The 64,890-nt window shown below is 42.9% G+C and overlaps 2 protein-coding genes and 4 non-coding genes across 10 annotated transcripts; 1 reads left to right on the top strand and 5 right to left on the bottom strand.

Moving 5' to 3' along the window:
• Positions 1 to 39,023: 39,023 nt before the first annotated feature.
• LOC129825495 (40S ribosomal protein S7) lies at positions 39,024 to 43,324 on the bottom strand. 2 transcript variants are annotated; one of them, XM_055885644.1, is made up of 7 exons: positions 43,255 to 43,324; positions 42,330 to 42,415; positions 42,154 to 42,225; positions 41,556 to 41,699; positions 41,019 to 41,083; positions 39,980 to 40,130; positions 39,024 to 39,136 (listed from the first exon to the last, which is right to left on the bottom strand). In XM_055885644.1, the coding sequence occupies exons 2-7, from the start codon at positions 42,402 to 42,404 to the stop codon at positions 39,059 to 39,061; spliced, it is 585 nt and encodes a 194-aa protein (XP_055741619.1). In that variant the 5' UTR covers positions 42,405 to 42,415; positions 43,255 to 43,324; the 3' UTR covers positions 39,024 to 39,058. The 2 variants fall into 2 exon arrangements, with proteins under 2 accessions (XP_055741619.1, XP_055741620.1); XM_055885645.1 differs by lacking the exon at positions 43,255 to 43,324 and having other exon boundaries at positions 42,154 to 42,237; positions 42,330 to 42,420.
• LOC129825727 (small nucleolar RNA SNORA73 family) lies at positions 39,719 to 39,943 on the bottom strand. Its single transcript, XR_008754928.1, has one exon. It is a non-coding gene; the product is annotated as a small nucleolar RNA SNORA73 family (small nucleolar RNA).
• On the bottom strand, positions 40,638 to 40,862 carry LOC129825728 (small nucleolar RNA SNORA73 family). Its single transcript, XR_008754929.1, has one exon. It is a non-coding gene; the product is annotated as a small nucleolar RNA SNORA73 family (small nucleolar RNA).
• Positions 41,160 to 41,384, bottom strand: LOC129825729 (small nucleolar RNA SNORA73 family). Its single transcript, XR_008754930.1, has one exon. It is a non-coding gene; the product is annotated as a small nucleolar RNA SNORA73 family (small nucleolar RNA).
• Positions 41,795 to 42,019, bottom strand: LOC129825730 (small nucleolar RNA SNORA73 family). Its single transcript, XR_008754931.1, has one exon. It is a non-coding gene; the product is annotated as a small nucleolar RNA SNORA73 family (small nucleolar RNA).
• LOC129825494 (ribonuclease H1-like) lies at positions 43,319 to 52,349 on the top strand. Of its 4 annotated transcripts, none has more exons than XM_055885641.1 (9): positions 43,319 to 43,341; positions 43,732 to 43,833; positions 43,940 to 44,064; positions 44,243 to 44,449; positions 44,783 to 44,882; positions 44,966 to 45,024; positions 45,168 to 45,248; positions 45,414 to 45,538; positions 51,553 to 52,349. In XM_055885641.1, the coding sequence occupies exons 1-9, from the start codon at positions 43,328 to 43,330 to the stop codon at positions 51,637 to 51,639; spliced, it is 900 nt and encodes a 299-aa protein (XP_055741616.1). In that variant the 5' UTR covers positions 43,319 to 43,327; the 3' UTR covers positions 51,640 to 52,349. The 4 variants fall into 4 exon arrangements, with proteins under 4 accessions (XP_055741616.1, XP_055741617.1, XP_055741618.1 ...); XM_055885642.1 differs by having other exon boundaries at positions 43,319 to 43,403; XM_055885643.1 differs by having other exon boundaries at positions 43,320 to 43,394.
• The last annotated feature ends 12,541 nt before the right edge of the window (positions 52,350 to 64,890 follow it).

Genomic DNA, 64,890 nt, shown 5'->3' with positions numbered 1-64,890 from the left:
CTGAAAAAGCGTGTGCGAGCAAGGAGGCCTACAAACCTGACTCAGTTACACCAGCTCTGTCAGTATGAATGGGCCAAAATTCACCCAACTTATTGTGGGAAGCTTGTGGAAGGCCACCCGAAATGTTTGACCCAAGTTAAACAATTTAAAGGCATTGCTACCAAATACTAATTGAGTGTATGTAAACTTCTGACCCACTGGGAATGTGATGAAAGAAATAAAAGCTGAAATACATCATTCTCTCTACTGTTATTCTAACATTTCACATTCTTAAAATAAAGTGGTGATCCTACCTGACCTAAAACAGGGAATTCTTACTAGGATTAAATGTCCGGAATTGTGAAAAACTGAGTTTAAATGTAATTGGCTAAGGTGTATGTAAACTTCCGACTTCAACTGTATATGTCACAGCAGGTCTAAATATATGTGTCATGACAATGTTAAGACCATATTGTAACAGGTTATGACAAGTTATGTCAGCTGTTATGACATATTATGACATGGTTATGACAGTGTCATAAACTGTTATGACGCTGGGTGTCAAGTGAAGTATTACCATAAATACTACAAACACTGTAGTAAATACTACAGTAATGTCTGCAAAAAGCCTACAATCCGGAAAAAAACATGACAGTGTTTTAACTATAGTAAATACCACAGTATTTAATTTGCGTATACCCTGCCCATTCCCAATTTGTGCCATCCATAAGTGAGAAACCTACAGTACATGTGAAGCAAACAGGAAAACGCTCATCCAAAGGTGGTAACTTGTGGCTGGGGACTTTAATGCAGGGAAACTTAAATCCGTATTTTCTATCAGCATGTTAAATGTGCAACCAGAGGGTAAAAAACTCTAGACCACATTTACTCCACAAACAGAGACGCATACAAAGCTCTCCCTTGCCCTCCATTTGGCAAATCTGACCATAATGTGAGAATGCTTTTCATTGACTTCAGTTAAGCGTTCAACACCATAGTGCCCTCAAAGCTCATCACTAAGTTAAGGACCCTGGAACTAAACACCTCCCTCTGCAACTGGATCCTGGACTTCCTGACGGGCCGCCCCCAGGTGGTAAGGGTAGGTAACAACACATCCGCCACGCTGATCCTCAACATGGGGGCCCCTCAGGGGTGCGTACTCAGTCCCCTACTGTACTCCCTGTTCACTCATGAATGCATGGCCAGGCACGACTCCAACACCATCATTAAGTTTGCTGATGACGCAACAGTGGTAGGCCTGATCACCGACAATGATGAGACAGCCTATAGGGAGGAGGTCAGAGACCTGGCCGTGTGGTGCCAGGACAAAAACCTCTCCCTCAACGTGATCAAGACAATGGAGATGATTGCGGACTACAGGAAAAGGAGGACCGGACGTGACCCCATTCTCATCGACGGGGCTGTAGTGAAGCAGGTTGAGAGCTTAAAGTTCCTTGGTGTCTACATCACCAAGAAACTATTATGGTCCATGAATGCCAAGACAGTTGTGAAGAGGGCACGACAAAACCTATTCTCCCCAGGAGACTGAAAAGATTTGGCATGGGTCCTCAGATCCTCAAAAAGTTTTACAGCTGCCTGGTATGACAACTGCTCGGCCTCTGACCACAAGGCACTACAGAGGGTACTGTGTTCGGCCCAGTACATCACTGGGGCCAAGCTCCCTGCAATTCAGGACCTCTATACCAGGCGGTGTCAAAGGAAGGCTCTAAAAATTGTCAAAGACTCCAGCCACTTCTCAACGGCTTCAAACCCCATGCCATAAGACTCCTGAACAGCTAATCAAATGGCTACCCAGACTATTTATATTTATCCCCCCCCCTTTTTTACGCTGCTGCTACTCTGTTTATTATCTACGCATAGTCACTTTAACTCTACCTACATGTACATATTACCTCAATTACCTCGACTAACCGGTGTCCCCGCACATTGACTCTGTACCTGTACCCTCTGTATATAGCCTTGCTATTGTTATTTTACTGCTGCTCTTTAATTATTTGCTACTTTTGTTTCATATTTTTTACTTATGTATTTTTTACTTCACATATTTTTCTTAAAACTGTCTTGTTAGTTAAGGGCTTGTAAGTAAGAATTTCACTGTAAGGTCTACACCTGTTGTATTCGGCACATATGACAAATATAATTTTATTTTAACTATAGACCATATAATAGCAGACATTGAAAATAGCAGACATTGAACTATCTGATCAGACCTCAGTTTACAGGTTATGGAACATGTGCTCTTATAGTATTTCTTCCATAGGTTTCCTCAATGAGAAAGCCTCCACTTCCATGTCAAAGATAATCATTCAAAAACGCCATAGTAAATACTACAGTAATGTCCGCAAAAACACAACAGTAACTACTACAGTATACCGCAGTTAAAAAACACTACAGTATTCTACAATCCGTAAAACACTACATTATTTACTATAGTATATACAACAGTTTTCTTATACTACAGTATTTAAACTATAGTTAACTGTAAATACTACAGTATACAACGGTAAATACTACAGCAAAGTCCAGAAAAACACTACAGTGAATACTACAGTATTTATACCACAGTATTTATACCACAGTATACTATAGTATTTTTTCCTGTGGGAAAAGAGAGAGAGAGAGAGAGAGAGAGAGAGAGAGAGAGAGAGAGAGAGAGAGAGAGAGAGAGAGAGAGAGGGAGTTTGCATCACTGATCTCTACATCCTGGTTCTTCTCAGACAAAAGGAGGCTGGTGGGTGGAGCTATAGGAGGACGAGCTCATTGTAATGGCTGGAATAGAATAAATGAAATGGAGTCAAACATGTGGTTTCCATATGTTTGATGTGTTTGATACCGTTCTATTGATTCCATTCCAGCCATTACAATGAGCATGTCCTCATATAGCTCCTCCCACCAGCCTCCTCTGTCTCAGACAGTGGAACAGACACAGACACATCCACCAACGCACATGCACACGTGCACAGACACACACACACCAACCAACCTGACACGTAGATAGATAGCACACGTCAACATTTAAATCCAGTGCACACTAGGCAGGTTGCTGTGAGGGAGCCGAGAAAGTTTTCCTCGCACTACTATTTCACACCCATGAAAATGGCAGAGTGATTTATGCGTTTCCACTTGAAATATGAATTGTGTAGCATGCTGGAAATTTGGCAGGAAAAATGATTAAACAAGAGACTCAAAGCAGGTGAGAGCCAATGGAGAGAAAGAGCTTGATGTGATTCATATTAATAGTGTCTGTGTTCTATTGTCATCCTTGAGGTTCTGACAGTGTTTTTATTTTTTTTATTTTTTTTGGGGGGGGGGGGGGCTGAGGTTTGTTTCATCAACAGACTCTTCCTCTTTTACCTATGATCCAACTGTGAAAGGGAGCTATTGAAATAATGCCCTGAGTGGGGGAGGTGGAGAGGTAGAGAGCAGGACAGGAGGACAGAGGGAGAAAGGTTATCGGGGTACATAAGCTATTTCTTTGAATGTAGAGGTCACCCACAGCGGTGAACACACACCACAGAGAGCAGATGCTCTACATGAACTCAGGGTGGTGAGAGGATACGAACAAAGGGAGAAGCACAGGCTACATTGTGCTCCAACCAGGACTTCCGGGAAAACAGAAAATGTATTAAAAGTTCTCTGAATTTTGCAAAACTGACTAAAACTTTCAATCACACTTTTGCGCCAAATTTACTAAAACTTTCTGATGGGAGAAGCAATAGAAGGGAAAGGGGAAAGGGGCTACCGGGTCAGTTGCACAACCGAAATGTGTCTTCCGCATTTAACCTAACCCCTCTGAATCAGAGAGTTGCAGGTGGCTGCCTTAATCAACGGGAGATTTTTCCACATTGCCGGCTCGGGGATTCAAAGAAGCATACCTTTTGGTTAACCTTTACTTAACACCCATCCCGGATCCGGGAGCATCCTCATCAGTAAAAGCTGACTAGCATAGCCTAGCATAGCGCCACAAGTAAATAATAGCATATAAATATCATGAAATCACAAGTCCAATACAGCAAATGAAAGATAAACATCTTGTGAATCCAGCCATCATTTCCGATTTTTTAAATGTTTTACAGCGAAAACACAATATGTATTTCTATTAGCTAACCACAATAGCCAAAGACTCAACCGCATATTTTCACCATGTTCCTACCGCATAGGTAGCTATCACAAAACCGACCAAATATAGATATAATTAGTCACTAACCAAGAAACAACTTCATCAGATGACAGTCTTATAACATGTTATACAATAAATTGATGTTTTGTTCGAAAATGTGCATATTTGAGGTATAAATCATAGTTTTACATTGCAGCTACCATCAAAAATATCACCTAAGCAGCCAGAATAATTACAGAGAGCAACGTGAAATACCTAAATACTCATCATAAAACATTTATGAAAAATACATGGTGTACATCAAATGAAAGATAAACATCTTGTGAATCCAGCCAATATTTCCGATTTTATAAGTGTTTTACAGCGAAAACACAATATAGCATTATATTAGCTTACCACAATAGCCAAACACACAACCGCATTTATTCACCGCATAGATAGCATTCGCAAAAACCAGCAAAAGATATAAAATGAATCACTAACCTTGACCAACTTCATCAGATGACAGTCTTATAACATCAGGTTATACAATACACTTATGTTTTGTTCGAAAATGTGCATATTTAGAGCTGCAAACCGTGGTTATACATTGTGAATATGTAGCATCGATTCACCAGAATGTCCGGAGCTATTTTGGACACTCACCTAATCTGACCAAAGAACTCATCATAAACTTCACATAAAAATACTTGTTGTATGGCAAATGAAAGATACACTGGTTCTTAATGCAACCACCGTGTTAGATTTTTAAAAATAACTTTACCATAACAAACAGCTTGCGTTATTGCTAGACAGCGCCCGCCAAAACTGCAGAGAATAGGAATCAACATTTTCCACAGATATACGAAATAACATCATAAATTGTTCTTACTTTTGTTGAGCTTCCATCAGAATCTTGTACAAGGAGTCCTAGGTCCAGAATAAATCATTGTTTGGTTTTAGAATGTCCTTTTCTCCTGTCGAATTAGCAACCTTAGCTAGCCATGTGGCGCGAACATGCCCATCTTCTCTTGATGCAAAAAACGGAAAATTCCAAAAGTCCCAATAAACGTTGAATAAACTGATACAACTCGGTTGAAAAAAACTACTTTATGATGTTATTATCACATGTATCAAATAAAATCAGAGCCGGAGATATCCGCCGCGGATACCGAACGCTTTTCAGAAGCCAATGTCGATGTACTTCGCGCGCCAGAGAAGACAAAGAAATTTCCAGACCTGTCACTCCAAAAGCTCTTGTTCGGCCTCTGATCAAGCTAGACACACCATTCCACCTTCCACTGCCTGTTGACATCTAGTGGAAGGCGTATGAAGTGCATGCATATCGATAAATATTAGGCAATTGAATAGGCAGGCCATGGAACAGAGCATCGTTTTCAGATTGTTCACTTCCTGTATGAAAGTTTGCTGCAAAATGAGTTCTGTTTTACTCACAGATATAATTCAAACAGTTTTAGAAACTTGAGAGTGTTTTCCATCCAATAGTAATAATAATATGCATATTGTACGATCTAGAATAGAGTACGAGGCAGTTTAATTTGGGCACAATTTTTCCAAAGTGAAAACAGCGCCCCCCTATTGACAATAAGTTTTTAAGGAAAGGGAAAGGGGGATACCTAGTCAGTTTTACAACTGAATGCATTCAACTGAAATGTGTCTTCCACATTTAACCCAACCCCTCTGAATCAAAGAGGTGCGGGGCGCTGCATTAATCGACATTCACGGCGCCAGGGGAACAGTGGGTTAACTGCCAGCTCGGGGATTCGATCCAGAAACCTTTCGTTTACTGTTCCAACACTAACCACTAGGCTACCTGCCGCAAAAAGCTTTTTCCAGAAACATTGTTAAGTTGATCTTGATCATTGTTTGTTTCTTGCTGAATTACTTAACCAAGCTTGTCCAATTGAGTATAGAGCGATGATGTATAATGCTACGTCTTCTTAGACAGTAATGATTTGATACTTTACAAATCAAAGTGGTTTTCAGTAACAATGTTTCAGTCAAGAGTATTCAACCTTATGTACAGTGCATTCAGAAAGTATTCAGACACCTTTTGTTACCCTACAGCCTTACTCTAAAATTGTTTTGGCTTTTTTAAATGTCCTGATCAATCTACACACAATAGCCCACAATGACAAAGCGAAAACAGGTTTTTAGACATTTTTACAAATGTATAAAAATAAAAATAAACATAAATACCTTATTTACATAAGTATTCAGACCCTTTAATATGAGACTCGAAATTGAGCTTAGGTGCATCCTGTTTCCATTGACACAGATGTTTCTTCAACTTGATTGGAGTCCACCTCCACAGCCCGCTTAGAGTTTGCCAAAAAGCACCAAAAGGACTCTCAGAGCATGAGAAACAAGATTCTCTGGTCTGATGAAACCAAGATTGAACTCTTTGACCTGAATGCCAAGCGTCACGTCTGGAGGAAACTAAGCACCGCTCATCACCTGGCCAATACCATCCCTACAGTGAAGCATGGTGGTGGCAGCATCATGCTGTGGGGATGTTTTTTAGCGGCAGGGACTGGGAGATTAGTCAGGACTGAGGGAAAGATGAATGGACCAAAGTACAAATAAATCCTTGATGAAAACCTCCTCCAGAGCGCTCAGGACCTCAGATTGGGGCGAAGGTTCACCTTCCAACAGGACAATGACCCTAAGCACACAGCCAAGACAACGCAGGAGTGGCTTTGGGACAAGTTTCTGAATGTCCTTTAGTGGCCCAGCCAGAGCCCGGACTTGAACCCGATCTGACATCTTTGGAGAGACCTGAAAATATCTGTGCAACGACACTCTCGATCCAACATGACAGAGCTTGAAAGGATCTGCAGAGAAGAATGGGAGAAACTCCCCAAAAACAGGTGTGCCAAGCCTGTAGCGTCATACCCAAGAAGACTCAAGGCTGTAATCGCTGCCAAAGGTGCTTCAACAAAGTACTGAGTAAAGGGTATGAATACTTACGTAAATGTCATATTTCAGTTTTGTATTATTTATACATTTGCAAAAATGTCAGAAAAACAGTTTTTTCAACGTCATTTTGGGGTATTGTGTGTAGATTGATGAGGGGAAAAACAATTTAATCAATTTTAGAATAAGGCTGTAACGTAACAAAATGTGGATGAAGTGAAGGGGCCTGAATACTTTCTACAGATGAAGAATGTTGGCCAGTCTATATAGTATCTCAGGATTTCATCGATGCCCAAGACCTGAAGGCCTTACATGGAAATGAAGAGTTTCTTTCCACCACGCTATCAATCCATTTTCAGAAATGTTTGGTAAATTCGCTTTAATTGTTTAAAGAACCTATGAAAGAGATTGGTGTGTTTTTTCACTATATAATCGTGACAGGTGAGTTGTTCAACGACAGACATATATTTGTTTCAAATCTAACACTTGATGGCTTCCTTTTCAGAGACAAATAATCATATTTGATCACACTCAGATAAATAAATAGTACTGCTAGGTTTTCACAGTCAAATATTTCACAAATTTCACAGTAACAAATATCTACATTTTTTATAAATAACTGTACAAATGATACTTTTCTGACATTGTCACGTTTCTGACCTTATTTCCTTTGTTTTGTCTTTATTTAGTTGGTCAGGGCGTGAGTTGGGGTGGGCAGTCTATGTTTGTATTTCTATGTTGTCTATTTCTATGTGTTTGGCCTGACATGGTTCTCAATCAGAGACAGGTGTTTTGTCTCTGATTGGGAACCATATTGAGGTAGCCTGTTTTGTATTGTGGGTTGTGGGTTATTGTCTATGTTATGTTGCATGTTAGCACAGTGTTTATATAGCGGTCACGTTCATCTTATTCGTTTTGTTGTTTTTGTGTAAGTGTTCTTCATTAAATATAGAAGAATGTATTCAAACTACGCATGCGTTTTGGTCCGCTTCTTACGACGATCGTGACAGACATCAATATTTTAAAACTTTAGTTTAAATGAATCAGTGGGCTCTATTTTCAGCTGGCGTTAAGACGGCGCTAGTGTCAAATGCACCTTAAGTTTGTAATTTCGTCATGTAAAAACTGTTAAACTTCTGACCCAATGGGAATGTGATGAAAGAAAAAAATGAAATAAATAAAAGCTGAAATATATCATTCTCTCAACTATTATTCTGACATTTCACATTCTTAAAATAAAGTGGTGAATCCTAAACGGATCTAAAACTGAGTTTAAATGTATTTTGCTAAGGTGTATGTAAACTTCCGACTTCAATTGTAGCTCTATTCTTGTATATTTTATTCCTTTTGCGTTACTATTGTTTTACTCTTACGAGGCCTTGGGAAGGGCTCGTAAGCAAGCATTTCATGGTAAAGTCTACACCCGTTGTATTTGGCGCATGTGACAAATATTTTTTTATTTTATTCTCACGTATCACGCTTGTGACGTCCCTGGCCTTTTGCAGCACTGATGCTTCTGTAATGAGATGCTATATGAGACATGCCAATGCACCCACACACTGTGACAAGGAAAGTGTGATAGGAAGAGCTTTCAACAGGGAGGACGACGTGATGAAAGCAGATAAGGAGCACTAAATGATCATGCCTTATATCCTACTCAGTGGCCTTGTGGTAGGAACATCCACCCTGAGATTAGCAGCTTGGGGGTTCAGTTCTACCAAAGACTCAGATGTGACTCTAAAAACCCTCACGAAACAGGAGATAGGCTCAGACAAGGGTACTTTAAATGGCCGTGCCAGAATTTATCACAATATTTGATATGAGGCTTGTGTAATTTCAGGTAACATCATTCATCTGATGGTTCACAACGTATTTGAGGATGGCTGGTCAGGAGAGGGGCTATTCCCCCCCCATCTGTAAATTGCATAATTTAGCATTTTTCAAACACCTGAAACAGCTTTTTCCTGCAATCTAGAGCCATAATCAATATCCTTAATTGTATGTCAAAAATATTTTTATTGTTCTGTTGTAACGGCTTATTTCCTCCTCTTCGTCTGAAGAGGAGGTGTAGGGATCGGACCAAAACGCAGCGTGTTGTGAAGACATAATGAATTTATTTAGACAAGACGAACACGTAACACACTTGAGAAATTACAAAACAAAAAACGACGTAGACCGACCTGAACATATGAACTTACATAAACACGAAGAACGCACAAACAGGTACAGACTAGAACAAGCGATACAGTCCCGTGTGGGACAAACACTGACACGGAAGACAATCACCCACAACAAACAGTGAGAACAGCCTACCTTAATATGGTTCTCAATCAGAAAACGTCAAACACCTGCCCCTAATTGAGAACCATATCAGGCAATACATTGAACCCAACATAGAAACACATAACATAGACTACCCACCCAGCTCATGCCCTGACCATACTAAACAAATACAAAAAACAACGGAAAACAGGTCAGGAACGTGACATCTGTATATCTAAGCATACCTCTTGAGCTGTCTGTCTGCCTCCTGACGGGTGGTCCTTTTTTTAAAGAAACATAATATGCTTCTCCGCATCTCTGCTAAAATCCGGGTAAAGATTTAAAGGAATGTGAGTCTTATTCAGTACATTTAGTTAATGATTTATTTTCTAAAGTCTACCAACCTTGCCAGCAGGCATGCCAGCTAAGATACATATAACTGACAAAATAATGGAAACACTTGAGCAAATGTGAGATACAAATTATATTGAAAGCAGGTGCTACCACACATGGTTCCTGAGTTAATTAAGCAATTAACATCCCATCATGCTTAGGGTCATGTATAAAAATGATGGGCAGGCCATTATTTCGGCTCCATGGCTATAACCCCATCCACAGGGCACAAGTGGTCACTGAATGATTTGATTAGCATGAAAATGATGTAAGCCATATGCTATGGCAGTCTGAATCACCAGATCTCAACCCAATTGAACACTTCTGCTAGATTCTTGGAGTGCCGTCTGAGACAGCGTTTTCCAACATCATCAACAAAACACCAAATGATAGAATTTCTCGTGGAAGAATGGCGTCGCATCCCTGTGTTTTATTTATTTTGGCAGTTACCTGTAGTTAGACATGCTAGCTATTCTAAGTTGATGGATAGCCTGAAATGGCTTCTTGGTAGCTAGTTATGAGGTTGGGAGATTGAGAACCTATCTGGGCCAGCTAAAGACAACTTCATAAAATTTCTAGGTGGCTAGTAGTATTACAGAGAAATAGGACATGTCTGAGGGGGCATGACGCCTCTGACGTTAAATTGAATATTCACTCAAATATGTGTGCACGGGGGCCTCCGGGTGGCGCAGTGGTCTAGGGCACTGCATCGCAGCGCTAGCTGTGCCACCAGAGATTCTGGATTCGCGCCGGCCGCGACCCGGGAGGTCCGTGGGTCGACGCACAATTGGCCTGCGTCATACGAGTTAGGGAGGGTTTTGCCGGTAGGGATATCCTTGTCCCATCGTGCACCAGCGACTCCTGTGGCGGGCCCAGGCGCGCTAACCAAGATTGCCAGGTGCACAGTGTTTCCTCCGACACATTGGTGTGGCTGGCTTCCGGGTTGGATGAGCGCTGTGTTAAGAAGCAGTGCGACTTGGTTGGGTTGTGTTTCAGAGGACGCATGGCTTTCGACCTTCATCTCTCCCGAGCACGTACGGGAGTTGTAGTGATGAGACAAGATAGTAATTACTAACAATTGGATACAACAAAATTGGGGAGAAAAAGAGCGTAAAAAAAATAAAAAATATATGTGTGCACGCACACAAACACTCATACACGCCACACACATAGTATTCAAGATAGAGTTCATGGCGTTACACTCTAAAGCTACAGATCAAAGGTTCTGAGTCCCAAAGACGGGACATTCTAACACTGAGTTCTGGTTCTCTACAACTCTCAATCTCCCACTGGCTCATAGAGTTAACACTGGATTTCACAAACACAACTGCTTGGCAAATAGGCGATGTAATAGTATTTAATATTCACTCTCTCTCACTTTAGAGGCAATACACTTCTTTGTGTGGTTGCATGTGGCAGAATAATACTACTGCTGAGTAGGGTTGCAAAATTATGGAAACTTTCTATAAATTCCCTGGTTTTCCAGAAATCATGGTTTGAGAATTCTGGATTCCCTACTTATTCCCTCTTGATTAGGGAATTCTCCAACCGGAATTTCGGGAAAACCAAGGAATTTATTGAAAGTTCACAGAATTTTGCATCCCTACTGCTGAGAGACATCGCCAGACCTACTTTGATTGGTCCTCTGGCTCTTACTTTTTACTCCATAATGAATTAAAAATGGTCTTAATTTATACTTGATACCTCATTTTGGCAGCCGGGTATAACATGCTTTAAATCACAAGCCTAAGTCTGGAAATGTGCTATGGATCACAGTTTTCCTAGTTAAGCTCATTTCATGAATCAGTCGTACTCTCTAGCTCTCTCAGCAGCTCCGCGAATTCACCATTCAGAACGTTGAGCCTTTTTTAATACCAAACCAAAGATAAGAACACCCCACAGTGATTCATGCTTTGATGAGTTCACTTCTCTCTGGAACAGAATACATGTATGGAATTATATTATTGTCCTCTACTACATATATGCATGTGTGTCAATCACCAGAGCCACATTTTTTATACTGAGTTGGGATATGGGCTCTTCACTATACCTAGTGCATCTTCCTACACCATGAGAACCCTTGACAGAGGCGGTAAGCTACTTGAAAGCAGTGTATTTCAGGCCTACTCAATGAGAGTGAATGAGTATGCCCAGCCTAGCCCGGACCCATTGATGGGATGTGAAAGCTACAAGAGCAGAAAAGCATCCTGCGGTGATTCATCCCGTTCCTGACTCAAGGGCTCTTTATTAGCTATAAAAAAAATAAGGAACGTTTCAATGGAAAATGAAGGAGAGAGAGAGGGGGGAGGTATAGAGAGATAAAGAGGGAGAGAGATGAAGAGAGAGAGAGCTGTAGAGAGAGAGAGGGGGGAGAGAGAGAAAGAGAGAGAGAGAGAGAGAGAGAGAGCTGTGCTTTGTCAAGATTAGATTTGTCTCCAAGCCCCTCAATACTTACCCTACCCAGCATCATCAATGGGGTGGCAGGTGGTTAGAGTGTTGGACTAGTAACCAAAAGGTTGCAAGATTGAATCCGCAAGCTGACAAGGTAAAAATATGCGGTGCTGCCCCTGAACAAGGCAGTTTACCCACTGTTCCTAGGATGTCACTGAAAATAAGAATATGTTCTTAACTGACTTGCCTAGTGAAAGAACGGTTATAAAAAAAATTCATTACTGTACCATATTCATGAGATTGACACTGCAGAGGATACTTTTTGTTTTTCCTTTCCTCCAATAGACATTTTAAAACTTCCACGTTTATTGAGTTTTGTTGGACTTTTAACACCCACAAAGTGTTGGTTAAAATGGATGTGCCTGTCCCTGCCAGGAGATCAGTGCTTTGAACCAATGTGCCGGTAAGGAGAATGTTTCTGTCTCACAGCTAAACGTCACATAGCTTAGAGGGGGAGAAAGGAGGAACATGAAGGAGGAGAAAAAAAAGAGGGGAGGAAGATCTCTGAGAAAAGGAGTGAACCACAAATGGATACCGTCATTATAAGTAGTGAGAGCTGGTGCTTAACGTGAAATAAAGGGCCAGCTCTCCTCCTACCATCGACAGCTCGCACACCTCAGTGAGCTGTGCACTAACCTTGATGTAATTGCTCCATCTAGTGCTGAGGGATTATAGAGAATGAGCCAATGCATGACATATCCTATTGATTACATTAGGATTAGAGCCCTGCATGACATGCTATAGTATGGACTAGGAGTCTAGGACTACACTGTTTTGCAATATTGGACTTCAGGAATCACACAACTCTTTTTCAAAGGAGAACTTACACTGCATCTGAACAATTTAACATGAGGCATAGAGTCATGATAGCGTCACTACTGAGGGAGTTGCTGGATTTCAATATTTCCTGGTGCTGTAGTGACTCCTACTGGACATGAAAGGCATTGTCATAGAGGAGAAGACACTTGACTCTTTCTGCTCCTGTTCTGATAGTAAACCAGCAATTTGGAAAGACATTTTGAAAATAAATAGCTTGTTACAGGCTGTTATCAATGGTAGATTAAACATTGTTAGGGTGACAAACAAAGTAGGGTGGATGTGTTATCAAACATAAAAACGCTTATGTTCACCATGCTTAAATCAATGATGTTATGTTTCAGTCAGAGGACAGATACAGTTGAAGTCGGAAGTTTACATACACCTTAGCCAATTACATTTAAACTCAGTTTTTCACAATTCCTGACATTTAATCCTAGTAAAAATTCCCTGTCTTAGGTCAGTTAGGATCACCACTTTATTTTAAGAATGTGAAATGTCAGAATAATAGTTGAGAGAATGATTTATTTCAGATTTTATTTCATCATCACATTTCCAGTGGGTCAAAAGTTTACATACACTCAATTAGTATTTGGTAGCAATGCCTTTAAATTGTTTAACTTGGGTCAAACGTTTTGGGTGGCCTTCCACAAGCTTCCCACAATAAGTTGGGTGAATCTTGGCCCATTCCTCCTGACAGGGCTGGTGTAACTGAGTCAGGTTTGTAGGCCTCCTTGCTCACACACGCTTTTTCAGTTCCGCCCATAACTTTTCTATAGGATTGAGGTCAGGGCTTTGTGATGGCCACTCCAATACCTTGACTTTGTTGTCATTAAGCCATTTTGCCTCAACGTTGGAAGGGTGCTTGGGGTCATTGTCCATTTGGAAGACCCATTTGCGACCAAGCTTTAACTTCCTGACTGATATCTTGAGATGTTGCTTCAAATATCCACATAATTTACGTTCCTCATGATGCCATCTATTTTGTGAAGTGCACCAGTCTGACCTGCAGCAAAGCACCCCCACAACACGATGCTGCCACCCCTGTGCTTCACGGTTGGGATGGTGTTCTTCGGCTTGCAAGCATCCCCATTTTTCCTCCAAACATAACGATGGCCATTATGGCCAAACAGTTCTATTTTTGTTTCATCAGACCAGAGGACTTTTCTCCAAAAAGTATGATCTTTGTCCCCATGTGCAGTTGCAAAGGGTAGTCTGTCATTTTTATGGTGGTTTTGGAGCAGTGGCTTTTTCCTTGCTGAGAGGCCTTTCAGGTTATTTCGATATAGGACTCGTTTCACTGTGGATATAGATACTTTGTACCTGTTTCCTCCAGCATCTTCACAAAGTCCTTTGCTGCTGTTCTGGGATTGATTTGCACGTTTTGTAGCAAAGTACGTTCATCTCTAGGAGACAGAACACGTCTCCTTCCTGAGCGGTATGACGGTTGCGTGGTCCCATGGTGTTCATCCTTGCGTACTATTGTTTGTACAGATGAACGTGGTACATTCAGGTGTTTGGAAATTGCTCCCAAGGATAAACCAGACTTGTGGAGGTCTACAAATTTTTTTCTGAGGTCTTGGCTAATTTATTGTGATTTTCCCATGATGTCAAGCATAAAGACACTGAGTTTGAAGGTAGGCCTTGAAATGCATCCACAGGTACACGTCCAATTGACTTAAATGATGTCAATTAGCCTATGAGACGCTTCTAAAGCCATGACAACATTTATAGAATTTTCCAAGCTGTTTAAAGGCACAGTCAACTTAGTGTATGTAAACTTCTGACCCACTGGAATTGTAATACAGTGAATTATTAGTCAAATAATCTATCTGTAAACAATTTTAGAAAAATTACTTGTGTCATGCACAAAGTAGATGTCCTAACCGACTTGCCAAAACTATAGTTTGTAAAAAATGAAATTTGTGGAGAGGTTGAAAAAAAAGTTTTCATGGCCCCAACTAAGTGTATATAAACTTCCCACTTCAACTGTACCTAAACAGTATATGCTGGCACCAGACATTACACAATATTCAGTGGTGAAATCTCTCTTAATGACTCAGTTGCACATTTTAAGCGAGATCACAGATCTTCATTGAAATTGGAGCAAAAAATGACCCAGTCATGGGCCTATACGTGACGTCTATTTCCCAGCGTACAAGTGTGTATTATACGCATCTGTGAAATGTAAATCTGTTTTTTGCATATGCCTACTCTCCCTGAGACACCCTTGGAGAGTGGGGTCACGGCGAGGGTCAGCCATTATCAACGACAAACCTGGAGCAATTAGGGTTAAGTGCCTTGCTCAAGGGCACATTGACGCATTTTTCACATTTGACATACCAAAGCCTTTTAGAGCTGTTTTAGTACATTATCATAGAGCTGTTTTAGTACATTATCATAGAGCTGTTTTAATACAATATTATAGAGCTGTTTTAGCACAATAGCATAGAGCTGTTTATTACATTATCATAGAGCTGTTTTATTACATTATCATAGAGCTGTTTTAGTACAATATCATAGAGCTGTTTTAGTACATTATCATAGAGCAGTTTTATTACATTATCATCGCTCTGTTTTAGTACAGTATTATAGAGCTGTTTTGGTACATTATCATATAGCTGTTTTATTACATTATCATAGAGATGTTTTAGTACAATATCATAGAGCTGTTTAGTATCTTATCATAGAGCTATTTTAGTACATATCATAGAGCTGTTTTAGTACATATAATAGAGCTGTTAGGGTACAATATAATATAGTTGTTTAGTACATTATCATAGAGTTGTTAAGTATCTATCATAGAGCTGTTTTAGAACATATCACAGAGCTGTTTTAGTACATCATCATGTAGTTGTTTAGTATCTTATCATAGAGCTGTTTTAGTACAATATCATAGAGCTGTTTAGTATCTTATCATAGAGCTGTTTTAGTACAATATCATAGAGCTGTTTTAGTACATTATCATAGAGTTGTTTAGTATCTTATCATAGAGCTGTTTTAGTACAATATCATAGAGCTGTTTAGTATCTTATCATAGAGCTGTTTTAGTACAATATCATAGAGTTGTTTAGTATCTTATCATAGAGTTGTTTAGTATCTTCTCATAGAAGCTGTTTTAGTACATTATCATAGAGCTGTTTAGTACAATATAATAGAGTTGTTTAGTACAATATCATAGAGTTGTTTAGTATCTTTGTCACGGTTCATGAATCCACTGCCTCTCTGCCTCTCTGCCTCTCTGCCTCTCTCTCTCTCTGCCTCTCTCTGCCTCTCTCTCTCTCTCTCTCTCTCTCTCTCTCTCTCTCTCTCTCTCTCTCTCTCTCTCTCTCTCTCTCTCTCTCTCTCTCTCTCTCTCTCTGAGCTGTTTTAGTATAATATCATAGAGCTGTTTTAGTACATTATCATAGAGTTGTTTAGTATCTTCTCATAGAAGCTGTTTTAGTACAATATCATAGAGCTGTTTAGTACAATATCATAGAGTTGTTTAGTACAATATCATAGAGTTGTTTAGTATCTTATCATTGAGCTGTTTAGTATCTTCTCATAGAGCTGTTTTAGTACAGTATTATAGAGCTGTTTTAGTACAGTATTATAGAGCTGTTTTAGTACAATATCATAGAGCTGTTTAGTACAATATCATAGAGTTGTTTAGTACAATATCATAGAGTTGTTTAGTATCTTATCATTGAGCTGTTTAGTATCTTCTCATAGAGCTGTTTTAGTACAGTATTATAGAGCTGTTTTAGTACATTATCATAGAGCTGTTTAGTACAATATAATAGAGTTGTTTAGTACAATATCATAGAGTTGTTTAGTATCTTCTCATAGAAGCTGTTTTAGTACAATATCATAGAGTTGTTTAGTATCTTATCATTGAGCTGTTTTAGTACAATATCATAGAGCTGTTTTAGTACAATATTATAGAGTTGTTTAGTATCTTCTCATAGAAGCTGTTTTAGTACAATATCATAGAGTTGTTTAGTATCTTCTCATAGAAGCTGTTTTAGTACATATCACAGAGTTGTTTAGTACAATATAGTAGAGTTGTTTAGTACACTATCATAGAGCTGTTTAGTACATTATCATAGAGTTGTGTCTTATCATATAACTTTTTTGGTACAATATCATAGAGTTGTTTTAGTACATTATTATAGAGGTGTTATAGCACAATATCATAGAGCCGTTTTAGTACATTATCATAGAGCTGTTTTAGTACATATCACAGAGCTTTTTTAGTACAATATCATATTGTTTTTGAATACATCATTATGTAGTTGTTTAGTATCTTATCATGGAGCTGTTTAGTACATTATCATAGAGCTGTTATATTACAATATCATAGAGTTGTTTAGTACATTATCATAAAGTTGATTAGTATCTTATCATAGAGCTGTTAAGTAAAATATCATAGAGTTGTTTAGCACATTATCATTGAGTTGTTTAGTATCATATCATAGAGCTGTTTTCCTACATTATCATTGAGTTGTTAAGTACCTTATCATAGAGCTGTTTAGTACATTATCACAGAGTGGTTTAGTACATTATCATAGCGCTGTTTTGGTACATTATCATTGAGTTGTCAAGTACCTTATCATAGAACTGTTTGTACATTATCATTGAGTGATTTAGTACATTATCATAGAGCTGTTTTAGTACATATCAGAGAGCTGTTTTAGTACATATCAGAGAGCTGTTATAGAACAATATCATAGAGTTGTTTAGTACATTATCATAGAGTTGTTTAGTACATTATCATAGAGCGGTTTTAGTACAATATCATAAAGATGTTTGATACATTATCATTGAGTTGTTAAGTACCTTATTATGGAGCGGTTTTAGTAGATGATCATAGAGTGGTTTAATACATTATCATAGAGCTGTTTTAGTACATTATCACAGAGCTGTTTTAGTACATTATCATACAGCTGTTTTGGTACATTAGCGTACGGTTGCTGGTTCAAATCCCTGAGCCGACCAGGTGAAAAATTATGTAAATTTGCCCTTGAGCAAAGCACCTTGCCCATGTTGCTCTGGATAAGAGCGTCTGCTAAATGACTAAACCGTCAATGTAAATATGTTGCCCCCATTGGATATATTCAGATATGACATGCATTAGGGCCTCAAAGAGCAAGTAACCAGCCCACCTATTGACTAATTGATTAAATATCATTGTATGAATTGATGGCCTTTCTGACTTCTTGTGTAACAAATCATATTAGAAAATAACTTGTCTTTTCTGAGTCTAGTAATCAGTGATAACCCCTTTAAAAGGGATTAATGCAGGTTGAGGGTGGCGGGGCTCACTCAACTTAATCATAAGATATTGATAGCCTTAACCATACCACCATCTAGGGTGCCTGGGTGCACGTTTAGTTTGTTGCCCTAGCAATACACAGCTTATTCAAATCATCAAAGCTTGATGATTAGTTGGCTATTTAAATCAGCTGTGTAGTGCTAGGGGGGGAAAAACATGCACTTCTTTGAGGGGGAAGTTTTGAAAGAGAAAAAAACAACTCAACAACAACAACATAATAATAATAATAAAAACAATAATAATAATAATAATAATAACCAAAACTAACACACCAGACCGATTTATAAATGAATGTATGGTTTCATATTTTGTACCGTCACGATAGAGTTGTTTACGCACATTGATCATTCTGGCAAGCCTTTGTAGGAAGGACAACTTCACTTTGGTAGTCATCACATCCTCAGCTAGAGGAAGAGCCTCAGGTCTGGTGGCTTCCAACGATGTTCTTCTGGCGGCCATTGATGCCTCATTATATCTGTCGAGGAGTTCTTTACTCAAGGACTTGACAAGAATCCTATCAAATGAGTCCTGAGTCGACACGGCCAATTTAAGGATTTTCTCCAAGCCAAAGTCCTCCAACATATGTTTGTACATGGCCCTGTACACTTTATGAATCTTTAGGTTCTCTGTATATGCTTGGGTCTCAGAGGAGCCTGACATTGCACAGAAGACAGATAGGACCTTTGGGATTAGGTCTTGTGACGTGAGTGCAACGTCAACTGGGTACAGATCAGTTTGAGTTGTGATCTTCGACAGATGTCTCAACACAGGCATGCTGATGAAGCTGGTGAAGTCATCATCACTGTCTGAGTTTTCAGAGGATGGGGTTGGAGGTGGGGCATCTTTGACAACATCCGGGCTGGTTGTAATCTGATCACCAACAATGTTCTGAGCTACACCAGAACGACTGGTGGTATCCTCTTTCTCCTCATCAATGTTGGCTCTAAAGCGTCGTGCTACAGTGGAGGTCTCACTGACACGGGAGAGAGAGAGCTGAGGGGAAGAATTGCCACTCAATAAACTGCCAAGGTCAGTGACATCTGTCAGAGATTCTTGGAGAGATTCTGATCTCTTGGTTGCTTTGAGCATCAGAAACCACAGAGTCCATGATCTGGCTTACCATAACTTTATTAATATACAGACTAACTGTGCCACAAAATATTGATGTGGAAGAAGTGCATGACATCCAATCTTCGGACTTGCTAAACAACACACTGACTCCCTGAGCCAAAGTCATTGACGATAATGAAGGCACAAGGCTAGGAAGAAAGAGGAGCTTCACAGACTCCTCTGCAAACAGCCAAACCAGCTCATAAGCTGTGGCCTTCCCTGTATCCTCCTTCCTCTTCAGCTAATTAAGGACTGTATTCGATGCACTCTTTCCAGTCGCCACTGTCAAAACCAGAGGGGTCAAGTTGCTGTCAGAAATGATGAAATTGACTTGGTGAGTAAGATCATGGGAGAGAGCACCAATCCTCCCCTGAGATGTGAGCTCCTCCAATCTAGCTATCCTGGCTGTCAGATCATGGTGAGATGTAACTTGCCCTTCTTCCTCTGGATATACCTCCTTCATGGTATCTGCTGTAGCAGATATGGACTTCCTGGTATCACACACCACATTTTTCAGTCGATGACTAAGCATCTCACAAATGGCAGAGGAGTTCTCTCGGGTAATTCAGAAGAGATTGGAGTGCCAGGGAGTGCAAATTCCCACTCCGACGTCCTTGATTTGGTTGAAGATGTTGATTTGGCTAATGATGTTAATTTGACTGAGGAAAAAGGCCCCTGTGGCTCTCGCAAGACAAGTTCCTCACCACAATCACTGCTTATATTCTCAATGTACTCCAGCATCATTTCAATCACATTCTCTATTTGTGAAGGCTCTCCTGCTGTCACCATTTGTTACGATCTCGACAGCTCTTTCTGAATGGAAACCAAAAAATGGCTGAGGGAGTCTTTGGCTTGAGCCATCATTGCTTTGTCTTGTTTTTTCAGTGTGAAATAGTTTCTCATCTTCATCTTCAGATTGTGGAAAACAGTCTTTGCAGTTGTCCAGATCTTCTTCTCAGATACTTTCACAACAGTCTGGGAGCCTTCGGGTGCGGCCTCGGTAGCTTTGGAGATTTTCTCATCGCGCTCTTGAAGCTTAGAAACTGCGTGCCATAAAGTAGCAGTGGAAGACTGCAGGAAAGAAAAGGCTCTTCATGTGGTTCACAATTGATCCAACCATTTCAAAAGCTGCTGCAGCTGTATGCTTCAAGGACATGATTGATGTTGCTGGTGACCTTTGATAATCTGTCTGGTGGAGAGATGTTGACTGGCTCGATCTGGGTAAGCTACTGACTGATTTGGTCAGTATTTAAGTGACCTTGTTAGTCGCCATTATCTGGAACTCTTCACTTGAGAGCTTCTCGATAACAGAGGATGAAGAACTGGACAAAGACATGTCTTCTAGGTAAGACATGAAACTGCTCAAAAAGTCACCGACTTCAAGGGAGTTGTAAGAGGAACTCTCTGCAAAAGAGGATATGCATTCTAAATCTGCCACCTCTGAACTGTACATGGCCACAGTCTGAGATAATACCTCTTTGGTGCAGGACTCTAGGTTTGGTTCATAGAGAGCCAGTAAAAGTTGCAAGTTCTCACTCTGGCATTTGTGTAGAACACCGAGACCAGCTGACCTCTTGCAGTTCACTCTTACTGAGAAGAGGAGAGATGCGGCTCTGAGTATGATCTAATCTGGATCCAGGTTGCTCTGGTGTTTCCTCTGCTACAGAGGTAGCTGAATCCCTTCTACCAGACAGAGAAGATGAGCTGAGTTCTGCTACGGGGGATTCCCTCCTACTTGGTGAAGAAGTATCCAGAGTTGAACCAGGCAGAACACTGGAGCCAGCATGCTCCAGAAGCACAGCACTGGAGATAGTGTGTTCTGGGAGCACAGCACTAGAGATAGTGTGTTCTGGGAGCACAGCACTGGAGATAGTGTGTTCTGGGAGCACAGCACTGGAGATAGTGTGTTCTGGGAGCACAGCACTGGAGATAGTGTGTTCTGGGAGCACAGCACTGGAGATAGTGTGTTCTGGGAGCACAGCACTGGAGATAGTGTGTTCTGGGAGCACAGCACTGGAGATAGTGTGTTCTGGGAGCACAGCACTGGAGATAGCGTGTTCTGGGAGCACAGCACTGGAGATAGCGTGTTCTGGGAGCACAGCACTGGAGATAGTGTGTTCTGGGAGCACAGCACTGGAGATAGTGTGTTCTGGGAGCACAGCACTGGAGATAGCGTGTTCTGGGAGCACAGCACTGGAGATAGCGTGTTCTGGGAGCACAGCACTGGAGATAGCGTGTTCTGGGAGCACAGCACTGGAGATAGCGTGTTCTGGGAGCACAGCACTGGAGATAGCGTGTTCTGGGAGCACAGCACTGGAGATAGTGTGTTCTGGGAGCACAGCACTGGAGATAGTGTGTTCTGGGAGCACAGCACTGGAGATAGCGTGTTCTGGGAGCACAGCACTGGAGATAGCGTGTTCTGGGAGCACAGCACTGGAGATAGTGTGTTCTGGGAGCACAGCACTGGAGATAGTGTGTTCTGGGAGCACAGCACTGGAGATAGTGTGTTCTGGGAGCACAGCACTGGAGGTAGTGTGTTCTGGGAGCACAGCACTGGAGATAGTGTGTTCTGGGAGCACAGCACTGGAGATAGCGTGTTCTGGGAGCACAGCACTAGAGGTAGTGTGTTCTGGGAGCACAGCACTGGAGATAGTGTGTTCTGGGAGCACAGCACTGGAGTCCATTGTCTCCAGAAATGCTTCCCCTTGGACTGTAGCTCCATTCATTCTGAGGAATAATTATTTGAGTTTTGCCTGAAGACTGCCGCAGAGTCTACGAGCTGCATGGAATGGTTTCCGCTTTTACATACAATGTCCCGCTTGGGGATATCTCTGGGTGCTTGCTGGTTGATCTGATTCAGCTTGCTTCACAATGTCTTTGACATCCTCTTTAAAGTTGTTAATTATTTTAGATACCTCAGAATCCACATTGGTCTGTAAGAGCCCAGGGGTCACAGAATCAAGGATCCTGTCAGATGGGCCAGACGTATTCAGCTGGGAGTGGCACTAAATGTAGGGGAAGTGTAAACCAAACCAGATGTAATGCTACTGAACCTTTTCAGTACAATCTCGCTCACAGTCTTTGAGGTTTTAGTCTTGAACTTGGCACTTGGCAGAGAGTCAAGGTTTTTCACCAATGCCTTGCAATAGGCATACAGAGGCCCATTATCAGCAACCATCACTCCTGTGTTCCAATGGCACGTTGTGGCAGAGTTGCAAAGAAAAAGCCATATCTCAGACTGGCCATTAAAAAGAAAAGATTAAGATGGGCAAAAGAACACAGACACTAGACAGAGGAACTCTGCCTAGAAGACCAGCATCCCGGAGTCGCCTCTTCACTTTTAACGTTGAGACTGGTGTTTTGCGGGTACTATTTAATGAAGCTGCCAGTTAAGGACTTGTGAGGTGTTTGTTTCTCAAACTAGATACTCTAATGTACTTGTCCTCTTGCTAGGTGGTGCACAGGGGCCTCCCACTCCTCTTTCTATTCTGGTTAGAACAGGTCTGCGCTGTTCTGTGAAGGGAGTAGTACACAGCGTTGTACAAGATCTTCAATTTCTTGGCAATTTCTCGCATGGAATAGCCTTCATTTCTCAGAACAAGAATAGACTGACGAGTTTCAGAAGAAAGTTATTTGTTTCTAGCCATTTTGAGCCTGTAACCGAACCCACAAATGCTGATGCTCCAGATACTCAAATAGTCTAAAGAAGGCCAGTTTTATTGCTTCTTTAATCAGGACAACAGTTTTCAGCTGTGCTAACATAATTGCAAATGGGTTTTCTAATGATAAATTAGCCTTTTAAAATTATAAACTTGGATTAGCTAGCACAACGTGCCATTGGAACACAGGAGTGATGGTTGCTGATAATGGGCCTCTGTACGCCTATGTAGATATTCCATAAAAAATCTGCCGTTTCCAGCTACAAAAGTCATTTACAACATTAACAATGTCTACACTGTACTTCTGATCAATTTTATGTTATTTTAATGGACAAAAAAATTGCTTTTCTTTCAGTAACAAGTAACTTTCTAAGTGACCCCAAATCTTTGAACGGCAGTGTATGTTCAGGTCCTCTGGAACAGGAGTCTTCAGTATGCAGGTGATCCACTGCAAGGCCACTGCCAGATGCCAACATTTAAACTTTCACAGCCACTTCTCGAAGTAGCTTAGCCAATTCCCAATCTTCTTTTTATCAATTCATCCAACGTCTTCAAAAACAGTCATCACCTCCTCTATTGCAGGTGGAATGCAGGACTCAACATATAATTGGTCCATTGGATTTGTGTGATCATCGAAAAATCTCTGGACCATGTTGACCATCTGTTCAGTTGTCTGAGTATCAGAGGCAAAAGGGGATGACCGCCCTGAAAGGGTTCTGCTGATAGTCAAAGAGAGGGCAGAGTTGAGCTGTTCACCTCCTTGATAAGGCCAACGGTCAGCTCAGGTGGACAAGAGGGCAGGATCTCATGGTCAGACAGTTGCTCCTGGACACCGCTGATGATACTGTCTGACATCTCTAGGTGGACTTTCACTGAGCTCTGGGAACTTCAAAATGAACAAGCATTGCATGACCAAATCAATCTCTTACTGATTCGTTATTTGAAAACAAATCCAACAAACATTGTTACAGATGTCGGATCTTAATTTGACCTCTTTCGTCACAGTAGCAAAATAATCTTGTGGCAGGAAGATTTTAATATCTGAAGAAATACTTTGAATCGCAGCCAGGGGCAGCTGGAAGCTCTGTTTGTATACAATGCACACCATCCTACAATGTACCTTAGGTTACGTGCAGGCTACAGCACATCTGTGAATTCTTATGGACATATTTGTAGAGGTATATGTATTATTCGTTAGGGAAAATCTGTTTTTATATAGTAAATTGCTTTATTATATGTTGTAGGCAAATAATAGGCAGAATAAATTATTGATTTCCTCAGTGCCTGTGTGGTCCAGCAGATACAGCCACTGACTCCAGTACACATATGCCAGAGTCAGTTTGAATCTGACCTTTGACTCATGGATGAATGTCAATTTTTTTCAGCATGGTTACAGGGTTAATACCGTGTGGTTACAGGGTTAAAACAGAAACAACTCAAAGGTTTCCAGTTTAGGCATTCATTCAGAGTGGTTAAGGTTAGGGCTATAGTTTGGGGAATGCTCATGAACCTCATGAGTTTGCGCCCAGTGCTGGACGATATAGTGACCAGCCTGATCCTACATTAGGACCAGAAGCTAATAGCATTTATTATTCCAAATTCAAGACGTAAAATTAATAGTCTGATCATTTACACATCAAAGAAAAGTGTCTCAGCTTAACGAAATCATCTTTGGATAGGCTCAAGTCATTTTGTCACAACTTTACAAAATTGAATATCAAAGCCACAGAATACAGGCTTTCAATCCACACCAAAGACCAGAACAATATTGACAAATTATACATAGCCTAACTATAAAATATGGATGAGCATCTACACTGGGGGAAAGTTTATCGTTCTACAGTAGGCCTACTGATCTGTCAATCAACTGATGGCCCAAATCAGCTCATCAACTCAGCCAGGGATACACTATAGCCTATTATGGGGTTTCACACCGTTCATTGTGTGACAATGGATTGGCTAACAGATAGCCTACAGAATGTAGCCTATTGGAATATAATCAAATAACAAGGGGCGTATTACAACCATCAATGGCACTAGATTAGATTATCGCCAGCTGATGTCTCGTTAAACCATCAATTCGAGCTAAATTCGCCCGCACAGCTGATCTCAATTGCAACCATTATTGTCATTAAAAAAGATGATATAAAAATGATGACAGTACTACAGTCCTGCTTACAACCAAAGTTTCAAGATATGTTTGCCCTCTGGTTGGTAGTAATCAGAACAACTTAGTCCTTTTTGAACATACTAATGGTGATGTGTCTATTGGCAAACTTTCCATACAATAGAAATTAAGTATTTTATTATTTACCACAGCAAATCTACTGTGGCAATTTACTCGCCCCTTTGTATGAACGGAAACTAATGTTGTTGTAGCCTACTGTTATTATTTTATTTGTTTCTTATTTCTGGTACGGTCATTTCTTATCAAGATCCAGGGTAAAATATCCTCGGACTGTCCATATTTGATCAAACCCAATGCTGACGTGTGCATTCAGAAGGCAGCCACCCTAACCACTAGACCAGCTCAAGCCCCAATTTAGACCTTATGATACACTTGTATGTCGTAGCCTAGTGGAGACCAATGTATCTTGTGTTATTAAGTTATATAAAATGACGGTTGTTGATGTGTATGGCTGCATTTCAGACACATTTTGGTACATTTGAATGTTGCAGGAATAGGACCTAGGACTAGCGTTTGAGCGAGAGAGAATGATTTTGATAGCAAGCCCTGATCCCAGTGACTACCCCCGCATGGAGAGAAAGAAAACTGATTTTTTTCAGGGACTCACGAGAGCCCCTGAAAAAAAGCAGTTTTCTTTCATCAGGAGCCCTGATGCAGCAGGAAAATTCTCTGTGACAAAAGATTAAGATACGAAATATGTAGTCTAGTATTGTCAATATAATTCACATTTTGGTTGATTTTTTCCCCCTCAACATTAATTCAAATCTGCTCAAATAATGTGAGTTGATACAACATTTTGTACAGCATTAGATGGCGTGGAATGCACCTGCTAGAAAGCTGAGAAATATGTACATTTCAATGGAGAAATGATCAGGGATATCAACACACACATTAACAGCTTGTGGGGAACATACCCCTTTAAAGAGGGCGTGCTGGACCTGAAAACACCAGCCCTGGTGCCACTTCTTCTCCATACACTTCACTTCCTCGATGAGCTCCAGTCTTTCCTGGTCAAAGGCAGCGAAGGATCTCGCCCCTTCTGGGTAAGTCAGTGTCGTCCTCATCAAAGCCCGTCACCCCCAGTATGCAGTCCAGGGCCGGCAGTAGGATACGCAGAGTGGTCTGATTAATAAAAGTCACTATGGTCTTGCACAATTTGACAAGTTGTTCCTTGGTCATCTGTATGGAACAAACAGAACAAAGTTTGTCAATGCAGCTGTGATATTTTAGATCATGAACGGAAAACATTTGATCAACATAGTTTTTCTTGTCTGCGACAAACTTGGATCAAGTCTGATATGACAGATTAATGAATGTAATATTAGACAATAATTCCACGGCTAATCCATTTCTCTGAATTCAATTAAATAATACCATCACTCCCACATCCAATGTCAAAGGCCGATGGGGAAACGTATAGGATTTCTGAATCGTTTATAGAGCGAAAAAATAAATAAATAAACATGTTTCAGTTTTTAGTTGGTGTTTAGTTCCTTCTGCATAAATGTTGAAAAATGTTGCACATATCACACACAGACGACAGAAACACAGGACATATGACATACTCATCAGTGAGATTGCACAGGAATGATATGAGGATTGGGTAGCAGTACTCAACCATCTCATCCTTGTTGCCTGGGCCGAATGCAGCCTTAAGAGGGTTTTTTCTCCAGGATATCGATTACAGATCCTCTGTCCAGGTGTTTATTCCTGAATCCTAAAGATGTGAGTGCCGTTGAGAAAGTACAAGAAAATGTAAGAGAAATCTATATGTTTCTCTCTCAATACTATACTCTGAAACTGACTTAATATAATTGTTTTATAGGTCTATTTGAATAAAACCATCCATGTAACCTTTCATACTGACTACACTATTTGACTACAATTAGACTACAGTTTCATTGAAAACAGATGACAACCTGCACATCACAGACAGATATAGAGAACCCATGGTATAGGCCTAAATCTCTGAGCTGCATCGTTGTCAGTGCCCTGTTCCCCTGACTTCTTGGCACTAATCTTCCATTTCCTTTTCTTGGCCTCCATTTTGTGCTGGGCCACCGGTTCTTCCTCATCATCATCCCTCTTTACTGCCTACAAGAATTCATGAATTCGAAAAGGTCCATGTCTGATTAGATACCTGCAAAGGACATCACATTAATCAGCGCTAACTTGATGATTGTGAATGACTGAGAAAATGGTAGGCCTAGATTTTGAGGCATTATGTTCAAGCAAATGCCCGCTTAGATTACTAATTTCTTTTTTTACATTGCCCAATATTTCATGCACTTTTAAATTGGTTGCCAACCGCAAAATAAAGTCCAAAGAGGAAGAAGCATGGAGGAGAAGAGATTAGTAGAAACAAACTCGGTTTACCCTTTTATCTGTGGATTAATTGTCGGTGTTGATGACATTGTGCATTTCAGGTAAAATAACAAAGCAATGTTTATATTCCAGGACAAATTAGCTCGCAACAGCAAGCTATCTAGCTAGCTAAATTGCCATACATTTCTTATTCTTTTCGACCTGTCCCCAAATTAAAATAGTTGGTTCAGAGTTTGTTTTGATATTTCAACCTGCTTGTCCTCGTTGTGTCTGGTGTGGCTGGACAAAATCAACATGCGCGAGATGGCGCACGCCCGGTCTAGTCAGCATGTTACGCTTTTATTCATTAGTCATCATCAAACCCAAAAGCTCAGACAAACCCAAACGCTTTGGAAGGCTTTTTCCAAACCTGCTTTACAATCAAACCCCGTTATTATCAGCAGCCCTCCAGAACACTTGCCCGTAGACTACGATATTGTTCAGTATATCTTTTGGAAGTTTGGTCAATTTAGTGGGTAGGCAACACTGAAAATGTTTACTCAAATGAATGGGGAAGAAAGGGCTATCCAGATGAATGAATACATAAATAGGCCTATGCTAAATTGCAGTTAGGCCCATTTCCTATACAGTTTTCTATGTCAGTGTCTTCAGCATCACAGAAACACCAGCTTCATCCACATGAAATAGGAGATTGAAGGCTCAATCTGTTTTAGTTGTTTTGTTTTGTTATAGACAAACCTGCCTGGACCTATAGTTTGATATTGATAATAATGATCAGGCTATACATGAATGCAAACCTTTTAAAAAAGTTGGATATAAATATTTTTTCTCTTCAATAACAGTAGTTTCAAACCGTTTAAAAATGAATCAAAATATTGCAGTTTATAGGCACGTAAATCTTACTATAGCCTATCCACTAGATGGCAGTATTTACCTACCTGTCTGTAACAAAAGGCAACTCAATGTTCCAAAGATACTGTACCTAACTAGGCTGCTTTAATTCGGTCTACTTCCAACTGATTGTCGCATACATGGTCAAAATAAATGTTACATTTAAGTAGGGTAGCTTGTCTGATTTAACTTTCAGGGATGTTTAGTACCTAGGCCTACATTGTAGCCTAAACATGATCCAATGAGCCAGTTGTGAAAATCTCACATATTTAGTAAGGTCTACCTTGTCTTCATCCATACTTGCATGACGAAATGAGCCATGAATGCAAATGTCCACTGTTATGGATTTCAAGTCCTGCTGCCTACTTCATCACCTGATGGCGTGAACTGACAAATCTGTTATTGTCATCACTGCTTGTAGGCTAGGAGTTGTTTTGGTACTGAAGCAGAATTCAGGTGCAATTGCATTAGGAAAAGAAATACTGTAATGACCCGGCTGGGTCATTAAAGAGAAAAGAGACGGACTCCAGGTGTACAGGTCAGAACACAGGTTTATTCCTAAACTGGGCTATTGTTCAGGCCACAGCCCACGCCGCTAATGCCGAACGTACACAATTATACATGTCGAGTTAAGGTCACTCTCATAGGAACAGATCAAGGCCCGAACAGAAGAGAGAGATATGAGACACTCATCCCTCTTTATGCATTTCCAAATCCCGCGGGATTACCCATCATACCCCCCCAACCTTTCCATCTGTCCTGACATATTTAACCCCTGCTAGTAGCAATGAGAACCATAACACACCCACAAACACAGAACACAATACCGGGTCGTTACATAGCCCCCCCCTTTCTAAACCCTAGCCCCTAGGGTTACACAACAAAATCCTTAAAACGACCCGGAGGTCGCATCAGTCTCTTGGGCCTCCCCGTGACTCTCCCCGGTGAACCCCCAGAACACTCCTCTGCCCCAATGTCATTTCCAGCGCCCTCCGAAGAAGCAGCCCCCTCCCCAGGCTCAGGTTGCGCTAGAGTCCCCTCGTTAGACTGTTCCCGTGGGCTCACATCAGAGACCTCACTCCCATTCCCTACCGTTTTCCTCCCTCTGTAGGGTGCCAATCGATCCCGGTGGACCACCACCTTCCTGCTCCGTGGAGGGACCTCCACCCGGTACGTCACCTCCCCCACTCTCTCTATCACCAGACACGGCCCCACCCATGCACTGTCCAGCTTTGGGCACCGCCCCTTCTTGCGTGTGGGGTTGTGAAGCCACACACATTCTCCCGCTCCAAAGTGCCTCCCCCTAGCGCGCGAGTCGTAGTGGCGCTTTTGGCGCACCCCTGCGTTCTCGAGTTGCTCTCTTGCGAAGGTGTGAGCCGCTTCTAACCGGTTCTGCAGACGACACACATAGTCCGGGCCAGGCAAAACCCGGTCGCCACTATCAGGAGGGTGGCCAAACGTCAGTTCGGCTGGGGTGCGCAACTCACGACCTAACATTAGTAGTGCTGGGGAGCACGCAGTCGATTCTTGAACAGCCGACCTACACGCCATAAGAATAAACGGTAAGTGGGTGTCCCAATCTCTCTGGTGTTTTGAGGTAACGATGGCCAGCTGCTGTGCTAATGTTCTGTTGAATCTTTCCACCAACCCATCACTCTGGGGGTGAAGCGGAGTAGTGCGCGTCTTCTCCGCGCCTAACCGTCTACACAACTCTGTGAACACCCGTGACTCGAAGTTTCTCCCCTGGTCGCTGTGAATAGACTGTGGCACCCCGAACCGACTGATTATTCCCCCCACCAACGCATCAGCTACTGTCCCCGCCTCCTGGTCTGGGAGAGCGTAAGCCTCCGGCCACTTGGTGAAGTAGTCCATAGCGGTTAGAATCCACCTGTTACCGCTGTCTGTGGTTGGAAACGGCCCTACTATGTCTACCCCCAGTCTCTCCATGGGCTCCCCTACTGGGAATTGTTGTAGGAGGGCGTGTGACTGACCTGGAGGTCCTTTTTTAGCAGCACACTCATCGCACTGCCTACAAAAGTCCTCAACATCCCTCCTGTGCCTGGCCCAATAGAAGCCTTTACGCATGCGCTTTAACGTTTTGGAGACCCCAAAATGCCCTGCGCCTACTCCCCCATGAAGCTGCTGTAACACGCTCCCCTGCAGCCTTTTGGGCACCACTACCTGCCACGTAATTTCTCCAGTCGCTGGCTTTTTCCACCCCCTCTGGAGCACTCCCTCAGCCACTCTAAGGACTGTGAATTTAGCCCACAGTCCTTTGGTGACTGGTGATAGAGGAGCTACGTCCCCCCACGGCGGTCGTCTTCTCTCTTCCACCCACCGCAGCACAGGACGCAGCTCTGCGTCCTCCTCCTGGCGACGCCTCCACTCCCCAACATCCACAGCCTCAAGCTCCCGGCACTCTGTCACACTCAGCTGACTCACCGTGGCGGTGACTCCCTCCTCCCTGCACAGTTCTCTCTCTCGCTCCACCCGTTTGGCGCAGTACCCACAGCCATCCTCAGCACACGGGCGGCGGGACAAGGCGTCTGCATTGCTGTGGCGAAGGCCGGCTCTGTGCTCCACCTGGAAGTCGTAGGGTTGTAGCTCCTCCAGCCAGCGGGCAATCTGACCCTCTGGCTCCTTGAAGGAGAGAAGCCACTGCAGGGCGGAGTGATCCGTCCGGACCACAAACGGCAGGCCCCCCAGGTAGTACTTGAAATGGCGTACTGCTGCCGCGACAGCCAAAAGCTCTCTCCTTGTCACGCAGTAGCGTTTTTCAGCCTTATCAAAAGTCCTGCTGTAATAAGCTACTACGTGTTCCCCATCAGGACCCCGCTGAGCCAGCACAGCCCCCAACCCCTCATTGCTTGCGTCGGTGTCCAGGATGAACGGACGGGTCGGGTCTGGTGAGGCCAGGACAGGGGCCTCCATCAGGGCCCGTTTGAGGGCCTCAAACGCCCGCTGGTGCTCTTCGGTCCACTGAAAAACAGTGTCCTCCTTGAGTAGCTGGTTCAAAGGAGCCGCTACCCCCGCAAACCCCTTCACAAACCTACGATAGTAGGATGCCAGCCCCAGGAAGCTCTTAACCTCCTTTTTTCCCCTTGGAACTGGCCACCCCCTCACAGCCTCTACTTTGTCTGGCATCGTGCTGATGCCCTCACCACCCAGCTGATGCCCCAGGAACGCCACCTCCCTTTGCATGAAATGGCACTTTCCCGGATGTAATTTTAGCCCCGCCCCCGAGATTCTCTCCAACACTCGCCTAATTGCCCCCAGTGCCCCCTCAAACGATGTGCCGTGCACCAATATGTCGTCTAGGTACACAACACACTCGTCTCTCGGAACCCCCGCCAGCACTCTGTCCATGAGCCTCTCAAAGGTGGCAGGAGCATTACAGAGCCCGAAGCACAGCACCTTGAACTGCCAATGGCCCCTATCTGTGGAGAAGGCCGTTTTTTCACGTGCCTCTGGCGAGAGGGGCACCTGCCAGTAGCCACTGCGCAGATCAAGGGAGGAGAACCACGAGGACCCTCTCACGTGGTCTAGTGACTCATCAATCCTCGGTAGGGGATAAGAGTCTTTAGTGGTGACAGAATTTAGGCCCCTGTAGTCAACACAAAACCTAAGTTTACCCCCTTTCTTAGGCACCATGACGACCGGCGCGGACCATGGGCTATCTGATGGCTCAATGAAATCAGCCCGCAACATGTCAACAATAGCTGTGTCTGCTGCTTCCCTCCTGGCAAGGGGAATACGACGGGGCCACATTTTAATGGGTCGGGCGTCCCCAGTGTCTATTTCGTGCTGAACTAGGTGCGTTTGTCCTACCTCATCTTCCCCCCAAGCGAAGCTATCTTTAAAGTCCAACAGCAGCTGCTTTAACTGTCTCTGTTGTCCCTCATCCAGACCCTGACAGTTCTTCAGCCACACAGCTTCGACGGCGTCGATAGCTTCCTCCTTCCCCCCGTCGGGCTGATGGGTTGAAGGGGCCAGTGTGTTTTGGGCTACTGGGCTGCCTGTGCTTGCACCATGATGGGGAGTGAAGGCCGTCGCCGCCGGAGACAGCTGCTGGGATGGCACAACGACCAAGGGAGCAGCCGGGATGACCGGTGGAGTTTCTGCAAGCTTGGAGGAAGACGGAGGAACAGCCCTGCCCCCTGCTGGCCCTCCCGAAGGCGACATTTCCACTGTGGGCCCCCCCGACAGCCTCAAAGTACCTGACGCTAAGTCCAACCGAGCCCCACAGTTTTTCAAAAAGTCCATTCCCAGTATACAGGGGTCCTGCACCGCTGCTACCCACACCGGACACCCCACAGTTCTCCCCCCCACAGTCACAGATAGCTGACACTTCCCTAACATGGGGGCTAGCTCCCCCGTGACAGTCCGTAGCTGGACATGGGTCGGCTCCACCCGCACCCCAACAGGTAGTATGTCTGGTCTCACCAGGGTTACTGTAGAGCCCGTGTCGACCAGGGCCAAACATTCCACCCCCTCTACCTTGACGACGACATTGCAGAAGTCCCCAACGGTGGTACGTCCCACCACAACTACCGGACTAGGAAACACGGCGGCAGCTACACCCTGGGGGAGCAGGTCCCCACCCTCTTGTCTGCGCTGCTGGGTACCTCCTTTGCTTACAGTGGGTTCGGGGGCAGGGGGGTGGGCCCGCGCTGCCCCCTGCGCGAGAACCCGTTGTCGTTTCCCTGGTGACGGGGGAATCTGCCACACTCTAGCTGAATGTGGCCAGTTTGGCCACAACCCCAGCAGACAATAGGAGTTGAGCTGACACTGCGACGTTGCCTGGAGCCCCTCTCCATGACAAGCGAAGCAGTCTTGACTAGCCCGCCCAACTCGTCAACCCACTCTGGCTTTGTGACCCCTGGCACCCCAGCCACCGCTGCTCTCACCTCTGGTTGACTGGTGACTTCCACTCTCACTCCCTCACCCCAGATCAGCTCCCTCTTCCTGGCTATCTCCACTGCAGCCTGCAGAGATGGTGGGTCCGCCATCTGAACATGCTTACCCAGTTCGGTGGAAGAGAGCGCTCTAATAAAACTGTCCCGTGCCAGCTCGTCTTGCACCCCAATCGGCATAGTTGCATAAGCCCGCCTGGTCAGGCTCAGAATACCACTTGCCAACGCCTTTAATGATTCCCCCTGAAGTCTCTTTTTGTTACACAGTTCAATACGCAGCATGTTGGGCTGCGCGTCGCTGCCGAAACGGCCCCCCAATGCCTCCACTAGCGCACCGTAGTCGCCCCTATCGCCCGGGGCTAGCGTTAGCAGGCATTCCGATGCCTCCTCCGCCAGGCTCAGGGCAAGCTGTAACGCTTTCGTCTCGTCAGACCACCTCCCGGCTCTAGCCAACAACTCGAATTGAGTGAAAAAAACTTCCCATTTACCTTGTCCATTGAACTTTGGTAGTTTAGCCGCTACCGTGGCTAATGGCAATAGGTCGCCGCCATCTCTGTTTACATAAGCAGGCCCAGCCATTTCCGCACCCGGTGACGTCGATATCCCCGTCGCCGTGACGTCTGCTCTCGAGCGATGTGAAGGAAAACCCGCCAGTTCTGCCATCTTGCTGACTGACAATTTAACTCCCGCCAAGTGGCTCTCAAGCCCCTCCACGGCAGTCGCCGCCTGACCCTCCCGACCGGGTACCCCCGAGCTCACAACTGACACTTTGTCCGACTCTTCCTTAATTTTCCGCCTCGCCCCAGGCATCATGACCGTAGATGCGAGTCACGCTAAAGCCAACCCGGCCTATACTGAACAGCTAACTCGCCTAGTCTCGATCCCTTAGTTCGAAAGCACTTCTGACACCAATGTAATGACCCGGCTGGGTCATTAAAGAGAAAAGAGACGGACTCCAGGTGTACAGGTCAGAACACAGGTTTATTCCTAAACTGGGCTATTGTTCAGGCCACAGCCCACGCCGCTAATGCCGAACGTACACAATTATACATGTCGAGTTAAGGTCACTCTCATAGGAACAGATCAAGGCCCGAACAGAGGAGAGAGATATGAGACACTCATCCCTCTTTATGCATTTCCAAATCCCGCGGGATTACCCATCATACCCCCCCAACCTTTCCATCTGTCCTGACATATTTAACCCCTGCTAGTAGCCATGAGAACCATAACACACCCACAAACACAGAACACAATACCGGGTCGTTACAATACGTTGGCTGGATCGACTGTCGACTTCGATGGCGTTTTGCTTTCACAGAAACTTGGGTGATTCAAATACAATAGAGTAAAGTGTACAGCGCAACACCGCTCAAAGATATGGCAGACATCACCCTCACATTTGCCAAGACCTGATTTGATTTAGTTATTATACATACACATTCAATATTGTTTACCTAGCTAATAGTCTTTGAAACACACATATTTGCCATCTACCCATCTGTCTGGAATATGTACATTTAAATACTGAACTGATTAAGATATTGAAAAACACTTTGTGGATGAAAATGAACAGGGCGCATAATGATAAAGTCTCAGTAGGAGTGCTGATCTAGGATCACTTCCTCCCATGTCTATGTAATCTTAATATTCTGATCTAAAAGGCAAAACTGATCCTCGATCAGCACTCTGACAGGCCCAGGCATTGAATCAAATGGAGTGAATTCTAGGAAAATGCTGGACATACTTTCTGGAGGGGCAGAAGGACCTGCCACATCTTTCCCAGATCGCCACTCCACCTGCCATTTACATACTGCCCCTCTTCCACAGGGGTCAGATAGCATGCTTCTATCTTACAGGAGTCTGGGAAGTTTCCTGTGTGTTGAAGTCACACGATGCAGTAAGAGTAGCACAAGCTCTGTCTGGTGGGAGGACTTTCATCTCAGTAGACGGTACAGTGGGCCAATGTGTTTACCACAGAGAAGTTATGTTGATGTCTCCATAGTGATACCTTGTAACCCAACCTGTTATATTGTGATACCTTGTAACCCAACCTGTTACATTGTGATACCTTGTAACCCAACCTGTTATGTTGTGATACCTTGTAACCCAACCTGTTATGTTGTGATACCTTGTAACACAACCTGTTACATTGTGATACCCTGTAACCCAACCTGTTACATTGTGATACCTTCTAACCCAACCTGTTACTGCCATAGCATGTAACCAAGCCCTTAACATTGGAACTATGCAGGGCCTCAAAATCTGTTCGTACAGTGGGGTGAACGAGAGTACCAGCGTGTGTGTCCATGCACATGTGTTACTCTACCTTTGAAGTGGTTGCGTTTACATAATTTAGCAGACACTTACCGAAAACCAATTAGGGTTAAGTGCCTTACTCAATGGCACATCGACAGATTTTTCACCTACTCGACGATGAGAACCAGCGACCTTTCGGTTACTGGCCCAACGCTGTTAACCGCCAGGCTACCAAGTGGTTGGTGTCTATCTCGATTTGGCTGATCACTCCAGGATGTCTGAGGACGGCCCCCTCATAACATGGTATCTGTAGGATGCCCTTCCTATCCACCAGTGGAGCAACGTATCACATCACCAGATGATACAAAATGGCACATCATAGCAGAACGTTTTGGAATGTAAACCAAGATGAGTGTTTCTCACAGGAGGTTGGTGGACATTAATTGGGGAGGATGGGCTCGTGGTAATGGCTGGAGTAGAATAGGTGGAACGGTATTGAATACATCAAACACCTGATTTCCTTGAGTTTGAGGCCATTACATTTGCTCTGATCGGGCCATTACTATGCGCCACAGCCACTCAGCCTCCTGCTCCGTCTCAAACCACTTCCACCTACTGAACACCACCCAGTTCTATGGCATGTGCTAAATTGTGAGCTCTGATGTTACCTCCAGCTTTTAGGGCATGTCCAGTCGACGCGCTGTCTCCCATCCATCACCCATGTTAGCAGATCTTCCCAAACCTGTGAAGGTACGACATACTACGGTCAACCCATTCTATAGACTGCTCTTTTTGATATATTCATTAACAATGGTATGCAATAAGAATGAGATTCTGGATTGAAACATATAGGCACATCTGCACTTCAAGTGTTATAGAGAGATCACCGAATGAGATAGACAGCCGTTTTCATTTTTCAAAAGCAACAGTGGTAAAGTATGTTGCCCTATTTTGTTTTAATGTTATATTCCAGTGTTATCTATACTGAAGTTAATGATTATTGCTTTTCAGTATGACAGAAGCCCCATTGAACTGTTGGCAGACAGTTCAATAATGACATAAAATCATCTTCCGTGGGTTGCCAAAGTGGGTGTCGCTGTAGCCCAGACAAATCCCACCATTGACCAGCGCCACCAGATCCAACTGGATCTGACTGGTTATCTACTCTAAAGGGTGCCTGAGGAAGGCACGACGCATCAAGGACCCCACACACTGCAGCCATGACCTGTTTTCTCCCTTATCGGAGCATGAGGTCCAACAGGCTCAGAGAGTTTCTGTCTATAAGTCTGCTGAACACTTGAACTGGACTGACCACCTGTCCTTATTCTCCGCACACATGCACACACACTAAGTATACAAAACATTAAGAACACCTATTTCCATGACATAGACTGACTAGGTGAAAGCTGTGATCCCTTAATGATGTCACTTGTTAAATCTACTTCAATCAGTGTAGATAAAGTGGGAGACAGGTTAAAGAAGGATTTTTAAGCCTTGAAACAATTGAAACATGGCTTGTGTGTGTGTGTCATTCAGAAGGTGAATGGGCTAGAAAAAAAACGGTATTTCAAGAACTGCAATGCTACTGGGTTTTTCACACTGAACAGTTTCCCGTGTGTACCACCCAAACAGTCCACCACCCAAAGGACATCCAGCCAACTTGACACGACTGTGGGAAGCATTGGAGTCAACATGGGCCAGCATCCCGGTGGAACATTTTTGACACATTGTAGAGTCCATGCCCTGATGAAATGAGGCTACTCAATATTAGGAAGATGTTCCTAATGTCTGGTATACTCAGTGTACATTCATACTACACACACAAGCACAACTGCTGCTGTCACTCATATTATACTGCTCAAAATACACTGCCCACCCCACTTCCGTGTAAATATTGGTGGGGAGAATTGTGCCTTTCTGTACTATAATGATGCTAAAATGTTTATTCTATTCTACAGAGTAATTTTATGTTTGTATTCTTATCTTTTATTTCTTATTGTTGCATTGTCCAGAAGGAACCTGTAGCATTTCATTGTACGATGTATACCATGCGTATCCGATACATACAACTAAATAACATTTGAAACCACATACCAGTCTTTCTACCCAAGGCCATAGACCTTTATTTTTGCAGGGACAGGGTACATTAATTAACATTTTCAGGAAAGGTGCCGGTTTTAAGCAACAGGCAAATTTTCAACCTTCGTCCTTCAGTCTAGCACTCCCCCATATGCAAAACATTAACCAAACAGCAGGAGTAGCATTCAGTGGGCTTTAACAGATCTTTTAACTGATGAATGCAACAGTGTAACTACAGAGTATCTGACATGGAGATGTTACCTGAGTACATGTTGAGTCGTAGGTGGGTGACTGCCTGGATAGGTAATGGGAAAGTTATGACAGGAGTCCCGAGTATCCAGGCTTCGGCGCAACCATCCCATACAATAGCAATCAGCCAATAAAATCAAGAACTATCATCAGGAAACACACGATGAGGGGGGCGTTGCCCAACCCACTTGTTTCAGCTGTCAAAGGAACAAGCTCATCACTCAGAGCGCAACTGTCAAACGGTTGATCATTGAGCTTCTCCAGTGTCAAAGGGCGAGTAATTCCGGTAAAGGACATGTTCACATCCAGGCTATGTATCCTGCAGTCAGTGATTTACCCATTGATTTTTTGCCAAATGTTTATTACAAGTCTTAGCCCCATCATACCTCAAAACCCAAGGTTACTCCATTGCTTATTTTTAGCATTCCTCACAAGGATACAACGTATAGCCTCAATACCTGCCATGTTAATATATGGACGGCTGGTCCACGCAGCCCCATAGAACCCTCAGTGGCCTCACACTGCACAACATAAGCTTAAACTTGACTGTCGTGAGCAATAGCCTATATTGGGCACATATCCCATGGTCGATTTATACAGGCAAATACATTACCTGTCAATTCCACTCAACAGCTAATAATTGGATCAGGACATTTTCCAGTGTGCAAAAAACCCCATTGAAAACTACCATTACAGAGGCCCAAAAGCAATCTGAAAAAGCCCCCTAGCAGCACAAGTTGTAGGATGTGGCAATACAACCGATCAGTCATCAAAGCTGCTCCAAGTCTTCAGTTACTCAAGTTAATGGTCCTTCTTCCTGAAAGGATATTAGTCTGTAGACCAGGGCTCTCCAACTGTTTCTGGAGAGCTACCGTCCTGTAGGCTCACTCCAACCCTCATCTAGCGCACCCCATTCTAATAATTAGCTGATAAACTGAATCAGGTTAGTTACAACAGGGATAGAACACCTAAAGGAGGCTAGCTCTTCAGGAACAGGGTTGGAGCCCTGGGCTAGACCATCATGTATGGGATTGGCATGACTGACCACCCTATCCCCAGAGAATACAGAGCAATGACATTGAGAGTAGACTCATTTATTTTGTCATCTGCACTCTACAGTTGGAATTCGGGGAATTCAAAAACAACGTCTTTGCCTGTGAGCTTCTTGTAGACACCGGAGAAGGTCTCAACCTGAAAATAAAGGCAATCACTGGTTAACCACTGCAACATTTACAGGTTATGATGATCTGTACAACCACTGGTTAACCACTGCATAGACTGCAACATTTACAGGTTATGATGATCTGTACAACCACTGGTTAACCACTGCATAGACTGCAACATTTACAGGTTATGATGATCTGTACAACCACTGGTTAACCACTGCATAGACTGCAACATTTACAGGTTATGATGATCTGTACAACCACTGGTTAACCACTGCATAGACTGCAACATTTACAGGTTATGATGATCTGTACAACCACTGGTTAACCACTGCATAGACTGCAACATTTACAGGTTATGATGATCTGTACAACCACTGGTTAACCACTGCATAGACTGCAACATTTACAGGTTATGATGATCTGTACAACCACTGGTTAACCACTGCATAGACTGCAACATTTACAGGTTATGATGATCTGTACAACCACTGGTTAACCACTGCATAGACTGCAACATTTACAGGTTATGATGACAACACAAAAGGCATGCATTTGGCACAAGACATTTGCAGCACATAAACCATTTGAGACATCAGTCAGGAGAAGTTGTACACCGCATGGTTTAGCCCCCCAGTCATGGCCCAAAGGGCTCTGGGAAGATGTAGGAATATACAGAACGCCGTCCTCACCAGCCCGAAGGCCGGGGACAAAGCTTGCTCTCCAACGTCGTGGAACGGGACTGTACGTCACAGCACTGTGAAGTACTACGCTCCCATACGCCACAAGGACAGAGCCATGTGAGAGCAACCTCACCGGATGTCCACGTTGGGGTTAAGGTGGGTGAACAAACTGCGACACGACTCACTTTATGTTCCACATTGTTCTGCTGAGCCTTGTCAAGGTGGACCTTGATGAGCCGACTGCTGTCCAGTTTCACGCGGATCCTCTTGCCAACAATCTCACTGGGGAAGACCAGGTCTTCAAGGATGGCATCGTGCACGGCGGTCAGAGTACGGCTGGAGAAACAAATCACAACGTGCATTAGACATTTGAGGTAATTACAGAATTGTTCTAAACCTTGAAAACAATTTTTCCTACAATCAGTCTTTCAAAATCATAGGAAGGTTATTTATGCATGTCTGTATGCATGTATGGAAAGGGAAACAATCAAATAGCTATACAGGTATTTTGAAATCTGAATTTTTTAAAAAATAATGTATTTTACCAGGCAAGTTTACTGAGAACACATTCTTATTTACAGCAACGACCTGGGGAGTAGTTACAGGTGAGAGGATGAATGAGACAATTGGAAACTGGGGATGATTAGGTGACTATGATGGTACGAGGGCCAGATTGGGAATTTAGCCAGGACACTGGGGTTAAAACACCTACTCGTAGAGTAACGCAAGGTAATAGGAAGGAAATTTGATGTTGCATTATATGGTTTGTCCCTGTTTAATCTTGTAGCTATATAATAACCTATTATAAAATCCCATTAAAAGCATACGACATGGTGTTAGTACAATTGTACACTGCATGGTTTAGCCCCACAGTCATGGCCCAAAGGGCTCTGGGAAGATGTAGGAATATACAGAACGCCATCCTCACCAGCCCGAAGGCCGGGGACAAAGCTTGCTCTCCAACGTCGTGGAACGGGACTGTACGTCACAGCACTGTGAAGTACTACGCTCCCATACGCCACAAGGACAGAGCCATGCGAGAGCAACCTCACCGGATGTCCACGTTGGGTCCAAAAACGGTGTGCAAGTAAGGCAGCCTCAAATATGGCACAACAATTTGAACTTCTAAACCTAGCACCCATTTGCTCTAACTTTAAAACTACAATCCATTCTCTTCCATACAGTATATAGTCGAGGACATGCAGGTGTGACAACAGAACTCACCTCCTGGGACGCTTCTGCTTATTCTTGATACGGCTTTTCCTGGTTGGTTTGGGCAGGATTCTCCTCTGCAAGTTAAAAAATATCAAGGATTACCAATTTACAGAGGCAGACTTTTAAAGCCCAACAAGCATTCTAAATAAATAATGTACACCGCATGGTTTAGCCCCCCAGTCATGGCCCAAAGGGCTCTGGGAAGATGTAGGAATATACAGAACGCCATCCTCACCAGCCCGAAGGCCGGGGACAAAGCTTGCTCTCCAACGTCGTGGAACGGGACTGTACGTCACAGCACTGTAAAGTACTACGCTCCCATACGCCACAAGGACAGAGCCATGTGAGAGCAACCTCACCGGATGTCCACGTTGATATTATACTACACTCACAGCATAGAAACATGTATATTTGAGCACTAAAGATGTCTGTTAATAGACTTCTCCAAAAGAACCAAGCTAACCAACCGCGGGGTCACCGCAACAGCTCTGCAAACTGCCCCTGCAACTTGTGGAAAACAGGACAGCGAGACAACATCACCCTAACCTGTGCAACGAAGACGACGTGTTTTCCGCTGAACTTCTTTTCCAGCTCCCTCACGAGTCGCACCTGAATCTTCTGGAAAGATTTCAGCTGGGGCACAGGGACAAAGATGATGATGGCTTTCCTGCTACCACCAACTTCAATTTCCTGAGGGAGAGGATAGCATTTCAGTTAGAACACAAACTGAGGCAAATACAAACACTTCAATAGATGCTTTGAGTGCTTCAGCTGTCTGAAAGAAATTGTATGCACTGCATGGTTTAGCCCCCCAGTCACGGCCCAAAGGGCTCTGGGAAGATGTAGGAATATACAGAACGCCATCCTCACCAGCCCGAAGGCCGGGGACAAAGCTTGCTCTCCAACGTCGTGGAACGGGACTGTACGTCACAGCACTGTAAAGTACTACGCTCCCATACGCCACAAGGACAGAGCGATGCGAGAGCAACCTCACAGGATGTCCACGTTGGGGTTAAACTCAAACACAGCTCCTTTTACTACATCAGACAAACTCCTATCACATTCATCTTCAGTTATCCAAAAATGGTCTGAGCAAACAGTCAGAATGAAGGCAAGTACAAGACATGTAGTATAGGATCCGTACCTTTGCAGCAGTGATGTTCAGCTCCCTCAGCTGAGCCTTCATGTCTGAGTTCATCTCCAGCTCCAGTAGAGCCTAGAAAGAAGGCTGAGACGTTGAATATTGCATACAGCATTAGCCAAGCGACTAAGGAAGTTTTCTATAAAGTGCCATATATTGACAGATTTGCCATAGCTTACCTGGGAAATTCCAGACTCGAACTCATCTGGCTTTTCGCCATTGGGCTTCACGATTTTGGCGCTGGTACTGAACATGGCCTATGTCTCTGGAATTAATGAAAGACAAGACTAGCATTTGAGCATACTCCCTAGTCCTGCATGTCTTTGGACATCATGCACTGTTTCAGGTAATGTAGTATCGACACTGAAACTAACCGACGTTAGCCGAGTGGTCCATGCCGACTCCATCACACCATCAGACATGCAGTTACTAGCTAGCGCTATCGGCTAAGGTTGATCAAACGAAGTCAGCAATGGCTGATTTCACTTACAGATTTAAAATACAAACGACGTTAGCTAGCTAGCAACCATGCCATCATAAACAACCTAACAAGTAATTATTGCATCAAACAATGTACAAGGAGATAGGGTCGCATGTTCCAAGTTAACTACTTAACATTTGCTAGTTAACGTTAGCCAGTTTGCCGTCTTTAAACCAGGTTCATTATCAAATGGCTAACGTTAGCTAGCAACGAACTCAGACAGTACTCAACCATACACCATACTTCAGGCTAAACAACTGTCAGGACACTTAAAATGAAAATATTAAAACGGTTAAAAAGCCACTAGTCGACGAACTGTCAGGACACTTAAAAGGAAAATATTAAAACGGTTAAAAAGCCACTAGTCGACGAACTACAGGCAAATCTTACAAGAACACATGGGCCTCGACGCGCCAGCTATGCTCCTTCCAGTTTTCATGTTAGGTCTATCCTGAAACACTTCATACAATTCATTACACAACGGCCATCCAAAACCTTAAATATAATAATCTAACGCATCAACAGTCTTAGATTAACTCTGATACAAGAACGAGGAAATTCTGTGCACATTTACAACAGTTTGACAAGAAATTCCGACCAGTGGGAGCATTATCTTGACCTACCTCGATCAACGACGGCCAGGGAAGAGGCAGGAATCTCGCGAGAAAAGTATACAAGTACGTCGTGGAAGGAATCATGGGAACACGGAAGTATGATTTTTTAACGCCAACTGATCAGTGCAGCAGATATCGTGAACTTTGAAGTAATTAATGTAAATACCGAGTCCAAAATAAGCATGTCAGCATAGGTCATGTTCAAATGTATAGCTAACTTCTGAGTTGTGTGTTGACATTACGGTTGTCAGGTAGTAGCTAGCAAAATGTGTTTGTTTTGGGTTAGTAGTCTAGCAAGCTAGCCACTGTTTACATACCTGCATTTGTTTCCAATGATGGCTAGCTAATAGTTGTCCTTGCATTTTAACACATAGCTAGTTAGTTTGTTCAACTTGTTCACATTTCTGAAATTAAGACAATGACCGGTGCTTCCACTTTTAAGTAATTGCTGGTCTAAGTGATGTTCAGGTTACCCGTTCTTTATAGTATAATACACAGGGAAGTCTGCATTGGCACAGAGGAGATGGTGAAAGGCAAATTCTTCTACGCTGTGAGGAAAGGATTCAACCCTGGAGTTTACCAAACTTGGTAAGCTGTGTAGTAATTACCTAGCTAGGGAGCTAGTTACCACTGTGTCTTTAAACACATTTTGTCATTTCTATTCACATTGAATATCATGTGTTTACTTTTTCAGGGATGAATGTAAGAGCCAAGTAGACAAGTTCCCATATGCCAGCTACAAGAAGTTTGCTGCTGAAAAGGATGCCTGGGCTTTCGTCAGAGGCAAAGCAACGTCGATAACACCAGACGTGTCAGAGGGTAGATCGATGGCTATGTTCTTTCTCTATGGGTCACTGTACTTGTAAATTGACAATACAATGGGTACTGTTGTTACTGGCTTTAGGAATGGGCAGCCTATCTTGTCATTAGACAAGTAGTGCACCATTCAGGCACAGCAGAATCAGACTTCTACTCAGACCAAGGTATTATCTTTCAGGAACCAGCTATGAGGTAACACTCCCAAGAAGGGCCCCGGAGGCCCTTGAGTATATTCCCATTGGTCAGAAGAGACACTATAATCACGTGGAGGAGGAGGAGAAGGAGAAGGAGGTGGTGTCCCCTGCCAAACGAGCTAAGCCTTCCCAGGAGGCATCTCAAGACAGCTGCGCATCTTCAAAGAGCTCTGATGGATTCACCTACATGGGTAAATATACCTGTTACTCCTTCAAATCGTATTTCTTGTTTTGGTTTAGAAATGTAAAACATACTTTTTGTGAACAATTATTTTTAGTATATTCCATATAAGGCAACATAAAATCAGTAAATACAGCAGTACACATCAAAAAGTAATAATAAATAAAGCAAAGAATCAAGAAGGAAAACACAATGTTTGACTGTCATATATACACATACCTATACACATAAACATGCACAAATAAACCCCAAACTTACAAATATAGCTTATAGTTGCAGCAAATATCCTATAATGATGATTGAAAACCAATTAAACATGATTAAGACAACAGTCTTTTCCCAGGTGATGCAGTGGTGGTGTACACAGACGGCTGCTGTTCAGGCAATGGGAAGGTCGGAGCCCGAGCTGGGATCGGGGTGTACTGGGGACGTGACCATCCTCTGTGAGTAGGCCTGGGTCTGGTTATAACTCATAGACTGTTTGACACTACAGTGGGTTGGTTTTCATGTGGACTCTTTACTGTAGGAATGTAGCAGAACCACTGGATGGAAGACAGACCAACCAGAGGGCAGAATTACAGGCAAGTACCCGTGTTTGTCTTATTTGTTTTAATTCTGAACTCTCTTAACCAGATTGCTGTTATTTGAATGGAATTGCCACAGCAACCTTTGGATTGTAACCCCACAGAGATTTAATCCCACATTTTGCTTCTGAATGGCACAGGCAGCCTGTAAAGCCTTGGAGCAGGCCAAGGAGATGGACATCAAGAAGTTGGTACTCTATACAGACAGCAAGTTCACCATTAATGGTACGTGTGTGCTGCTTATAGCACTTTACTAACACTCAATCAGCAAAGGACTGACTGATTGTGACATGGCTTTGTGTGATGCTGCAGGCATGATGCAGCATCTAACGTTACTTGCTAGGCCTGCTAATGCGACTATCTTAATGACTATTGTGATGTTTCTTCCAGGCGTCACCAGCTGGGTGAAGAACTGGAAGCTGAACAACTGGAGGCTCAAATCTGGTGGCCCTATCATCAACAAAGAGGACTTTGAAAAACTTGACAAGTTAAATGAAGAGCTGGATGTTGTATGGGTAAATATCAATGACGCCTGTTGCTCTACATATCTGTTAATATTTTCACTTCAAATGACGTAAAAGTGTAGTGGGTTTCAAAGAATAGAACATAGTTTCCCAAACTATGGATGATGATTGGGTCACATGTCCTGTGTGGTTCAGTTGATAGAGGTTGTGGGTTCGATTCCCACGGGGGACCAGTGTGAAAATGTATGGGCTTACTAATGTAAGCTGCTCTCGATATGACTAAAATATAGAAATATGTGAGGTCTCCTGATTTGAAAATGGTTTTAGAACACCAATTCATACAAGGGTTTTTCTTTATTTTTACTATTTTCTACATTGTAGAATAAGTTTAGACATCAAAACTATGAAATAACATATATTGAATCATGTAGTAAGCAAAAAAGTGTTAAACAAATCAAGATATATTTTATATTTGAGATTCTTTAAAGTAGCCAACCTTTTCCTTGATGACAGCTTTGCACACTTGGCATTCTTTCAACCCGTTTCGTGAGGTAGTCACCTGGAATGCATTTCAATTAACAGGTGTGCCTTGTTAAAAGTTCAGTTGTGGAATTTCTTTCCTTAATGCATTTAAGCTAATCAGTTCTGTTGTGACATGGTAGGGGTGGTATACAGAAGATAGCCCTATTTGGTAAAAGAACAAGTCCATATTATGGCAAGAACAGCTCAAATAAGCAAAGAGAAACGACAGTCCATCGTTACTTTAAGACATGAAGGTCAGTCAATCCGGAAAATGACAAGAACTTTGAAAGTTTCTTCAAGTGCAGTCGCAAAAACCATCAAGCGCTATGATGAAACTGGTCGAATTGCTGCAAAGAAACCACTACTAAAGGACACCAATAAGAAGAAGAGACTTGCTTGGGCCAAGAAACACGATCAATGGACATTAGAACGGTGGAAATTTGTCCTTTAGTCTGATGAGTACAAATTTGAGATTTTTGGTTCCAACCGCCGTGTCTTTGTGAGACGCAGAGAAGGTGAACGGATGATCTGCATCCGTGGTTCCCACTGTGAAGTATGGAGGAGGAGGTGTGATGGTGCGGGGGTTCTTTGCTGGTGATACGGTCTCTGATTTATTTATAATTCAAGGCACACTTAACCAGCATGGCTAACACAGCATTCTGCAGCGATACGCCATCCCATCTGGTTTGCGCTTAGTGGGAATGTAATTTGTTTTTCAAGTTGGACCACAGAGTGAAGGAAAGCAGCCAACAAGTGCTCAGCATATGTGGGAACACCTTCAAGCATTCCAGGTGACTACCTCATGAAGCTGCTTGAGAGAATACCAGGAGTGTGCAAAGCTGCCATCAAGGCAACTTGATGTGGCTACTTTGAAGAATCTAAAATATTTTTTAATTTGTTTAACATTTTTGGTTACTACATGATTCCATGTGTTATTTCATAGTTTTGATGTCTTCACTATTATTCTACAATGTAGAAAATAGTAAAAAATAAAGATAAACCCTTGAATGAGTAGGTGTGTCCAAACTTTTGACTGGTACTGTGTGTGAGATATATATATTACACACACACACAGTATCTTTAGGACTTTTTCCACATTGTTAGGTTACAGACTTACTCAAATTGATTAAATAGTTGTTTACCCTCAATCTACACACAATACCCCATAATGACAAAGCAAAAACAGGTTTTTATAAATTATTGCTAATTTATAAAAAATGTACTTCACACATTTACATAACTATTCAGACCCTTTACTCAGTACTTTGTTGAAGGACCTTTGGCAGCGATTACAGCCTCGACTCTTCTTTGGTATGACGCGACAAGCTTGGCACACATGTATTTGGGGAGTTTCTCCCATTCTTTTCTGCAGATTGTCTCAAGCTCTGTCAGGTTGGATGGGGAGTGTTGCTTCACAGCTATTTTCAGGTCTCTCCAGAGATGTTGGATCCAGTTAAGTCCGGACTCTGGCTGGGCCACTCAAGGACATTCAGAGACTTAACCCGAAGCCACTCTTTCATTGTCTTGGCTGTGTGCTTAGGGTTGTTGTCCTGTTGGAAGGTGAACCTTTGTACCTGAGTGCTCTGGAGGAGGTTTTCATCAAGGATCTCTACTTTGCTCCATTAATCTTTGCCTCGTTCCTGACTAGTCTCCCAGTCCCTGCCGCTGAAAATAATCCTCACAGCATGATGCTGCCACCACTATGCTTCACCGTAGGGATGGTGCCAGGTTTCCTCCAGACGTGACGTTTGGCATTCAGGCCAAAGAGTTAAATCTTGGTTTCAAGGCCCTTTTCCCCCGATTGCTCAGTTTGACCGGGCGGACAGCTCTTGGAAGAGTCTTGGTGGTTCCAAACTTCTTCCATTTATGAATTATGGAGGCTACTGTGTTGTTGGGGATTGTCAATGCTGCAGAAATGTTTTGCTACCCTTCCCCAGATCTGTGCCTCGACACAATCCTGTCTCGGAGCTACATACAAGTCCTTTAACCTCATGATTTGGTTTTTGTTCTGACATGCACTGTCATCTGTGGGACCTAATGTAGACAGGTGTGTGCTTTTTCAAAATCATGTCCAATCAATTGAATTTACCACAGGTGGACTCAAAGTTGTAGAAACATCTCAATGATGATCAATGGAAACAGGATGCACCTGAGCTCAATGTCAAGTGTAATAGCAAAGGGTCTGAATACTTAAATACATGTTTTTTTGATACATTTGCAAACATTTCTAAAAAAAACTGTTTTGCTTTCTTATTATGGGTTATTGTTTGTAGATTGCTGAGGGAAACGATAAATGTAATACATTTTAGAATAAGGCTGTAACCCAACTAAATGTGGAAAAAGTCAAGGGGTCTGAACACTTTCCAAAGGCACTGTGTATGTATGTGTGTGTGTATATATATATATATATATATATATATATATATATATATATATATATATATATATATACTGCTCAAAAAAATAAAGGGAACACTTAAACAACACAATGTAACTCCAAGTCAATCACACTTCTGTGAAATCAAACTCTCCACTTAGGAAGCAACATTGATTGACAAAAAATGTCACATGCTGTTGTGCAAATGGAATAGACAACAGGTGGAAATTATAGGCAATTAGCAAGACACCCCCAATAAAGGAGTGGTTCTGCAGGGGGTGACCACAGACCACTTCTCAGTTCCTATGCTTCCTGGCTGATGTTTTGGTCACTTTTGAATGCTGGCGATGCTTTCACTCTAGTGGTAGCATGAGACGGAGTCTACAACCCACACAAGTGGCTCAGGTAGTGCAGTTCATCCAGGATGGCACATCAATGCGACCTGTGGCAAGAGCATGCGACCTCAATGCGACCTGTGTCCAGAGCATGGAGGCGCTACCAGGAGACAGGTCAGTACATCAGGAGACGTGGAGGAGGCCATAGGAGGGCAACAACCCAGCAGCAGGACCGCTACCTCTGCCTTTGTGCAAGGAGGAGCAGGAGGAACACTGCCAGAGCCCTGCAAAATGACCTCCAGCAGGCCACAACTGTGCATGTGTCTTCTCAAACGGTCAGAAACAGACTCCATGAGGGTGGTATGAGGGCCTGACGTCCACAGGTGGGGGTTGTGCTTACAGCCCAACACCGTGCAGGACGTTTGGCATTTGCCAGAGAACACCAAGATTGGCAAATTTGCCACTGGTGCCCTGTGCTCTTCACAGATGAAAGCAGGTTCACACTGAGCACGTGACAGACGTGACAGAGTCTGGAGACGCCGTGGAGAACGTTCTGCTGCCTGCAACATCCTCCAGCATGACCGGTTTGGCGGTGGGTCAGTCATGGTGTGGGGTGGCATTTCGCACAGCCCTCCATGTGCTCGCCAGAGGTAGCCTGACTGCCATTAGGTACCGAGATGAGATCCTCACAACCCTTGTGATACCATATGCTGGTGCGGTTGGCCCTGGGTTCCTCCTAATGCAAGACAATGCTAGACCTCATGTGGCTGGAGTATGTCAGCAGTTCCTGCAAGAGGAAGGCATTGATGCTATGGACTGGCCCGCCCGTTCCCCAGACCTGAATCCAATTGAGCACATCTGGGACATGTCTCGCTCCATCCACCAACGCCACGTTACACCACAGACTGTCCAGGAGTTGGCGGATGCTTTAGTCCAGGTCTGGGAGGAGATCCCTCAGGAGACCATCCGCCACCTCATCAGGAGCATGCCCAGGCATTGTAGGGAGGTCATACAGGCACGTGGAGGCCACACACACTACTGAGCCTCATTTTGACTTGTTTTAAGGACATTACGTCAAAGTTGGATCAGCCTGTAGTGTGGTTTTCCACTTTAATTTTGAGTGTGACTCCAAATCCAGACCTCCATGGGTTGATAAATTTGATTTCCATTGATCATTTTTGTGTGATTTTGTTGTCAGCACATTCAACCACGTAAAGAAAAAAGTATTTAATAAGAATATTTCATTCATTCAGATCTAGGATGTGTTATTTTAGTGTTCCCTTTATTTTTTTGAGCAGTGTATATATATATACTCAGCAAAAAAAGAAATGTCCCTTTTTCAGGACCCTGTCATTCAATGATAATTTGTAAAAATCCAAATAACTTCACAGATCTTCATTTTAGAGGGTTTAAACTCTGTTTCCCATGCTTGTTCAATGAACCATGAACAATTAATGAACATGCACCTGTGGAACGGTTGTTAAGACACTAACAGCTTACAGACGGTAGACAATTAAGGTCAAGGTTATGAAAACTTAGTACACTAAATAGGCCTTTCTACTGACTCTGAAAAACACCAAAAGAAAGATCCCCAGTGTCCCTGCACATCTGCGTGAACGTGCCTTAGGCATGCTGCAAGGAGGCATGAGGACTGCAGATGTGACCAGGGCAATAAATTGCAATGTCCGTACTGTGAGACGCATAAGACAGCGCTACAGGGAGACAGGACGGACAGCTGATTGTCCTCGCAGTGGCAGACCACGTGTAACAACACCTGCACAGGATCGGTACATCCGAACATCACACATGCGGGACAGGTACAGAATGGCAACAACATTTGCCCAAGTTACACCAGGAACGCACAATCCCTCCATCAGTGCTCAGACTAAACGCAATAGGCTGAGAGAGGCTGGACTGAGGGCTTGTAGGCCTGTTGTAAGGCAGGTCCTCACCAGACATCACCGGCAACAACGTCGCCTATGGGCACAAACCAACAGTTGCTGGACCAGACAGGACTGGCAAAAAGTGCGGTTCACTGACGAGTCGGAGGTTTTGTCTTACCAGGGGTGATGTTCGGATTTGTGTTTATCGTCGAAGGAATGAGCGTTACACCGAGGCCTGTACTCTGGAGCGGGATCGATTTGGAGGTGGAGCGTCCGTCATGGTCTGGGGTGGTGTGTCACAGAATCATTGGACTGAGCTTGTTGTCATTGCAGGCAATCTCAACGCTGTGCATTACAGGGAAGACATCCTCCTCCCTCATGTAGTACCCTTCCTGCAGGCTCCTCCTGACATGACCCTCCAGCATGACAGCACAGAACGAGCAGTATGTCTGATTTCCTGCAAGACAGGAATGTCAGTGTTCTGCCATGGCCAGCGAAGAGCCAGGATCTCAATCCCATTGAGCACGTCTGGGACCTGTTGGATTGGAGGGTGAGGGCTAGGGCCATTCCCTCCAAAAATGTCTGGGAACTTGCAGGTGCCTTGGTGGAAGAGTGGGGTAACATCTCACAGCAAGAACTGCCAAATCTGGTGCAGTCCATGAGGAGGAGATGCACTGCAGTACTTAATACAGCTGGTGACCACACCAAATACTGACTACTTTTGATCCACTGGGACATGCAAATACACCCATACTTCGACTGCTTTGCAATGACTGTCATTGGCTGTTGATTACATCACTTTTTCGCATAGTTGGGGTCGCAATAATTTTCTGATATCAAAATGGGGTCGTGGACCAAAAAAGTTTTGGAACTTTCAAGGATGGTGATGCACAACTGAAATTATTAACAGTCTTCTTCTGCCTTTGACTCTCTCTCTTCTGTCTCCAGTTGCACATCCCGGGCCACGCTGGGTACCTAGGAAACGAGGAGGCTGACAGGCTGTCCAGAGAGGGGGCAGCAAAACGTTTACATTAGCCTTACAAGATAACAGCCCTAATATGTCATATTTACTTATTTGTTTCTCAGTTAACTTCTATCAATTTGGGAGTTCAAGAATTAATCATTCAAGATCGGTGTGTGTGTGTGTGTGTGTGTGGGGGGGGGGGGATTTTAATTTTCCAGGATAATTTTTTGTCTGTTCTGTTGGGCTGCCAAATTCTTTTCCAGAGAACAATGTTCTGTTTCTAAGTTTATTTTATTAAATAAAGCATCCTGTCTGAAATATTGTTGGTTATTTAATTAAAGGAATTCCTTCAGCTTTTACTTGTAGCATCATATGAGCATGCATTAATACTGCAAAATAATTCCATTGTGGACACATTGTTTGCAGAGTGCACAACCTATGCTACATTTGTGAGAAACAAGTTTTGGTTTATTTCATTCCATTCACCAGTTTTGTCAATTTAGTTGTATTTTGTTTAAAGGGCGCTCCTGAGTAAGGACGCGCACACATGGAAGTAGGCCTCTATAGAATACCTGACAAACGTTTCCAGCTCTCTCCCTTTCAATAACCACTCGAAAGGGAGAGCACGACCGAACATGTCGTGTTCTGATCCAGTGGAATTACTTCTTATCTAGCTGATTACTTCTTATCAGTGCTTGACTTGGACTGAAATAGGTTGCGGTGTTGTGCAGAAAACCTCCCCCTTCCAGAACCCCACCAAGTAATAAACATTTCAGAACAACTATGGCTGAATTATTATCCTTACACTTTCAAAACTAGTAGTCGAAGAAGACATGGGAGGGATGACAACTTTTGGCAAAGAGATGTATTTATAGACTAATTAAAATCAGTAGCGGATTTAGGTACAGGCGACATGGGCAGCCGCCCACAGCTGCATCGTGCCGGGGGCGGCACCGGGCGCTGAAGGGAGGGTTCGCCCAGGGCGCCATACAAGCTAGAACCGCCACTTACAGTTTAAACAAATAGCTTACAGCTGTGTCTGTCCCGAGCTCACTTACGGGGAAACTCTGAGGGCACAGAATGCTTTATACAATGTTGCAAGTTCGCTAGCTCAAGCTTCGGGCTAGACCCACCTATAAATAGTTGATACAATGTTTCAAGTTCGTTGCAGACAGGCATGTATAGCCAGTGTGATGAATAGGATATTTATTTTTATCAGGATATTTTCTACCTGCAGGCTGCAATGTTTTAATTTTTAAATTTTTACATAGTTGGCAATGGCAATAGAAGTTACTTTTTAGGTTAGTATAATTTTCATTTAGATTTGGGGGGGGGTTCTACTAAGCAATAAGAAAAGTGTTTTAAGAAGGTAATACCAATAATCATTTAGCTATTTGATTTTGAACTGACCCCTTGAAGTATCAAAATATATATTTTTTAAATGATTTGATTACATTTTTTTGGCCTCACTACTACACTGTAAAAAACGTTTAGGGGATTAAGTCAAAATAACTTATTTAATCTATTCAAGTCAAGTAAATGTGCAAAATGTGTTGATTTGACAAATCATGTTAAGTTAAGTTGACTTCAACTCAATAAAAGCTGTAAACATAAAAACTCAAGTTCAGTTAGCAAAGAACAATTTGCTCAGTCAACTTTCAAATCAGAACTAATAAGTGAAATAAACTTAAACAAGATCCCAGTTGTTGACAAAAAATGACATGTTATATTAACTACAAGTCATTACATTGTCTTAACTTACAACATGAAGTTGAATCAGCTATGAACTATCTCTTCCCTCAACTTTCAAATTAGATTCAATACTTCAAATGAACTAAAGAAAGACAACATTTGTTTGGACTTTAAATGTCAAGTTAGGATAACTACAAATCTTGACGTGAACTTTACTTACAAAATTAAGTTAAATCAGCTAAGACCTATGTGTTAATTTAACGTTAAATTCAGAACCAAGAAGTCAAATCAACAACACCAAGATAACAGTTGTGTTTACTAAACATTTCAAGTTTTGATAACTACAATTAATTACACTGTCCTAACTTACAAAATCAATTTGAATCATCTAAGAACAATTTGTTCAGTTAGCTTTCAAATCAGAACTAATAAGTCAAATAAACTAAAACAAGATCCTAGCTGTGTTGACAAAAAATTACATGTTATATTAACTACAAGTCATTACATTGTCTTAACTTATAAAATCAAGTTGAATCAGCTATGAACGATGTGTTCCCTCAACTTTCAAATTAGATCCAATAAGTCAAATTAACTAAATGAATACAACAGTTGTCTTGACTTTAAATGTCAAGTCAGGATAACTACAAATCTGTACATTAACTTAACTTACAAAATTAAGTTAAATTGGCTGAGACCTATGTGTTTAACATTTAAGTCAAATCAGTGGTCTGTGCAACTGCCTCCAGTGCACATGTACTGTTGTGTGGGTTTGAGTCTGGGTTTGAACTTATTCATTATTGCCCTTATAGTGTACCTATTGTTTAATAGTGGAAACCATTTTATTTTTTTTGTAAGTGTTTTTGCATTTCCACATTGTGATTGATGAAAAATGCATATTCCATGAGTGTTAGCTTATTTTTATACCCCAGTTAAAGGAGCCATGGTAGGCCACAATACAGCTCCTTTTTTCATAAGTAAGAATCCCTATGAGGTGCTAACAATTGTCACAATTGTCATTTTGTTGATCGGTTTGTTTTTTAAATGGAATTTGATTGGTGCAACTTTGCTGGAGTGACTTCCCCCGTTTTCCATGCAGCCAATACATTTTTGTTTTGTTTGTGAGGGAAAAGGTCACATGCAATATCTAATTTTCTAATTTCTGACACCAGTGCAGCAAATGTTAAAGAATATGGAGCCGCATAGCGTGAGCTGTGTCAATTGTATGGGCTATGGGTTCATATTGTGTTAGCTGAGGGTTACAGGTTTTTACTGCATGAAGGTCATGTGTAACTATGCCAAGCTGCTTGCTTAGCAAGTAGGCCTATTGCTTATTCCTGTAAGACTAACTGTAAGTCGCTCTGGATAAGAGCGTCTGGTAACTGACTAAACTGTAGGAGAATGATTTACATATACTATTTCACTATGCATTCACATGTATTAGTGATCCTAATATTGGGCCTAAGCTTTCATGGCAGGCCATCTAGCAATTCGTGTTTTGTGAGGCCAATGTAGTGAAAGTAATATGTGTAATGTTGCAATTGGTTATAAAAAAGATTAACTATAAAATAAAACATTCAGAATGGATCAGATCACCTGTCCCATTGTGCAATATTTGTGTAGAGTTTGCGCCTTGTTTGCCATTGATAGGGGATATAGATCAAACTTAATTTGGTTTAGCACTTGCTCCTTGTAATTATAGTAATCAATTCATTCTTAAACAAAAGTGTATAATGTTTAGAATCGAACATGTTTTTTTATTTACTTAAGCCTTGTCATACTAGCACAATTTATTTTAGTAAAATTGTAGTTAGGCTTGCTGTTATCATGCTGTTAGATAGGACCGCTCTAGCCAGCAGCACAGATGAAGCCAAATTGCAGACATGCTGACTAACTTGTCATTTGTTTGATAACCTGTATAACAGTAGCTAGCTACAAAAGCCAACTGTACCTATACTTGTAGTTATAATTACTTTTAGATTGGGTGGTAATGAGCTGTTATCAGTTTATTTTACTATTGTGGTTGTATTCAGTGACTAGCTAGCCAAACATCAGATATAGGCATGTGTAGCCTAGTAAATTCTCCGGGGTATGTTGTGGCATTTAGCTAGTTTGCTGTTAGACAGCACTTTTTGCACTTATCCAATCAACGCATCCGTATTAGACATTACAAATTAAAGGATGGACATTATGCAAGAACCTGTCCATTACCATGTATCCATCAAGAACCCGTCCATTACCACGTATCCATCAAGAACCTGTCCATTACCATGTATCCATCAAGAACCTGTCCATTACCATGTATCCATCAAGAACCCGTCCATTACCATGTATCCATCAAGAACCTGTCCATTACCATGTTTCCATCAAGAACCTGTCCATTACCATGTATCCATCAAGAACCTGTCCATTACCATGTATCCATCAAGACCTGTCCATTACCATGTATCCATCAAGAACCTGTCCATTACCATGTATCCATCAAGAACCTGTCCATTACCATGTATCCATCAAGAACCTGTCCATTACCATGTATCCATCAAGACCTGTCCATTACCATGTATCCATCAAGAACCTGTCCATTACCATGTATCCATCAAGAACCTGTCCATTACCATGTATCCATCAAGAACCTGTCCATTACCATGTCTCCATCAAGACTTGTCAATCAGAAATAGCACTCAAGAAGCATTTGACTCAACACCGAAGAAATGTTCATGAAACAGTTACTGCTTGTACAAAATGTGACCTCTGTAAATTTTCTGAGCCCTGTAATGTTAAGCAGTACTTTTCTCATTTGAGAAGTCATTTCAACAATAAGGATTATATGCAAGGATAGAGTCAGAAAATACGTCCTGACTGGGTAACTGTTGATGCCTCAATGATGACTACTTTCTCGTTAAGAAGAAAGGAGATTGTGGAAGATGAGCCCCTTGTGATTGACATAGAATTTAGATGGCCATCGCCGTTCAGACAGATAAGTGCTTATGTAAAATCTGCAAAAGGTCCAATAAGATTTTCTGTGATTGTTGAAATTAATAATATACAGTTTCTCATACCTCAAGAGCATGTCTCCCTTCAGATCTTTGTGCATTTTGAGTTGGTGATTTGAGGACACAAGGAACTAAATAAGTTATTAATGTAATGCGCTTTCCAAAAATGTATTCCTTTTATCTGTAGTGCTCTTAGGCTGCGTGTAAAAATCATAACTCTTGACTATTTATAGGTCACACAAATGCAGGGCTCTAGAGTGTAAGCCTTTCACTCACATTTTCTGAAGTCAATTATGGCTATAAACCATTGTTGTTTTCAAAGTATTTCTGTCATTTAGTTTCATAGCTTGACTCTGAATCCCTTAACTTTATTCAACATTGAGTGCAGAGGCAGTCACAGGCTGTCATAGATACATTTTAAATGATCCCTACTGAGACTTAGCTGGTTTTCATGATTCCTAGCTATGTATATTTTAATCACATGCTTCCGTGTTTTTCAGTGTTAGTTTCAGTTTAAACTGCAAAATCAAGATATATTTCCCCCAAATCAGTATAAGTACTGTAGCTCCATTTCCATGGTAACCCTTTGGTCTGAAAGTGGCAGCGGATCATTTTAATCACTTTCCTACATTAAATGCTTAAGTTTTTTTAACAAGTGTTTTTTGTTGTTGTTTTGTAGCAAAGTAATTGTCTATTTTGCTTGATGGCCTTAGTGCCCTGGCTGATTGTTTTGGTGCGCTGGCAGATTAGGCACCCCCTTGCCCCTAAAATTCCTTCCCTGGTATGTTATGCTTTTCAAACAGGTTGCTCTGGAGTTCATGAGACTGGTGTCTGTGGACCTCAAGAAGACATTTTATGAAGGCCTGGACAGTCATCTTTCTAAGCTCCTTGAATTCAACAGGGCCAAGAGTGGTGGAGGGATGGAGCTAAAACACCTTAAGGACAGTCTTGACAAAGACGTATGTTCCATTATATTGACATTAAAGTCTTCTGTACAGTTATTACCTACGTTATGGTGTATTGATAATTGCTACTTTTTTAAATACACATCAATATTGGGGATGAGACCTTATTGTTGACAACCACATTAACAATGTCGTTAAACAGTCAATTGTGCTTTTGTTGTTAGAGTTCCAATCATAGGAAGAGTGTGCTGTGCTCCGACCCTTGCCAGACCTCCTGCGAGAAGACCCTACCATTTTTTTGAAGACGTGAGGTATTCAACCCTACAACATAACTTTATGCTTTCTCCCAGGAGTGAAATGTCCTATGAATCATGATGCATTGTAACGTTCAATGGAGTGAAGTTGAATGTCGCCATCTGAAGTGATTATAACACACAGGTTATATCAAATGTGAACCAACTACAGAATATAAGGACGTCTCTTTTAGCAATGTTTTAGTTGTTTTACTTTTCTCAGCCTTTCTCCCTTGCTATTCATTCAGTTGAGAATAGTGATTTAAAAAAACAACTTGCAGACTTCTTTACGTGTTGCTGTGCGTTTTGTTGCTAACCTTACTTTGCTACCTGACAACTTTACGGTTTTTACCCAATTAATTACCATTTATATTTTTAGTCTTTCCCTCACTCAACTTTTTTTCATTCAACTTTTTCACTCCGGATTCATTATCTGGACATGGTTCGTCAGGACTTCTAACAGCCGAAGCTAAGTAGTAACATTAACATGATGCCTTCTAATTGCAGTCGCTGTACTCATAATATACAGGAGAACGATCGCATTACGGCGAGGATAGCTGTGCTGCAAGCCCAGCTTCAGACGCAATCGTTAGGCAAGGGTAATTTCAGTGTAGGAAAGGATGAAACAGCGTCTGTGCCACCAGTAAGTACAGATAGTAACGTTTGTACAAATCCCCTCGCGCAGTCCCCGCAGCCGGACAACTTCCTCATGGCTTCTGGAGGGAAATGCTGTAGGAATGCTCAACCGGTGTCGCTCATTCAGCCGACACAAACTTTCAACTGGTTGCCCCATTAAGCAGCGAGTCGGAGCCGGTTGCCGAGCCTTCTCTGGTCTCTACTCCTCCCGTTACGGGGTCTGAGACGCCGAAGCTTCCCACCATTAGCTCTGACAAATTGAAAACCCTAGTCATTGGCGACTCCATAACCCGCAGTATTAGACTTAAAACGAATCATCCAAGGGCCTTCCGGGTGGCGCAGTGGTCTAGGGCACTGCATCGCAGTGCTAGCTGCGCCACCAGAGTCTCTGGGTTCTCGCCCAGGCTCTGTCGCAGCCGGCCGCGACCGGGAGGTCCGTGGGGCGACGCACAATTGGCCTAGCGTCGTCCGGGATTGGGAGGGTTTGGCCGGTAGGGATATCCTTGTCTCATCGCGCTCCAGCGACTCCTGTGGCGGGCCAGGCGCAGTGCGCGCTAACCAAGGGGGCCAGGTGCACGGTGTCTCCTCCGACACATTGGTGCGGCTGGCTTCCTGGTTGGAGGCGCGCTGTGTTAAGAAGCAGTTCGGCTTGGTTGGGTTGTGCCTCGGAGGACGCATGGCTTTCGACCTTCGTCTCTCCCGAGCCCGTACGAGAGTTGTAGCGATGAGACAAGATAGTAATTACTAGCGATTGGATTCCACGAAAATTGGGGCGAAAAGGGGATACAATTATTATTATTTATTTTTTTAAACGAATCATCCAGCGATCATACACTGTTTACCAGTGGGCAGGTAAACAGTTAAGGCTAATCTGAAGATGGTGCTGGCTAAAGCTAAAACTGGCGAGTGTAGAGAGTATAGAGATATTGTTATCCACGTCGGCACCAACGATGTTAGGATGAAACAGTCAGAGGTCACCAAGCGCAACATAGCTTCAGCATGTAAATCAGCTAGAAAGACGTCGGCATCGAGTAATTGTCTCTGCCCCCTTCCAGTTAGGGGGAGTGATGAGCTCTACAGCAGAGTCTCACAACTCAATCGCTGGTTGAAAACTGTTTTCTGCCCCTCCCAAAAGATAGAATTTGTAGATAATTGGCCCTCTTTCTGGGACTCACCCACAAACAGGACCAAGCCTGGCCTGTTGAGGAGTGAGACTCCATCCTAGCTGGAGGGGTGCTCTCATCTTATCTACGAACATAGACAAGGCTCTAACTCCTCTAGCTCCACAATGAAATAGGGTGCAGGCCAGGCAGCAGGCTGTTAGCCAGCCTTCCAGTTTAGTGGAGTCTGCCACTAGCACCGTCAGTGTAGTCAGCTCAGCTATCCCCATTGAGACCGTGTCTGTGCCTCGACCTGGGTTGGGCAAAACTAAACATGGCGGTGTTCGCTTTAGCAATCTCACTAGAATAAAGACCTCCTCCATTCCTGCCATTATTGAAAGAGATCGTGATACCTCACATCTCAAAATAGGGCTACTTAATGTTAGATCCCTCACTTCAAAGGCAGTTATGGTCAATTAACTAATCACTGATCATAATCTTGATGTGATTGGCCTGACTGAAACATGGCTTAAGCCTGGTGAATTTACTGTGTTAAATGAGGCCTCACCTCCTGGTTACACTAGTGACCATATCCCCCGTGCAGCCCGCAAAGGCGGAGGTGTTGCTAACATTTACGATAGCAAATTTCAATTTACAAAAACAAAACGATGTTTTCGTCTTTTGAGCTTCTAGTCATGAAATCTATGCAGCCTACTCAATCACTTTTTATAGCTACTGTTTACAGGCCTCCTGGGCCATATACAGCATTCCTCACTGAGTTCTCTGAAGTCCTATCTCTGAAGTCCTATTGTAGTCATAGCAGATAATATTCATATTTTTGGTGATTTCAATATTCACATGGAAAAGTTTACAGACCCACTCCAAAAGGCTTTCGGAGCCATCATCGACTCAGTGGGTTTTGTCCAACATGTCTCTGGACCTACTCACTGTCACAGTCATACTCTGGACCTAGTTTTGTCCCATGGAATAAATGTTGTGGATCTTAATGTTTTTCCTCATAATCCTGGACTATCGGACCACCATTTTATTACGTTTGCAATCGCAACAATAATCTGCTCAGACCCCAACCAAGGAGCATCAAAAGTCGTCCTATAAATTCTCAGACAACCCAAAGATTCATTGATGCCCTTCCAGACTCCCTCTGCCTACCCAAGGATGCCAGAGGACAAAAATCAGTGAACCACCTAACTGAGGAACTCAATTTAACCTTGCGCAATACCCTAGATGCAGTTGCACCCCTAAAAACTAAAAACATTTGTCATAAGAAACTAGCTCCCAGGTATATAGAAAATATCCGAGCTCTGAAGCAAGCTTCCAGAAAATTGGAACGGAAATGGCACCACACCAAACTCGAAGTCTTCCGACTAGCTTGGAAAGACAGTACCGTGCAGTATCGAAGAGCCTCTCACTGCTGCTCGATCATCCTATTTTTCCAACTTAAATGAAGAAAATAAGAACAATGCCCCCCAGAAAATTGATACTGTCGCAAAGCTAAATAAAAAGCAGCATTCCCCAAGAGAGGATGGCTTTCACTTAAGCAGTAATAAATTCATGAACTTCTTTGAGGAAAAGATCATGATCATTAGAAAGCAAATTACGGACTCCTCTTTAAATCTGCGTATTCCTCCAAAGCTCAGTTGTCCTGAGTCTGCACAACTCTGCCAGGACCTAGGATCAAGAGAGACACTCAAGTGTTTTAGTACTATATCTCTTGACACAATGATGAAAATAATCATAGCCTCTAAACCTTCAAGCTGCATACTGGACCCTATTCCAACTAAATTACTGAAAGAGCTGCTTCCTGTGCTTGGCCCTCCTATGTTGAACATAATAAACAGTCCTCTATCCACCGGATGCGTCCCAAACTCACTAAAAGTGGCAGTAATAAAGCCTCTCTTGAAAAGCCAAACCTTGACCCAGAAAATATAAAAAACTATCGGCCTATATCGAATCTTCCATTCCTCTCAAAAAAAATTGAAAAAGCTGTTGCGCAGCAACTCACTGCCTTTCTGAAGACAAACAATATATACAAAATGCTTCAGTCTGGTTTTAGACCCCATCATAGCACTGACTGCACTTGTGAAGGTGGTAAAGGACCTTTTAATGGCGTCAGACCGAGGCTCTGCATCTGTCCTCGTGCTCCTAGACCTTAGTGCTGCTTTTGATACCATCGATCACCACATTATTTGGAGAGATTGGAAACCCAAATGGTTTAGATCTTATCTGTCGGAAAGATATCAGTTTGTCTCTGTGAATGGTTTGTCCTCTGACAAATCAACTGTAAATTTCGGTGTTCCTCAAGGTTCCGTTTTAGGACCACTATTGTTTTCACTATATATTTTACATCTTGGGGATGTCATTCAAAAACATAATGGTAACTTTTACTGCTATGCGGATGACACACAGCTGTACATTTCAATGAAACATGGTGAAGCCCCAAATATGTCCTCGCTAAAAGCCTGTGGTTCAGACATAAGGAAGTGGATGGCTGAAAACGTTCTACTTTTAAACTCAGACAAAACAGAGATGCTTGTTCTAGATCCCAAGAAACAAAGAGATCTTCTGTTGAATCTGACAATTAATCTTGATGGTTATACAGTCGTCTCAAATTATACTGTGAAGGACCTCGGCGTTACTCTGGACCCTGATCTCTCTTTTGACGAACATATTAAGACTATTTCAAGGACAGATTTTCCATCTACGTAACATTGCAAAAATCAGAAACTTTCTGTTCACACATTATGCAGAAAAATTAATCTATGCTTTTGTTACTTCTAGGTTAGATTACTGCAATGCTCTACTTTCCGGCTACCCGGATAAAGCACTAAATAAACTTCAGTTAGTGCTAAATACGGCTGCTAGAATCTCGACTAGAACCAAAAAATTTGATCATATTACTCCAGTGCTAGCCTCTCTACACTGGCTTCCTGTTAGGCAACGGCTGATTTCAAGGTTTTACTGCTAACCTACAAATCATTACATGGGCTTGCTCCTACCTATCTTTCCGATGTGGTCCTGCCGTACATACCTACACGTACGCTACGGTCACAAGACGCAGGCCTCCTAATTGTCCCTAGAATTTCTAAGCAAACAGCTGGAGGCAGGGCTTTCTCCTATATAGCTCCATTTTTATGGAATGGTCTGCCTACCCATGTGAGAGACGCAGACTCGGTCTCAACCTTTAAGTCTTTATTGAAGACTCATCTCTTCAGTAGGTCATATGATTGAGTGTAGTCTGGCCCAGGAGTGTGAAGGTGAACGGAAAGGCTCTGGAGTAACGAACCGCCCTTGCTGTCTCTGCCTGGCCGGTTCCCCTCTCTCCACTGGGATTCTCTACCTCTAACCCTATTACAGGGGCTTAGTCACTGGCTTGCTGGTGCTCTTCCATGCCGTCCCTAGGAGGGGTGCGTCACTTGAGTGGGTTGAGTCACTGACGTGATCTTCCTGTCTGGGTTGGCGCCCCCCCTTGGGTTGTGCCGTGGCGGAGATCTTTGTGGGCTATACTCGGCCTTGTCTCAGGATGGTAAGTTGGTGGTTAAAGATATCCTTCTAGTGGTGTGGGGGCTGTGCTTTGGCAAAGTGGGTGGGGTTATATCCTGCCTGTTTGGCCCTGTCCGGGGGTATCATCGGATTGGGCCACAGTGTCTCCTGACCCCTCCTGTCTCAGCCTCCAGTATTTATGCTGCCGTAGTTTATGTGTCGGGTGGCTAGGGTCAGTCTGTTATATCTGGAGTACTTCTCCTGTCTTATCCAGTGTCCTGTGTGAATTTAAGTATGCTCTCTCTAATTCTCTCTTTCTCTCTCTCGGAGGACCTGAGCCCTAGGACCATGCCTCAGGACTACCTGGCATGATGACTCCTTGCTGTCCCCAGTCCACCTGGCCGTGCTGCTGCTCCAGTTTCAACTGTTCTGCCTGCGGCTATGGAACCCTGACCTGTTCACCGGACGTGCTACCTGTCCCAGACCTGCTGTTTTCAACTCTCTAGAGACAGCAGGAGCGGTAGAGATACTCTTAATGATCGGCTATGAAAAGCCAACTGACATTTACTCCTGAGGTGCTGACTTGTTGCACCCTCGACAACTACTGTGATTATTATTATTTGACCATGCTGGTCATTTATGAACATTTGAACATCTTGGCCGTGTTCTGTTATAATCTCCACCCGGCACAGCCAGAAGACGACTGGCCACCCCTCATAGCCTGGTTCCTCTCTAGGTTTCTTCCTAGGTTTTGGCCTTTCTAGGGAGTTTTTCCTAGCCACCGTGCTTCTACACCTGCATTGCTTGCTGTTTGGGGTTTTAGGCTGGGTTTCTGTACAGCACTTTGAGATATCAGCTGATGTAAGAAGGGCTATATAAATATTTGATTTGAAAATAAATTTGATTTAGCCTGCTTTTTGTCCAGAAGAAACAATCTTTATCTTGAACTGCAAAGCAAAAATCAGGACCAAACATTAAACACAATACTAGGTTTGGGCGATAATACCTAACTACCATGTAAACAACTATTGATAGCTGTATTCGACGGTTGTGAAATGTAAGTATGCTCAAGTCTTAGCATATTTGAACGTATCACACATACCTGGTGTATGGCAGCACACAATACTGCAGTGTCCTTGGTGACATGTCAAATTCCCTATTGTTAGACAATTAACAGAATTAAGGTGGCACTGTGAGGAATTCCAAATTCTATACAAATGCTTTAATAAACTCCTGTTGAGGCTGGGGGCGCTGTTGTCACTATTTATGGTAATCTTGTAATTTTTGAAACGGCTTCCTACAAAACTCTTGATTGTACAATATGCATATTATTATTATTATTGGATAGAAAACAGTCTATAGTTTCTATAGGAGTTGAAATTTTGTCTCTAAGTGGAACAGAACCCTTTCTACAGCAATTTCCCTGACATGGAGTCAGATTTCAGAAATTTTGGCCCCTGATCTGGAGTCAGTTAAAAGGCCACTGTTATTGCTATGAGTATACGGACACTGCTTACGTCTTCCCCTGGATGCCTTTACGTGATGACGATTTGAATGGGGTCGATTGCGCGTTCACAGGCACTATAAATTAAAAAACCCTGTAGCTAGTCACTCTTTTGGAGCTGCGTTATGCGCGTGGAGGACACCGACCCGCACCTGTTCCAAGCATTAGTGTTGGGAGTAATCTTTCTCCGGTCATGTTAAGACTCGTTATAGGAGTTAAAAACATCATAAGGTAGTTAATTTAAAGCGTTTTATAGCAATTTATATCCGTTTAGTGCGATTTTGGGACATTTATTTCTGAAACGCTGTGAATCGCCGGGCACGCTTCCAGTTCATGCTGAACGCAGTTGGCATTTCCACATGGCAAGAGGACAGCTTTCCACCAAAAGACGATTAGACCCAAGAAAGGATCCTTTGCCCAAGATACTGATGGAAGAACAGCTCAAAGTAGGACATTTTTATTATGATAAATCGTGTTTCTGTCGAAAAATGTTAGTGGCTTAGGACGCCATGTTTTTTGACGTAGCTTCGCTTGGCGCAAACTGTATTGAAAAGTAAGGATAATTTAAAAAATGTAATTCCGCGATTGTATTAAGAATTAAATTGTCTATCAATCGATGTCCACCCTATATTTTTTAGTCACGTTTATGAGTATTTATGTATAAGAGTAGATCACTGTCTAATATGGCGCACGGACATTTT

Source organism: Salvelinus fontinalis, chromosome 27 (assembly GCF_029448725.1).
Source record: "Salvelinus fontinalis isolate EN_2023a chromosome 27, ASM2944872v1, whole genome shotgun sequence".
NCBI classification, from domain to species: domain Eukaryota; kingdom Metazoa; phylum Chordata; class Actinopteri; order Salmoniformes; family Salmonidae; genus Salvelinus; species Salvelinus fontinalis.
This window is presented reverse-complemented; position numbering and strand designations above follow the sequence as displayed.

Excerpts from the sequence above, each read along its gene's own strand:
- LOC129825494 (XM_055885640.1), top strand. The coding sequence starts at position 43,706 with ATGTTCAGGTTACCCGTTCTTTATAGTATAATACACAGGGAAGTCTGC. Across the intron at positions 45,249-45,413 it reads CAGCAAGTTCACCATTAATG|GCGTCACCAGCTGGGTGAAG; the intron begins GTACGTGTGTGC and ends TGTTTCTTCCAG. Across the intron at positions 45,539-51,552 it reads AAGAGCTGGATGTTGTATGG|TTGCACATCCCGGGCCACGC; the intron begins GTAAATATCAAT and ends TTCTGTCTCCAG.
- LOC129825495 (XM_055885644.1), bottom strand. The coding sequence starts at position 42,404 with ATGTTCAGTACCAGCGCCAAAATCGTGAAGCCCAATGGCGAAAAGCCA. Across the intron at positions 42,226-42,329 it reads TCGAGTCTGGAATTTCCCAG|GCTCTACTGGAGCTGGAGAT; the intron begins GTAAGCTATGGC and ends CCTTCTTTCTAG. Across the intron at positions 41,700-42,153 it reads TGAACATCACTGCTGCAAAG|GAAATTGAAGTTGGTGGTAG; the intron begins GTACGGATCCTA and ends CCTCTCCCTCAG.